Source organism: Phasianus colchicus, chromosome 3 (assembly GCF_987193195.1).
Source record: "Phasianus colchicus chromosome 3, bPhaCol1.hap1.1, whole genome shotgun sequence".
NCBI classification, from domain to species: domain Eukaryota; kingdom Metazoa; phylum Chordata; class Aves; order Galliformes; family Phasianidae; genus Phasianus; species Phasianus colchicus.
In genome coordinates, this window is record NC_143438.1 from 23,155,844 (window position 1) to 23,207,215 (window position 51,372).

General features: G+C 40.6%; 2 protein-coding genes across 12 annotated transcripts; both read right to left on the bottom strand.

The window, feature by feature from the left end:
- Positions 1 to 5,203: 5,203 nt before the first annotated feature.
- Positions 5,204 to 14,418, bottom strand: OTULIN (OTU deubiquitinase with linear linkage specificity). Of its 4 annotated transcripts, XM_090137078.1 has the most exons (9): positions 14,365 to 14,418; positions 14,133 to 14,233; positions 13,679 to 14,015; positions 12,454 to 12,527; positions 11,553 to 11,647; positions 10,230 to 10,373; positions 8,917 to 9,042; positions 7,572 to 7,841; positions 5,211 to 6,307 (listed from the first exon to the last, which is right to left on the bottom strand). In XM_090137078.1, exons 3-9 carry the CDS (start codon positions 13,990 to 13,992, stop codon positions 6,113 to 6,115), a joined length of 1,218 nt encoding a protein of 405 aa, XP_089993204.1. In that variant the 5' UTR covers positions 13,993 to 14,015; positions 14,133 to 14,233; positions 14,365 to 14,418; the 3' UTR covers positions 5,211 to 6,112. The 4 variants fall into 4 exon arrangements, with proteins under 4 accessions (XP_089993205.1, XP_089993203.1, XP_089993204.1 ...); XM_090137077.1 differs by lacking the exon at positions 14,365 to 14,418 and having other exon boundaries at positions 5,209 to 6,307; positions 13,679 to 14,041; positions 14,133 to 14,358; XM_090137079.1 differs by lacking the exons at positions 13,679 to 14,015; positions 14,133 to 14,233; positions 14,365 to 14,418 and adding an exon at positions 11,948 to 12,022 and having other exon boundaries at positions 5,204 to 6,307; positions 12,454 to 12,508.
- Positions 14,419 to 21,663: 7,245 nt separating this feature from the next.
- OTULINL (OTU deubiquitinase with linear linkage specificity like) lies at positions 21,664 to 46,022 on the bottom strand. 8 transcript variants are annotated; one of them, XM_090137083.1, is made up of 9 exons: positions 44,405 to 44,648; positions 43,541 to 43,650; positions 31,732 to 31,891; positions 31,580 to 31,611; positions 31,389 to 31,480; positions 28,902 to 29,051; positions 27,926 to 28,054; positions 25,204 to 25,476; positions 21,664 to 24,340 (listed from the first exon to the last, which is right to left on the bottom strand). In XM_090137083.1, the coding sequence occupies exons 3-9, from the start codon at positions 31,809 to 31,811 to the stop codon at positions 24,161 to 24,163; spliced, it is 936 nt and encodes a 311-aa protein (XP_089993209.1). In that variant the 5' UTR covers positions 31,812 to 31,891; positions 43,541 to 43,650; positions 44,405 to 44,648; the 3' UTR covers positions 21,664 to 24,160. The 8 variants fall into 8 exon arrangements, with proteins under 8 accessions (XP_089993209.1, XP_089993211.1, XP_089993210.1 ...); XM_090137085.1 differs by lacking the exons at positions 43,541 to 43,650; positions 44,405 to 44,648 and adding exons at positions 42,492 to 42,585; positions 43,414 to 43,517; XM_090137084.1 differs by lacking the exons at positions 43,541 to 43,650; positions 44,405 to 44,648 and adding exons at positions 42,492 to 42,585; positions 43,171 to 43,374.
- Positions 46,023 to 51,372: the final 5,350 nt, after the last annotated feature.

The window sequence follows — 51,372 nt, forward strand, 5'->3', positions numbered from 1 at the left end:
GTGACAAGATAGTCCCTTCCATACAAGAGAGCTGCCTCCACAACAGCACTCTTAGCTCTTATACTCTGGTTGCTCACAAGAAATCTCACACCATTCTTCCCTTTGAACTTCCCATGAGCACATGGGAAGACCTCTGTTGCTATTTTCCATCTTCCTGCAAAGGCAGACAGGTTGGCTGGGATATAGCATGTATGGGATGGGATGGTGGTGACTGAGGGATTTAGGAATATCTGGACACTTCATTTGGCTGCCTGGCCATCTGTCAATTTCAGAAGTTGTCACAGCTTTGCTTTAAGCAGTCCTAAGCATTGCTCCAAGTTCACCAGCCCTTTCTTTCTAAAATAACATTTCCCATTACCTACTACTTTTTGGAAAAGCACTGGGTCGTTTTGGTTAGTTTAAAAGGGTTTTTTTGTTTGTTTTGTTTTTTGTTGTTGTTGTTTTGTTGTGGGTTTTTTTTGATGGTGGTGGTGATGGTTTATTTTTTTTTTATTTCAGCATAATTTGATGAGACAAAAGCCTTAGTGAGGGTGAGGGGAGTAAATCAAGCAAACGTAATGGAAGCACTTGACCGACTAAAAACACCAAGCCAGCACCTCCTGTGGCAGTATACAAGGGTATGCAGGAGGCCAAGTGTTGCTGCTCCATTTAGGTGTTCTCTGGGCTGGGGAGAAGACTGGAACCTGAGACACAAAGACACAAAGCAAGAAACAGTCTGAGTACAGCCTGCCATTGTGCAAGTGCTACCCAATGCACGGGAAATTAACTGTTAGATGCCTAAAGTGTTTTCTTTCCCTCATTGTTTTAATGATTCCTTTTCCCCTTTCTTTCCAGCACTACTACCTAAGCAAATCAACAACAGTCCCAGAGGAGCGCCCTTATTATTGGTTCTGCCCCCCTCTTCTCTCTAACAGTATAAATACAGAAGACAGGCTCAGGAGGGAGAACAGAAGCTGCAATTAAGTCCTGCCTACCAACTTGCTGAAAGGACCATGCTCCCCCCAAGGCATAAGTCTTCCCTTGTTGTTCATTATACCCCGACACAGAAAACTAACTTTGTCAGCTGGAGGCAGAAAAGGTTACAAAGTGGACACACCAATGAAGTTGTCAGGGAGCAGGCTGTCACCCAAGTGGATACTCTCAGCTCTGCACTACCACCCCAGAACCAAACACCCAGATCCGTCACAGAAAAGCAAAACCCAGAATGTTATGCAATACTTAAAAAAAAAAAAAAAAAAAAAAAAAAATCCACTCAAAGAAAGGGGCTCTAGAAAGAGTTTGAGTGAAAGGTCTGGCTTTTTAGGTGGTCCTGTGTGGAGCCAGGAGTTGGACTCGATGTTCTTTATGAGTCCCTTCCAACTTGGGATATTCTATAATTCTATGAAACAAACATCTGTCTCCAAAGCTGCATACCCTCCCTGCTGTCATAATTCATTATATCTTGTAACCTTTCATACTGGAAAATATATACATATGTTAGGATGTAAAAAGTGAACATTCAGAATCATAAAGAGAGCAGTAGTCCAGTAAATGCTCCACATCCCAAGGTATAGCCTGGTATACTTACATCCTTAAGTCTCAAGAAGTGTTTTACAGTTAACATATTCCTTTTTACTTAGAAGTACATGTACATATATATATATATATATTTAATTTCTGTAATTTAAGAACAACAGTGTAGGCAGTCATAAATCATTTTCATTTTTCTTTTTCTAAGCACACCTCAATCTTTATAAAATATCTATGGCTGAAGTCAGATGGCACATGGAGAATGACAGTGGATTACAAAGAACTAAATAATGTCGCACTGTCCATTCATGTAGCTGTATCCAGTACTGCCTCCCTGAAGGACACATTGAGTAGGGAGATACAAACCTACCACTGCGTCCTAGACTTGGCAAATGTATTCTTCAATATTCCCATTCATGAAGAATTGCAAGCCCAGTTTGCATTTACACGAGGAGGCAGGCAATGGACCTTTCAGGTCCTGCCATAGGAATATGTACGTTCACCAAGATATTGTCATAACTTAGTGGCACATGACCTAGCAGACCGGAATAATCTTAATAACATCAAACTGTACCATCATATTGATGATCTCATGTTGACAACTGATTCAGTGGGAGCATTAGGAAAGGCAGAAGACTCATTAACTCATTTACAAGAGAAAGGGTGGACTATAAACCCAAAAAAGGTGCAAGGACCAGGCTTTTCTGTGAAATTCCTGGGTAGTTTGGTTAGGAAAAACCAAAGTACTACCCAGTGCAATAATAGACAAAGTTCAGGTGTTCCCAGTCCCTACCACACACGCCAAAGCAGCAGCAAGAATTTTGAGGTATATTGGGATACTTATACCTCACTTGGCACAGCTGCTGAGGCCTTTGTATTGACTCACAAAGAAAGGTCAAACGGGCCTCCCTGCTTAGGATCCAAATAGTAGGACTGAAGTGGTGTGGCCTACTTGCACCTTGGGGGACATTATTGGAGGTTGGGGGATCAGTAGTCCCCCTGGTAATAGGTATGTGGCCTGCAGACATTGTGATAAACACTGGTTTTCATTGCTGAGGGGACCATAATCATGTCTCTATGGCAAATCAGGACCTCAGATACTGGTGCAGGACATGGTGCAGATGGCCAGGACTATTTCTGTACTCTGCAATAAGGTCTGCAAAAACAAAATATGGACTGCACAGCCCTAAATGTGGGTAGAAATTATTAGATTTACACATTCTAAAAGTGATTTGATCTTGGACAGTCTGAGAATCCAACCTCACTATTTCTCCACCTACATCATTCTTGAACCTTGTTTAGCCTCATCTTTGTGTCAGGAGAGTGAACTACCCCCAAAACAATCACAGAATGGTCTGAGTTGGAAGGGACCTTAAGGCCCACTGCAGCGGAAATGCTAAGGCATGGCCTGAACCAGTGATTGAGCACCTGGTGGGAAGGTGGGGCCAACTGAGGGGAGCTCAGCTGCATGCAATGTGCCTGAGTGACCGGGGAGCCAGAATCCACTCCTTCCCAGACCTCATTTAGGGGTTGGCAGTGGAGGCAAGGGTATCTTGCTAGAGATCCCTGTACCTAAGGTCTTTTGGAGGTAAGCAGCTTTTTTTTTCCCCTTTGTTTCTGCATCCACAGCTGTTCTGTTTGGGTTTGTCCTCATTTGCTGTAGGCAAAGACTTTGTGTCCCCCCTGCTACTATCACTCTAGATTTCACCCACTCAGTTCCAACTCCCTGCAGGGCTGGATCAGGCTGCCTAGGGTTTCATCCAATATGCCTTGAGCTGTCTTAAATTTGTGGCAAATAACTGTTTTCATTTTCAGATGCTGGCTAAATACACTCCTGTAAGTGGAGAAAAAAATGCAGAATCACAGAATGGCCAGGGTTGGAAGGGACCTCAAGGATCATGAATCTCCAACCCCCCTGCCACATGCAGGGCCACTAACCTCCCCATTTAATGCTAGACCAGGCTGCCCAGGGCCCCATCCAATCTGGCCTTGAACACTTCCAGGGAGACAAGGCATCCACAACCTCTTTGGGCAGCCTGTTCCAGTACCTCACCACTCTCTCTGTAAAGAATTTCCCTTGACATCCAACCTAAATCTCCCCTCCCTCAACTTAAAAACTGTTTCCCCTTGTCCTGCAGTTCCTTTCAAAGAGTTGATTCCCCTCCTGTTTGTAGGCTCCATTTAGGTACTGAAAGGCTGCAATGAGGTCACCCCGCAGCCTTCTTTTCTCCAGGCTGAACAAGCCCAGCTCCTTCAGCCTGTCCTCATAGGGGAGGTGCTCCAGTCCCCTGATGGTCTTTGTGGCCCTCCTCTGGACCCTCTCCAACAGCTCCCTGTCTTTCTTGTACTGGGGGCTCCACACTTGGACGCAGTACTCCAGATGGGGCCTCACAAGAGCAGAGTAAAGGGGACAATCACCTCCCTGTCCCTGCTGGCCACCCCTCTTTTGATGGAGCCAAAAAGAAGGTGCATGCATTTTCTATCTTGATACAGGAATTTGAAAATAAGTAACAAGATTACTGACTTTTTTGTGTGCGTGTGTGTAATTGTAACTCCATTTTCATGGTTGGGTTTTTGTTTTGGTTGTTGGTGGGTTTTTTGGTGTGTGTGTGGTTTTTTTGTTTGTTTGTTTTGGCATCCCATCAGCTTGAGGAGAAGTCAGGATAAGGGCACCTCATCAGCTCCGATTCAGAAATGGGCATGTTCCTCCAAGAAGCTGTGCTAACCAGCCCCTGCTTTGCTTCTAGTTCACTGGAATTAATTATGTTTCCTCTTCATTTCTCAGATTCTGATTCTCTTCAACAAATGTGTAAATGAAAATAACCTTTGCATCTGTCTGATTTGAAGTATATTAGTTGGTGCCACAGTACAATGATTCACCTAGTGGAAAGCTTCCAGAATGTGCTTACCCTGGGCTTCCACCATTAGCAAAAAAGGGAGCATTCTTAAAGAACATTTGACCATCTTAAAACATTTTCAGTCCCTTCCTGCCAACTAGAATGCTGGTGGAACCAAGGCCAGTCATGGCGTGATGATCACAGGATGTACAACTGACCTGAATATTAGGTATGAGAGCTATGTACCTGATATACAGTGCAAGAGCTCCCTCTCCCCATCTCCCTTAACATCTACATAGGGATGTTTTACTATATAACCATCTCAGTTCAAAATGAGTTACCTCTTCTCTCCCTAATGTGTGGTAGGGCTGTTGCTGTCCCACAGAAATTAATTTGGCCTGGATTTTGTCTGTGTTGACTCAACAATCTGCATGCATTACGCTCCTGAACTGAACACTCCTGCATCTTCCCAGGCAGTCCAGCTCTGGGTGAGCTCCCACAGGCACCATGGGGCTGGTTCTAGCACCAGCTTCTCAGAGCTGCACCAAACCCAAATATGCCACCCTGCTTGCTGCTCCACTTCAGTGGAGCTCTATCCACAGCCAACCAACCATTACCACATGTAACAGTGCAATGCCCAGCAAGTCCCAAGATCATCTGGATCACTCTTTTCCTTCATATGAAGAAATTCCGCTGTATGCTTTCACCAGATGGAAGATAGGTATTAATTAAACCCAGCCCTTAAAAAGCCTTCGGTATCACACAGCTCCAGATATATGGAAACTTTCACCAACTTCACTCTTATTTGGAGAATCATCTGTAGGTCATACTTCCACTGAGGTGAAGGCTTTCTTCAGTTGTGTTTAGGTATGCCAGCACTGCCCCCTTTAGTTTTTCTGTTTAAACAACGTTGAATATTCCTAAGCAGAAACATAGAGCCACCCACACACTCCCTCCAAGAGCAGAGAAGTCCCACCATAAATTTACTGTCATCTGCTAGTGCTGTGTTCTCCACAGCAGTTACTGGCAAAGCTTATCGTTACAGAAACAGTCATGTTAACAGACATGAAGTTTGTGTACGTGGTTACCTCATATCAGCTACTACAGCTGAAGTTAGTTTTGTGTAGGTTTTGACTTTGTGACCTGCTAACAGGTTTATACTGCTTTACTGCCAATGCCTTTTGTCATAATCTTTTCCAGGGGTTGGAAGGGGAAGAGCTCTTAATTTTCGGTGTAACAGATGCCTGGCTTCTAAATTAGACACTCACGTCTAGAGCATTAGAAAACTGTTAAGTACCTCTCTTGCAGCATTAAACACAAGGTAGACATTAAATTATTCAGACCTTGATTTACACAAATTGTTTGTATGCAGGCAGACAAAGATCTGTTAGGACACTTCTAGAAATTTAAATTCATCAGTATCTCATTATTTTAGAGGGCACAAGATAGCTCACATCTTGCAAAAGATTATCACTTATCTTCTTAAAAGAATGGTATCTATAATTTTTGAATTTCAGAGCAAGCTCTTAAAGGAAAAAGACTGAAAATGTTCCTACTTGTTTATTTACATCAGTAACAGGCACAGTTGCAAAACTTTCGAATTATGCTTGAGACAGACCCTGTTTGATATTCTAGTTCAGATGCAAGCTTCTAAAACAAGAATTTCAAGTTGTTGCAAATTTAATAACACCCGTTTCATCATCATGCTGTTTCAAAATAGCACTGGAAACCTCCATAAGCACAGGTGTGTCTGTTCAAAATCTCCTTTATAGCATTGTTTCTTGGCACATTCTGACCAGAATGTTATAATGTCTGTCATCTTCAGTTACGAGAGTCACCACAGGCCAGTCTTCCTCAGGATCATTGGGATAAAATGTGATGAATTCATCAGTACTACACTTATACAGTCGAAACACTTGGATGGTGTACTGCAGAGCATAAGCAAGGAGAAACATTTCCACCTACAGTGGAACAAAGCAGAAATAGAACATGTAAAATTTAATGTGCCTTCTACAAGTTATTTCTTATAGAAATACCAATTGGATGTTACTTTTAATAAAAAACATGAACGATAAAATGTGAATGTATATACATGCTCAATGCCTTTATGCTTAAAACCATCCATGACTTGCTGCATAAATAGCTCGAAGATGCCATGCCTTTAATATGCTCTTTGGTTGCAGAAATGGCATGGTAAGATACTGCTCCTTAGGAAATGGTGGTCCGTTCAGAGAACCTCACTTCCCTTCTGCCACAAGCAGGTAGGAAAAATGTACTTTCATATCAACGTTCATCCCATTAAATGACCAAACCAGACAAAGAGCAGTTTCAGGCAACGATCCTTCCTCTTTTTGTGAGTACTCTGACTTTCTAACCAATCAGCTGCAGACAGAAAGCTCTTACAAAGCCTGTAGATATCAAATAGACTTGAGAAGATTTTTCCAGCTTCTTCATTTTGTCTTTGTACAGTGACAAGCGTGTTCTAAATAGTAATTTACAGCAAGCATCACCAAAAGAAATAAGTTTAGTCAGTATGAAAATATGTAATATCACTTATTGACCAAAACTGGACAGAAGAACAGTCACTGCTAAGAAAAAACATTGCAGCTTCACCTTTGCAACAAATCATCTAATTTAACAGTAGTCTGTCTCATCTATGCTAGTTACTAGATATCTTAGCCAATAAACATGAACCAAACATAATACTTCTGTGCCTTTAGTATCTTTAAACTACTGAATTTAACTGCACTACCATATCAGTTTTTTAAATGGATGTTACCTACAGTCTTTAGAACTATTCATCTCATTACCTGCTAGGTTTTGTTTGGGATCTTTTATGTAAGTTTCTACAATATACAAGGCAATAATTGTCAGAATTCAGAAAGTATGTGTACTACACACAATCGCTTCATCTCTTTGAGTGGTAGATTTTATCATATTATTATAGTGTCTTAATTGTTAATTTAATACTGGGACAGTTACTACTATCCAAAGAATACCTTCCTTCCAAAGAATGGTACCCAAATGTTATGAGCCACACAAAATTATTGTTTATAAGGAAGATTTTTAGTACAAGTAGTTCTATTATAATTTTTCCCAATGAAAGACCAGGCTACATTAAGTTCTGACAGACTAACAAAAGCTGGATGATTTCCTAAGCCCCTTGAAACTGAGAACTCCAAGCAAAAAAAAAAGCCAAACAGTGTAAGAACAATCTCTCCTCACCTGCTCAAGGCCTCCACTGTGACCTATTTGATTCAGGTGATTATGCATTAACTGACAAGGGTTGCTAGATGTATCACGAGCAAACAGTAGCCGTGAGAAGATGGGAACTCTCCTTCCATTTTTCTCATCGTTGTATAATTGAATGGCAGTGTTAAGCATCAAAAATTTCAGAGCTTCATACAAACTGTACTCCTCCTCTTCATTTTTAAACAATTCATCACAAGCTTCTTGTTTCTCAACAGAGCATTTGATGTCACTTACACACTTCCACTGTTAAACAAAAACAACGTCCAACACATATCAGTAGCCATCACTGTGCAGCAGCTGCAAAACTCATGAATTGTCAGATGTTCAGTACAGGTACTCTGAATTTAACTTGTGAAAGGCTCTGACATTATTAGAAACGCTATATCCACATTATTAGTAACAGTATATCCACAGCTGTTGCTCTGCCAAGGTCAAGCTGGGTTAGTCTGATTATGCTTTAGCTGGTCCTCAACAAAAGCAAAATAGGGGGACTGGAAATAGTTACAAGGTGACAAAACACGCTGTCATAGGAGAAAGGTAACAGGCTTTGTCTCCTGTGTCCTTCATAAAATCATAGAATGGCTTGGGTTGGAAGGGACCTCACGGATCATAAAGCTCCAACCTCCTGCTGCAGGCAGGGCCACCAACCTCCATAAATAATACTAGACCAGTCTGCCCAGAGTCCCATCCAACCTGGCCTTGAACACCTCCAGGAACGGGGCATCCCCAACCTTCACATTCTTTACATTTCAGTTATTTAGAATGTCTGTCTGTACTGTGCTTATTTGGCCATGTTGTTTTGGTAGTGGGGGGTAGGCAGCATAGGTAGCCTCTGATTGCAGTTTCTCGGGAGCAAGGGCAGGGGGAATACAGCTAAGTAGACATGTAATTTTCTGGAAAGCTGTTATGCCCTATTTTCATTCTAGGTTAAAGCACAAAAAGAAACAAAAACTACTTATTTGAAATTACTTCAGCATTATTCTGTGGGTTTTTTTCTTTCCATGAGCTGTTCAAAGCAACCACAAGACTTATTGGTAATATACATCACTTCTTCATACGAACACAAAAAATAACAGAAGGAAAACGTTACTCTATTATGCTGATTTCTTCATAGAATCTTTAACAATCTTCTGCACAGGTACATATATATTAATTCCAGCATTGGGCCAAAGCAAGAGGTGAAGACCAGTCTGTCTTTGATTTTTTGCAGTATACATACTTAAATGTTTTGCTTCACTAGTGACAGCATCCCTACTCAAAACTATTTGCCACTTTTCCCATTTGACAAAGACCAAAACCAAACAAATACTTTTCCAACCTTCTTCTTCAGTAGCAATAAATATTCTTTTATTTCATCACTTATTTCTCCTGTCTTTCTGCTTGGTTTCTGTTTTAGCTGCCACTGCTTGATCCAGTCATATTTGCTTAACAAGTTCTCAGGAAGCTGCAAGTTAACAGAAGAAGAAGAGGCAGCTGAAGTAACATATCTTGAAAGGAAGAACTGCATGTTATTATTATATTTTTATTGTTCATCATCTTAACATGATTTCTTGGGTTTTTCTGAACGTGTCATACCATGACCATAACTGAACACACCTGGCTGGTAATATTTCATAGAATCGTATCATCATAGAATCATAAAATGGCCTGGGTTGAAAAGGACTTCAAAGATCACCTAGTTTCAACCCCGTGCTATGTGCAGGGTCACCAACCACTAGACTAGGCTGCCCAGAGCCACATCCAGCCTGGCCTTGAATGCATCCAGGAATGGGGCATCCATAGCCTCTCTGGGCACAGAGGTTCGCTGTCCCACAGTAAGATCACTGGTCTATTACTATCCCTTGATATAAAGCAAGAGAAAAAGAAGCTTAAATTACTCAAGATTTGTTTTTAATGTCCTGCAGCAGACAGCAGTGACTGTGTCTGAAAGTTTCCTGGAACCAACAGAAGCAGCAATGAAAGATGCCATATCCACCAGACAGAACACAGTTCTTGGTGAAGCACTAACTACTTAGCCCAGAACACAAAAATTGTGTTTTCTTCCCAGAGAACATTGCTCCCTGAACTATGGGACAAGATTTCTTAGAAAGAAGAATACAATCTGAAGATTAGTTGATGCAGCAGATGTCACTCTAGTATAAGACCTGCCTTTTTTACTGCTCATATGCTACAGCTATGTCTGCTCACTTAAGAACTTTCACATTCCTCTTGAAGGACATACCAGCAGTTGTATGTGTAGTTCTAGGCTCTCATTTATTAATCCATTTAGCCATTAGAACTTGTGCAATAATTTGTGCTTCATATTATGTTAACCATTTGGCTAGAGCAGCCATATGTACTGTCAGCCATGACCAACAAGTTTTCATTTTACAAAGAGTCCAAATTAGCACTATGTTCTCTCTCATGGCAATGTCACAGTCAGTACAATAACATTTATACGTTATAAACTAGGAACTACAGACTCAATTCCAAGTTGGAGCCATCACTGTAAACCTACAATGCAACAGAACACTACTGCTGCTCACTTTAAGGGATATTGATGTGTGAGCATGGAACAGAGAAGTGAGACCAAAGAATCACCCAATAGGTTAGAGACAACGTCTACTGTCAGAAGAGCTACTTGACACATACCATAGTAAAATCCTCACTCTGCATCCAGCGAGGTAACTGAGTAGCTTGACTTAGTGCCTGGAACAGAGTCGCCCTGAGAGCACAGTAGTTATCACCTCGTACTTGCCTTATTGATGCAAACTTCTGTGCAACTGCTTCATATCCCTAGGAAAATAAAAAATCCAAATAACACAAAAGCATTAATAAATCATTTCAAAGGAGTAAGGTGTTTCAAGGCACCAGTATCATAAAGGAATTGGAACATCAGCATCTAATGATAAAGCTCTCTCAGAAACAAAGAAAAGTTTGATCAATCAAATGATTTGGAAGCATGTATGACTTTATGTCACAAATTTTGCTTTACAAAAAAACAAAACTTCCGTAGTTCTGCTAAATAACAAACAAGAAATCAATGAAACTGAATTAGGTAACTGTCTGCGGCATTTATCTGACTACCCAGAAGAAATATTTTTGGAATGTAGGTAGCTACCACACTTAGGTTTCAAACAAAACCCAAACACACCTAAAAATACAGCATGATTACAACAAGAAGTTTCAGCAATAGTTTATGCCATTTACCCAATACTTGTCACATGCAGCTTATTTATGCCTCAGGGGAAATTTTGCCTTTACACAGAAGTTTCTGATGTCTCATCACGTTTGTCCCCTCATTGCTGTTCCCATACATACACTTGTAACAGAAGAAGCAATTCTGAAATTCAACTTCTGAAGCTTAGTATGTTTGTTCAGCTCACCTAACAAGATGTTCGTGCATACCACTATTTTTTTTCTCCAACAGAATTTAAAATAAAGAACACCCAAACCAATCTCTACTTCATTTTCTATTGCTGTAGCTCAAGATTAATATAAGAAAACTTGTCAAAAAACTTACAGAAAATAGGTATCAGGAAAAAAAATTAAAAGCAAAACAAAACCGATCCTACCCAATAAAGCTCTCCATCTTAAAAATCAAGTGATTCACCTACTTCAGTTAACTTCCTTCTAAAAAATAAAAATTAAAAAAAGAATAAAAGTATGGCCATCTGGTTTGCCATTTCATAGCCCTTAAGATTACTATTTTATGGAAATAAACCAAATTTAAATAGAAAACAGTAACAAAGAAGAGTATTAAATGAAAATCCTAGCCTGTCACAAGTAACCTTACTGAACATACATTTTTAATAAGTATGAGCAAAACCATCATCTGGTTACCAGCCATTTCAAAGACACAATACTGAAAAATATTGCTATTACTTTTCCTGTTTTAAAGATCTTTTGTGTAGAAAGCCACCTATGAAACACAGAAATAAAAAGCCCAGTGAAGTCAGAAAATAGAAAATATACCTTTCTCATCCTTTTTGCTACTGGTGTATTTCCTCTCCATTCTTTTTCACAGTACTCCAGGATATCCATTTCAGGCGCAACACTTAATTTATATTCTGTCAATATAGAATTTGCAAATTACACTGAGAAAGGACATGAAACAGAACATACAACAGCATAAAAAAAAACATTATAACTTGCCTTTCTAAACACATACTATCACATTAAAGTCACTTTGGTGCAAAAAGAGACTGGCTGTACAACACAGAGCTGCTACAGAGCTATTGGTGGCAGAGGAACTATGTGCTCCAAAAATGGCAAATGAACAAAAATAATGATTTAATTCAGCAAAATAGAGAACACTCTTCTGTCTTCTAAAAAATACTAACTGGCAAAGAGCAGAAATATCAGAGTACCTTACTAAGTTCTGCTAAGAAACATGGAGAGAAAAACAATCAGTGGGAATCTCTCTTCTTCATTCAGTAGGCAAACTGTAGAGAAAGAAAATGGTACATCTTTCTAAATAAGCCAGAAAGAAAAAAAAACTACAGCACTCTCTTAGAATTCCTACAGTTTTCATTCCAAAACAAATGGGACTTAAGATCATCAAGGGAGCTCAACTACAGATATGTGTGATGACCATAGATCAGTAATTTTCAAGAGTCAGCATATAGGCTATAACACTGTTTTCCAAAGGATTCATATTCTCTCATAAAATATCTAACAAAGCAAAAAAGAAAAACATGTTAAGAGCAACTAGCTTCACATAAAATGATTTATTTGTGAATTAAAAAAACACAACGTACCGTACAGAGATACCTCTGCACAAAAATCCCTGGAAATGAAGGTGTGAAATCCCTGCAAGTTAGCACCACAATTAATTGTAATGCCATTTTTGAAATACCACAAAGTTCAAACATACCTGAAGAGCTTGTCTTGCAAGTGTGTAGCATCTTCTCTCTCTTCTGCATCACAACAAACGTCCTCCTCACTACACTGCACATCACGGAACAGTACAAATAATTGTCATTAATCTTTTCTGCTGTTTGATTTGATTTCCATCTTTCAATTTTCATTAAACACTTCCCTGTGACACCAATGTTAGGAATGAAGCTACCTGGACTTCTGCCAGCGGTGTGGGGTCTGCAGAGCACTAGAGTCTCTTTGTAATTTTGAAAGGACAGATGTGTAAAAGATAAAAGCCAAAGTGCCCTGTCATATATACATAAATACTACATCTGTGCACACAACTAAAAACACGTTACTCACCAAAGCTTTTAGTCTATATTCTACTGGGGTTGAGCAACAACTAGTGATCTCACTCATCTCATATGACTGAAAGAGGACAAGCAGTTAGGGAAACTGCAAGGAAGGGTTTTGTGCAGCAAGGTGGTAATTAAATTACACTCATCTACATCTAAATCTGCTTTCTTAAGAAGAAATAAGAAGTAACATTGCTAACCCATTTGCATATATTTCCCTTGAGAACAAGAAAAATCATAGAATCATAAAATCACCAAGGTTGGAAGAGACCTCCAAGATCATCCAGTTCAATCATCCACCTACCACCAATATTCCCACTAAACCATGTCCCTCAGTGCAACATCTAACCATTTCTTAAACTCCAGGGATGGTGATCCCACCCCCCCCGGGCAGCCCAGTCCAGCACTTAACCAAATACATTTAATATAAAGTCAGTGACAGGCTATAACTGGGAAACTGTCATCTGTAGTGCAGTTTAGTAGTTACTCAAGTTTCAAGCAGATGCTTGAGATTCGATTTCTAACAATACTAAAGTAGGAATTAAAGAGAGAAACAACGTAGTAGATACTAAACACAGTTCTCCATAAGAGAATTACAGCCTGCTGAGATGTTTCAGAGAAGCATATCCATAGTCCTTACTCTAATTATTGTGGGACATTGGACAAATCTTAGTTTCCATACCTAATCTTAATTCACACCAGAAATTAACGTCCATCAGGGTTTGTGTGTATCAGGCTTGAAGAATATATACCTTGAAAACGCTATGATAAAATAAGAACTTGGTATCCAACAACAAGAGTGATTTCTAGCATAATTTATATATATTGAAAGCATCTCTTTCCGTAAGAAAAAGTTTCTCTATGAAAAAAAAAATAAATCCCTACCTGTCCACAGATGTCTCCATTGCAGAAGGATTATCAGGCACAGGCAGATATATTTCACAATCTCTAGGACCACCATCACGTGTCGCAAGTGATTTAATCCTATTTCTCCCCTCAGGTTCTCCAATACTTCTGTATAGATTTTCTTCTCTCATCTCCTCTGCAGGTTGCTCTTTCTGCTCAGTGACCGTGTTTGCTGAACCCAGCTCGTTAGAAGGAACACCAGCTTCCTTTTCATGCTTTGTCACCTGCATTGCAATCCTTGTTTTCTTCTGCGTCTGTGCTGCACCCGCAGGAAGGCCGTGCATTTTTCTCATCCGCTCCTGAAAGCTATCCTGGCCTTGAAGAATGCAGGAGTTCGTGACTCTCACAAAAGAACAAAAGCATATTTTTAAGAAAGGCACAGTATTTCAATAGCTGCCTTAAGTTCTGGGCATTCAGAGGTTACTTTAATTACCCCAAAGCAGGAACAAGCCCCGGAAGCGCTTGGTGAGCTAACACAGCAGCCCAGCTGTTCTCAAACACTCCTTGGCAGGACGGCCTCAGCTCCCGTTCTGCCTGTGCGAGAACAGCTTTGACTGCACACATGCTTCTCTCGGGGATGCTATCAGCTACAAACCCGAGGATCCCCCAGAAACCCCAATGAAACAAGTTTCTGTCCCGCGACAGTGGCTTTTCTACAGACTCACGTGGTGCTCGGTGAAACTGCTCTCCCTCCCCCTCTCCTTCCCGTCCTGGCCGGGCCGGGCGCTCGCTGTCACATGGAATGGAAGGATAAATGGCAATACCCCAGCGCACCGGCAGGGAGCATGTTCGGATACGTAGAACCAATGGAAAGCGATAAAGCGATACAATGATTTTACTTGTGAATGTGTGGGTACAAACTGACATCAGTATCACGCTGTGGATATGTAAAGGCGTGGTAGCTTTGTGGCATTACAACGTAGCACCCCATCATACTCAAAATTAAACAGCTCTGTGTGTAAAGTTGGCTCATTGCACACTGGATGGAAGAACCCATTTGTGGGAGAGCAATGCCACATATCGGAGAGAGCCAGGCACCTATGAGACCCCTGACAGCTTCAGCTCTAAAGCAAGGCTTTTCCTGCAACCAAAGGATGAGAGAAAAAGAAATCACAGAACAGTTTGGGTTGGAAGGGACCACAAAGGCCACCTAGCCTCAACCCTGTGCTGTGGGCAGGGCTGCCACCCACTGGGACAGGCTGCCCATGGCCCCATCCAACTTGGCCTTGAGCACCTCCAGGGATGGGGCCTCAGCACCCCCCCAGTGAAAAAATTCCCCAGCATCAAATCCAAATATCTCCTCTTTTCGATTAAAACTATTCCCCCTTGTCCTGTCGCTATCTATACATGTAAATAGTTGATTTCCCTCCTGCTGACATATTCCCTTTAAGTACTGAAGGCCAAGTTACAAAGTATATTTGCTAGTCACAGGCTTCAGGTACTGGTAGGAATGGAATAAAACATTAATGAGCAAGAGTTTTCTGCTACAGAAATAATACTGCCCATGAATCATGTACCTTTGTTAAACTCCAAACAGGAATACCTAATTGCTCTCTACAGAGAGCAAATTATAGACCTTTCAAAGTTATGTGTTACTCAGAACTATGTATATCAAATAATATTAAAAACAAGAGAACAATAAAGAGTAAGAAAGGCATATTCTGGTAGAACAAGTCCACTTAATTGAGCATTTTGTGAGGAGTTACGCTTTAAATCAGGCCTGAAAATGTGACAGAAAAAAATTATTCATCTTCTTTGAACAATTAATTTTCTCTCATAAGATTATAGTCTCTCTGAATAATACAAGGAATGCTTAGACAGGAAAAAATAACTTCAAACATTCTGATGGGAAAACAGTTTGAAGTAGGATTCTTTTAAAAAGTCAGTCAGAGTAGCAAACAGTATAGGAAGAATATTTTATGGTAAGGTCAGGCAGTAAGCCCTACAGAAAGACAAGATGACAGTGATAAGTGATCTCCATTGTCACGCATTTTTAAGTTAAATAAATTGGTGGGCATCCCTGTAATCCTTTTTTTCTCTCTTTCTTTTATTCTTGAGACACAAAGAAGTACCATGAATGTTTGAGGGGGGGAAAGGGAAGCATAACTTTAATATTTTTGTATTACAGCTCTTTTCCTGAATTAAATCAGTGCTGGTTTGCTCTTGATGATATCTCCTTTGAAAAACACCTTTCATTGAAAAATTGCTTGTCTCAAAATATGTTATTTCAGATTGGCCATTTCAGAATTACTCTTCTTCCAGCACACAGCTTCCTCCAGTGTTTTCCATTTTACATTGACATTTGAAAAGAATGTTAGTAATTACTTTAATCTAGAGCTTGAGTCATACATAATGTCTTCTGTGCATAGATAAAGTTGTGTTTTCCAGCAGAAGAGATATCTTTTGTAAAGTCTTCAGGACAGAGATACCATCTTGCTTTTTGTTATTGACAACTGATAAATACGTGTGTACAAATTACAAAAATACTGAAATTGCAGATGGTAAGAATCTCCACAGGATTCTGTTGAATTTCTGAAGTTAATTAGAAGGGCTAATGCTGATATATTTGGAAAATACATATACATATTAAGATCAAGCATGATAAATGAATCTTTTGGAAAAAAAGAAGGAGCAGCTATTTATTTTTGATGACAGTATCAAAAGTAATTACCTTACTCTTCAAGTTTTGTTTCTTTGGTTGATTGATTGTTTTTTAGAGTGAGGCTTGAGCAAAATTTAGATGTATAAGGCCAAGATCTCTGGGTTCCCAAACCACTTAGAACTCAATGTATTTTCAGACTTCCATCTGCAAAGTAGATAGACAATTAAGCCTCATCAAAATCTATAATAAAAGCAAAAGCTTTGTCTGCTTTCCTGTCTTTATGTACAAATAGCTCAGACTATTGCACTCATAAATCCAACTCTTTTGTTACCATAACTTCAAAGGGGAACGCCATGTAGCTCCTATGCCTACACAAGTCTTTTTGTGTGTGTGTTGTTTTTTTTTTTTTTTTAATGAGAGTGGTAAAATTTGGCATCTTGGCTGAAAATAAGATTGAGATCTAAGTTTTCAACCCCAAAATGTCAAAGTAAGAATATAAGTCTCTGTATTTTGAAATACAGGGCACAATTATTCAGCTTTGTCATTACTAGGAAGAACTTTGGGAAGTTTATCCCAAAATATATTAAAAAAAAACAACACCTCAAACAAACAGCAAAAAATAATTTAGTAGATACCAAGCCAAAGAAAATATACTAGTTTAACACACTTCTTTCCCAAAGTGTTTATAATTCTTTATGTTTTCCCCAGGCTCAGATACTAAAGGGGTTATAAAACACGCAGTGGAAGATCATATTTTGGGCCTCTGACTTCCTCAACTGTGACAGTTCTACATTAAAAAAAAAAAAAGGAAATAGAGACACAAAGAAACCAGTGATACTAAATGCAAAACTCTAGCAGTTTCATAAGACAACAATTTAAAAATGTGAACATCTTGCTCCATCTTCTCCACCCCTAGCATCAGATATGTTTTTCTTTTATAGTTTGCTTGAGTTTTCTTTGTGCTTGTGGAGCAGAAATGCTGAGTCATGGCCTGAACCAGTGATTGAGCACCTGGTAGGAGGGCAGGACCAACACAGGGGAGCTCAGCTGCATGCTGTATACCTAAGTGACAATAAAAGGTGGAGCCAGGATCCACCCCTTCCCAGACCTCATTTAAGGGTTGGCAGTGGAGCTGATAGTACCTTGTTGGAGATCCCTGCATACCTGAGGCCTTTAAAGGTAAGCAAACTTTCTTCTTTTCTGTGTTTCCTGTGGTTTCTGTGTTTGGGCTTGTTCTTGCTTACTGCAGCTTAGGACTTTGTTCTCCTGCTATCATCGCTGTAGTTTCCATCACATTATAGCTTGTAAAGGAAGTTCAGGATTGAAGTTTGTACTCATTTTCTTACATTAAATCTGCCAAATGTGTGTGTGTGTGTATTTACTATATGGTAAAACCAAATAGGTCTTCTTTTCTTCAGATAGTAGGAAAGAAAAAGGGAGGGTTTTGTTTTTGTAAATTACTGTGGCTGCTGCTGCTAAAACTGACTTGACTTTCTGTTTACATTGAATAAATCATTGTTTTCTGACAAATTTCTGAAGCCACCTGAACCAAGTTATGAAGTACCCCCATGAGCTGGGTTATGTGACAAACAGAAGTATATAGGTAGTGCAGCAGTTTCTGGTCTGTGACTGCAGGCTATTGTTTTCAAGCAGAAATTTCTGTTAGTGGGATTAGTTAAACACACATTTCAGGTGAGAATGCAGATAGCACAGCCACCAAATTCTTTGAGCTGATGTGACCTTCTCTTTGGAAAAGTAAGACTGTAGATCTGCCTGAGCACCTGGATTTAATGGGGTAGGTAGAAGTCAAAGAGTGAGAAGCAAACCCACTATCTGGAATTGTGATCAGGATGAAGTTAAGGTGTGAATTGTAATGTTCTGCCTAGGGAGTCTGTGTCTATATCTGTATTTGTTTGATAATGTGAGCGTGCAGATGACCCTTTCTCACGAAGGAGCAGTGAAGGACTCTCATCAGCTGTACTGATGGCAAAATTGACTTCAGATGCAACAAGAGGGTAGCAAGCAGATGCCTTCTTGTAGTCAAATCTGTTTTGTGTTATAGTGTGCTACTAAGATCAAGATAAGTAGCATGAAGTTGGGTTACTGAAATAAAACATCACAAAGAACTCTCAGAGTATGTAACCTTAACCAGAGAACTCTTAGTATCAAAAATCAAGAAGTGATATAGCTTTTATTACAGTACTCAAATTCATGGGTCTCTTTCATTCTTTCTGGAAAAAAAAATCAATTTTACTAATGGATTTTTCCAGTTCTCAAATCAAAATAGATCCATTCATTTGAAATAAATCCATCACAGCTGATGTCCTTAAGTCTACCTAATGAACAAGCATGTGGAGTTGCATAGATGTGGCTGCCCTTGCAAATACCTAATGGAAACAGTGGGTTTATCTATGCCTGTTCTACAACTACTCTCCAGCTGACCATCTCCCCAGACTTGCACTTGATGATGCAGCTCCTGTTCTAAGCATTTAGCTTTCACTCCCTGACAGCACATAGCTGTCCCTTTTTTGGCTAGAGCTTGCACTATCCTTCCTCAACAAGGAGAACCAGAACTACTGAAGTCCATGTTCCTTACCCCTCTGTTAGAACTAGCTCCAAGGATGGCACAAGGCTATTTCTTAGCAGAATGCAGCTGGCAGCATACACCTGGCTTTCACTAAGAAGCAGGTTTTAAGTCTTACTACAGAATAAAGTCATTACTATGGTATTGTTCTTAAATCTTCTCAATACATATGGAAAATTTTCAGTTAAAAACTAATTTCATTATAGTTGGGATGAATTGATCGTTAAGATATACTGAACTAAAATGAGGATCCCTAAAGTAGGGAAATTTTTTGGAATTTTTCTTGTAAGATTAAGCAGCCTACTTCTTGTACATAAAGGACAGATGAGGAATAGTGCAGGAAGAGGTGCAGCCTGAACACAGGGAATTACACTCTTAAAGTGGGCAACAGTGACACTGACAACCAAACTGAGCTGATAAAGCAAAACAAACACTGGTAGCAGAAGAGGTGGGGGGGAAAAAAAACAAAACAATAGGAATTCTTGTTGCTAAATTATTTCCAAACGATCTCCACGCTGTTAGCAGTGGTGGAAAGAGAAAAGAAGGAAAATAGGACACATTTCTTGTTTCTCATTCTTGAAAGAGACAAGAGACCTAACAGGAAAACTGATGAAGAAAGAAACTGAATTTTTCGCCTAATGTGCCTTTATATGCCTCTTGTCATTTGTCCAAAACTCTGACAGATTTACTTTATTTTTTAAAAATTTGAGGTTATACATATCTTTACTGGAGATGCCATGTGCATTTAGATAATAAATAACTTGGCAGTGTTGTAAAAAGGCATTTACATCTATTCAATCTCTCTGAAGTACCTTCCTCTATTAGTATATGTAGTGAAGCACAACTACAATTGTAAGAAAACTCAAAAATAGTCAATGTCCTACTTGATAGTAGAATAGTTTGCTTTTAAAAGATGAGTTAACAAACTAGCATCTAGCTGGTGGCTTTGGTTTATTTGCACCTATCTCCCATGTGGATTAATAACATCTACTTTCACATTTCTTAGTCAAGCCAGCAAATAGTTTTGCATAACATTTAAACAGAAAGTGTATAATTCTCACATTACTGAGTATAAAAAGGCTTTTTTAGTTTGTTTCTCCTATGCTTTTGCTTCTGAGTAGTCTTTCAGCGACTTCCTTTGTTTTGACTCAGAATCAATCCAGTATGAAGCTGAGTTACATATTTTGTTCACTGTCATCTGATGCAGGTCAGGGTAATTGCCCCTCGTAGCATGGTTCACTCCAATAATTCTTGAGAGTGAAATAGCAGGGAAAGCTGTAAAGTCAACCTGTATGAGCCACCTGACAGCAGGTGTCATTCATATTTGAATGAAAAGGAGTAAACAAAGCAAAACTATTGCTAAATAGCATGACTTCCAACAAAATTCTTTGCAGCATGAGAGCCTCCTAAAAGCTGAATTTTCTGACTACTGCTCAATGCCATTTGGTTTTCCACCTTTCAAAGAGCCAACATGCTATTTTAAAGCTCCAGAGCTCTTTCCCATTAGGAAAATGGGGAAGGCTACCATGGAGGACAGGTGAGATCACATGAAGAATCTTTGCTCTGGATTAAATGGCCTCAAAGGCCACTCATGTCCATGCCCCTCTTCTGGCCATGTCATTTTGCTGCTGCAGTGGGATGCAGTGCCAACTACTTCTTGCACCTATCACACATGCTCAGCTGAAGCAAAACCCATGTGTATTGCACATTACACTCATGCCAATTGATGAGTAAAACAATGGTTATCATTCATAATATTTCAACCCATTTATATGTGTATGTGCCTGTGAAAACACATTTTTTGATCAATGTCAAATACTCCACTAGTTCTGTTGGTGTTCTCTTCTCATATTAATACATGTTAACAATGTTGTTATATACATTAACTATATTACATATTTTAGCTGTAGCCCAAGCAAGCCAAAAGGTTGGATGTACTGTAAGATATACCTTAATTTTCAAACAGCTGTGGCTGCTACTTTCTGCACTTAAGCTCACAGCAGATGAGAAGAATTTAACTTTGAGTATGCTCAACATCTAGTTAAACTTTTACTTTTCTCCATAATTACATAATAAAAATACAATCAAAACTAATCTGGAACATTCAGCAACATTACTCTGAGTGTATCTTTGGTTATACTGAAGACAGGCCTTTAGCCCAATTTGATCTTCCATATTCCTGAATAGATGGGCTTTTCACAGCTAATTTAAACAAGAGCTTGTGGTTTCATTAATGTCTCATTCAAAATTTTGACAGTAGCTGTTGTTTTCTGGCTGTGTATCCTTGCTGCTGTACTGTAAATGATGGCCATGTGTGCACGCATGCCTTGTGAAGGAGATGAAGTCTTTGTATATTTGTATAGCTCAGGAGAAAATTCACAGCAGAGAGGTCTTCTGCTTCAAAAGGGTGGCTGAGAAATGCTTAAATAATAGCAGGCATGATCTACTGATGTGTCATGGTTTAGGCAGTAGAATAAGACCTGCAAATATACTTGACCTGGATACAACACTGGGACAAGTTCCCATCTCCTGTAATAGGCAGGCAGCCCACATGCACAGGAGGTAGCTATACGTTTGCTGAACTTCTCAGCCACTTCTCTTCCACACTCTCCTTCTTACACTGCTACCAAGTTGTGTCTTCATCACTAGTAAGATGTCACTTCCCATGTAGCTCCTGCAGTAAGTCCAAAATCACTCTTCAATCTCTATGCTACCAGAGTCTTAAAAATCAGTCTTACATATTTATTAGGGAAATACTTTAAAACTTTTTTAAAATAAAATGAAGCTTGTTTTGGTTGATCCTGTAATTTCACAATAATAACCTAATTGTTTCACAAACTTTACATGAATTCTGAATCACTCTGACCTGAGCTTATTGTTGATGTACCTTTTAAACACTTAACAATTCTAGGGTTTGGACCTATAATACAAGTCCATTATTCCAATTATCTGTAGATGAGACAAAAGCTACACATGTGCACTATACAAAAAGGAGCTGAAACACCTGTATGCTGCATTGCATGGTTTTCATACTCAAGTCTCATTTCTACAAATTACTATTCTCTTGCAATTTTGTAAGCTTAAAAAGTCAGCCTTCCACAGTTCAAGAGCAGAAAGGCAGTAGTCAGAAATTCACAGGTTAGAAAGATAAGAGCAATGATCTGACACCAGCAGAGCTCTCTAGCACATGTCCAGGCTTCTGGATTCCTGCAGCAAGCTTTGTCTGTAACCACTGTTGTGAAAAGATGCTGCAGCACTTGTCCTTTCCCCAGTACCAGATATTTCCAATGTGGCTTATTCAGGATGTTTTGGTTTTCTTCTCCTATATATGGATATGTATATTTTACATGTATATGTTTTCCTTTACACAAATGTTTTGTACATAGCTGAAGTGTATTATCAGAAAACCTGTTTATAATTACTGCAGCTCCAAACCTGTCTCAGTGTTGCCTAAGATTCTGTGTAGAGCACTCTGAATTCACATGTAGAACTTGCTATTATCCTCATCTGAAGTTTCTCTATCTTTGCAGTCAGCAAGAAGAACCACACCCTTGTAGAAACTCTTCTAATTAACTGCCATTAACTCCTCCACCAGGCAGGGAGACTAAGAGACCTAAATCTAGACATAAACTTTTTAATTTAGTGATAAATGCCACTGTTATATCTTTATTCATTAATCTTTATTATTCCCTTCTATTAGTATGCTCAAGATTACAGAAAACATACATTTTATCAATGTAACACTTCCAGCTGTAATGCTTTTGCATTGCTATTCATAAATAATATGCAAACCATTAAAAAGCTCTCTATAAAAATACACCTTTTTTTGTTATGTCTGCTTGTACCAAAGCAAGAATTAAATATAGACAACTCTATTGACATGTGCAAGTGTTGCATATACCACTGATGCAAAACAGACAATACCCAATGCTGAGGCATTACAGGACTTCCCTACATGGAACAGAATCAAAACTAGAGAGGAAGAATTACTTCATCCAGTGAATGAAGTTTGTGGGTTTGTTTGTTTCTAAAATAAATATTCAACATGTAGGCTTTGAAAAGATTAAATTATTATATGTATCAAGCCTTTTTCATTAAAAGCTGCAGATTATTGAACAAAACTGAACCCAGAGAAACTGACAAGAAACAAATTTGCTATATAATACAGCACTCAGGTGTTTGTTTATAAATTATATATACATAAAAATAGACTGTTTTCCATTACACAAAGGAAGAGAGCAGTCTTTATGCTCTCCAACATTATTATTTAGTTATTACATGCAACTGTTTTAGCTCCTGCAGGCCCAGCTCATGCTTTTCTTCCTTGTCCTGCAGGAGTTAAAACCAAACCTGCCTACTTCTGTACCTCAAGGATAAAAACAAGGAAAGGCTTCGTTTCATGATAAAGCTCCACTTTTTAAAATATAACCCATGCCTAGGGGATGTATGCTTTTCACATACATCTTGCAAGATCTGCTGTATCATTTTAGCATTTGTTCAATTTAGGACCTCTCATTTTAGAAATTATCTAAACACAGTTGAGTCTTTTAAAAAAATAGAACCAGACAAAGCATAGCATATAATAAAGCAAATCTCATTTGGTTGTTCCAGACAGGCTTCTTCAAACATCAGTCTTAACTTCCCTCAGTTATAAAGTAGATCAAACATTGATCAGCTTAATTTCAAGGGTCTGAAGCAACCATAGTCTGCACCTGCTTGCTCTGTTTCTGGAGGGAGACACTGCAACACCAGGAGAAACTGGATGGGATTTGAAAGAGTTGTGTAGTGGCCTCAGTTTACATCCTTGCAACCCAGATAGCCTCAAATCCTTGTAACTTTAGTGTCCCAGAGAATAAACTGTGGGACCCCAGGAGTTGTTTCCTGCATAGTTCATCCACTTGAACTAGAAACAGAGAAGAGAAAGGCAGGAATTGCTTTAGGAATTTAAGTTTAACCCATCCAGATATGTCAGAGTAAGCCATTAGCCTAGGAAAGCTGCATTACTTCTTCCTCCTTTGTCACACTGTCTGATCTTTTATTTTCAATAACCCTCAAATATGACATTTTTCCCCCAGACAGCATAGCAATATATTTTGCTATTTATGGCTGACTGGCAACGAACTGAGCTGTAATAGAAAAGCAAAGCATTTACACAATAAACCCATAAATCATTTTGTAATGATCAACATGCATTTCTGCTGCCAATTAGAAATCTAATTCACTGAAACTGGTTACTCACTACATTATACAAAGATTAAAAAAAGTTATTTGTGCTTCATGTTCTGATAACTGGGATGTGATAGTAGTGGTCATCCTCAGTCAGGAGAGAAATCTCATTCCATTCCCTTCGGTATTCATCTGGACAGTTTACTTGAAATTCTTCAGATTTAAATCTATGCAGTCTGTAAACTTTGATCTTTACTTCAAGCAGGTATCCAAGAAGGAACAGTTCAACCTAAAAATGAAAGAGGTCATAAGATGTTTATTATTTCCAGTCTTAAAAAACAAAAATGAAGACAAGGATAAGACAAGTTGCTTATAAGTCGCTTATCTTACATAAAAACAATAGACAAGGAATTGCAAAGGCTTTTTTGAAAGACAGTAAGAAAATTAAGAGTTTCAGGATGTTCTCCAAGTCCCAACCATCTTTCTGCTGCTCCTTTTCATATTGAGGATATTCTGGGTAATACTTGCAGCTTTGGAAACATCCCTCTTCCACCTGACACCACACAATCTGCTCCCAAACTCAGTTCACACAGCTTATTGAAGTGCAATAGGGAACTAATGTTTAATAGATTGATCCCTTGTAAAATGGGAAGCCTGCCACCTTCTGATCACTTGCTACAATGGGGATACAATGGTAAAAGGAAGCACTTCATTCATTTTAAGCCTGAGAACTGGTTCTTCATTAATATGTCTTGCAAAGGACTGTTTAAAATGGAAAAATGGATTGGAAAGGTAACAACTCATATCCTTGGTCATAGCCAGACACAAAAAACCACATCTTGTTAGATCAAAACAAAGGTGAATATATCATCTAATGACTGACTTTGTAACTGAAAAAGATTATGAAAAATGATTTCACCCATTGGAAAGACTACATCTATTGATACTTCACAGCATTTACTTCCAGCCCAGCAAGAGAACTGTCCACACTATTTTATTCTGCTATTTTTTTTTTTTCCTGGAAGTCTTCAGTTTACTTCCCTACATCTCAAAGAAAAAAATGGGCCAATTATCACAAATGATGTACAGTACATTCCCCCAGTCACATCAGAGATGGGATTACTTCTGTAATTTAGTTTTTTGTGTCATTACCTGGTCTAAGCAACCGGAGTCACCTATGGCATTCAGATGATTCATCATGAAACTCAAAGGGTCAGATGAAGTATCCCGAGCAAAGAGGCGGCGAAAAAGGTGGGGTATAGGTTCATCCCTGTTCTTCATTTGCTCGTAGGCTTCAACAACTTCATAGAGCATGATAAATTTTATAGCCTCATATAGCTTGTGTTCCTTGCTCTCGTCAGAAAAGAGTGCATTACACATGTTTCTTCTTTTTTCATTATCTTTAGTACCACTTATTTCAGCCCACTAGAAAGCGCATAGAAGAATACTAGTCAACTTATTAAGAATTTAGATGAATAACCAACTCATTAAGAACTCTACCTAATATGAAAGACATCAAAATAGGAGCAATTGCCACTCCATACTGCACTGTTCCTGTGGCCAAATGTAACTGCAGATTAGCCAGTGGTTTTGAGTGATTTGCAGTAAAATGTGAAGTCTTAGACACTCTGTTTTCCATTTATCCACCTGAATTTATTTGCTACAGACTGTTCAAGGTATCTTGACACATATTTGCTATGAGAAAGCAAATGCAACTCCTCTATACAAAAGCCACCCACCATTACAACAGAAAATCCAGCTATGACTGACAGTAAAGTGTGTAACCACCAAAAGCACCTCAAAGTCATAGGAAATCAGCATAAGTGCATCAAATATACGTTATGCTATAAGCAAAGGTTAGATTAAGTGATGACTCCTAACTTGTTTTTAACTTACAGCATTCAAAATTCAGTAATTTTCCTCAAAGGAACCCTTTATGTTATAAGTTAGGCTTAGGTCAGTTAAAGGGAACTTATAAATTGGACACGGTATTATGAACTGTATGTATTTGTATGTCTTCAGTGTGTTCTGATTATGAGGTCAAGCTAAGTTTGTTAGCCAAGAATGGACAAGACAAAGACACACACAGGACAACAGCAAATAGAAATTTCTTGTTCTGCTCAGCTTACAATTGAAGCTTCTCAGCTCTCTATTGCTCTAGAGGGGTTGAAAGCTGGTGTTCATACTAAGCAGAAGAGTCAGGCAGGAGATGAACAACAGTGGATTAGATACCAAATGAGAAAGATTAAGACATCCAGTCCTGAACACGGTGGATATAAACAGTCATCTGAAAGCAAGAGGTTTTTCAGGACCACAATAAGAGATGATGCTCAGTGACTAGGATTCAAATCAGTTGCAGTCAATTCTGTGATTGTATTTATGTGCTGAAACTGCCAAACACCAAGAACTGTAACTCAGAGAGTCTAATTTACTTTACTAATTGAGAAACAGATGCTGAATCTCCTCACACATCCTGAAGACCATTCTTACAGATGAAAAACAAAACCAAGTGGATGAAACATTAGTAATTACCCCTCTGCTAGAGGACTTCTACCAGCATGAAAAGTCTGGAGTACAAATTGCTGACTGACCTGCACAACCTAGGCCCAAAGTCATCTGCAGGAAAGAGCCCTGAGGATGAGGATGGAACTGGGAAAGGCAGCAGAGCTGGCTGCCTCCTGTTTAGCAAGCTGGCAGGCACCCTGCTGCACCTTGCTCACTTGAGGCAAGTCAGGCATGAGGAGGCTCAGTCTCATGAGTCTGGGGTATGTAACAAGTCTCTTGCAAAAGTATGCTAGTGTATAGCTAACATTCCTTCAAAAGCCTCAAAATACTAGTGCCCACTTTCCTTTCATGTTCAAGTCATAGTTGAAGTCATAGTTGTTATAGTAGAATTGCATCTATAAGCATAATGCATAAAGAAGCCGCTCTGCAACAATTAGTGAACTTTATGAATTTGCTTATCATGCTGACTTGAAACTTCTTTCTGTACAAACACCCAGTTTGAATGCATCATCCTAAGGGACTAGTATCAAGTTACAAGGAACAAGACAATAAAAACCAAAAGCCAAACAACCCAAATACTCACTCTGACAAATACAGAGCAAGTAGGATAAAATATTTGCACAACAGAAGCAGTTGGGATGCTGGGGAGAAGAGACGTGGTGGCACGCTGGGGATAGTTTGTGGCAAACAGAATGGAAGCAGTTCCAGGCTCACACAATGACAGACGAGCAGACATCCTAGAGGAGCTCAAGCAAAAATGCAAGTTCCTGCCAGTCTGAATTTTCATCTCTTTTTCAAGAGACTTTAATGCTACTAAGCTCCCAGAGTGTTTAGATGCATAAATAAAATTAAACTCCTGGCTGGGAATACAAGCAATCTGGTTTTGCTGAACAGACAGGTCACTGAGGCTGTCAGATCTTTGCATTCAAGCACTTCAGCTTACAGAGAGAAATTATTAAAAAAACTTAACAAAACATTAAGTGGAGAAGGGAACACTGGAAAGACAACAAGAAAATGCACCATTTGTTGATTCTCTCCAGTTCTGGGAGGGCATCTAGGGGGATCTCATATAGCATGTAGCATTTCATTGAAATGATGAGATAGATATTATGGAAGATATCTGATGGTGATGGCAGATAACCACGTGCTAACAGCTGTGAGGAAGGGGACCTCCCTGACTTGCAGGGAGATGGAGTACTTAACCTAGAACCCCAAAACCTGAGCTCCTCTGCAGAAGTGACAGCCTGTCCAGCAACTGAGCTCTCTGAATCCAGGAGGCAGTCAGACTGCCATAGAAATATGTAACAAGAGGAGTCTCAATCCACTTAGAAGTGCTTTTATGTCACCCAGCCACCTTCTAAATACTCACATTTGTCTTTAATGTTTCCATACATTTGCGTAGTTTTCCAAAGGCATTAGGACCTGTGTAACTTTCTGGCCCAAAACTGTATTGCTGAATCCAGTTGCAACCTTGGGAATACAGAAGCTTTTCAGGAAGCTGGAAGGAAAGAAACTCAATTAAGGAGAAATCATAACCATAAAAAGAAGTAGACTATAAAATTATATAAACCTGCCTACCAAGATTGTAACACATTTTAATTTATGATGTGATTCTATCTTCTGGTTGTACAGTTCAAACAAAAAATAAAAATAGGCTTCAGAACACATTAAATGTTAAAAGGAAACTCAATTTGGCTGCCAAGTCCTTAAGAAACTTTTTAACTAGTGCCAGCCAGAAAAGAAGAAAATATGTTCTCAGCAAAATACACAACCCATACTCTGGAAAAGCTGTATGCATCCGAACGCAGTAAGGCTTCTAGAATTCCAGGCACCTTCCAGCTGGCAGAAGTGCCCCCACAGGCAGCAGTTACAGATCCCCACCTCTTTGCTGCTGTCTCCTGACAGAGTTCCAGGGACTTAGGGCAGAACTCACTCTGCTCTAGCAACATACTGAGGACACCTGCTTGAATGCTTTCTTCAGCTATGCTCCTAAACAAGCTACTGGATTTTGCATGGATGTAAATGAGGAGGAGTCAAACATCCTTTTGGATTAAGGGACCAACAAATAGCAGAGTGGCAGCAATGTTTATCCTGCTGCCTTTTTTTTTTTTTCTTTTCCTTTAAGTCTCATGTTATTTAATTTTGTTTGGATCAGTGACACTTTTTCAGTGAAGCACAGCTCCAATAGTTTTTAAAAAGTTCTCTTTAAATTCTGATAATTCTTCTCTACTCCCACTCATACAATAATCACTTCTCTTGTTTAACAAAGACAGCTGTCTGTTCTGTTCATTCCTTCTACAGTGCAAGGGCACCTGGATCACATCCATTTAGGAACTGAATTTTACCTTTAATATATCTCTCTCCCTCATCCACGAAGGAAAAGGAATGCCTTGGCTGAATATCTGAAAAAGCACTGCTCTTAGGATGCAATAGTTGTCCTTCCTGACCTGTCGCAGATATTTGATATGATAGTTCTGAAATAATTCACTGTATGCCTAAAAAAGAGCAAATAGAAATTTAGCAATAAGCAGTTAAAACCTTGGATCAAACTCGCATTAAACTGGAGCCTAATTCCAACTAGTCATAACAGAGAACTAGGGAAAAGATGGAGTATATTTATAAGCTTTATATACACAAAAACGATTTAACATCATAGTTTTTGTAAACAAAATTGGTACTGCTCCTTAAGAAGGACTCCATGCTCTTTCTAAACTTCGCTACTTCAGACTTTGCACTGTTGCTATCATAAACATTTACAGGATCAACCAAATCAGAAAAGATCAGTAAGAAAAGTTCAGGAAGCTCAAGGAAGGATCAGATGAATGCCAGAGCCAGCATAAGATGTGTCCTGGGAACATGTGACAGGAGCAGACGAGAGCAGGGAGTCAAGGCCTCTTCTTTCAGGATGACCAGATGTATCAGCAAACCACATCCAACAGAACACGTAAGAACCAACAAAGTGAGGAAAATAGAGCAATGAAACAAGGAAAGGACTTCCTTTTTGGTGACAGCAAGCAGATGAGGCTGGTTTAGGTTCTCGTGAGACCTCATTCTAAAATGTCTTCCTTACTGCGATGACCTCAACCCATTAGAACCATCTATTCACCAACCTTGAGCCTCCTTTTCAGCTCTAACATCTAACACACTGGAGGACCTTCTGAAAGACCCACTGCTTGATACATATTTGCAAATCTATTAGAGGTTGTGCTATCTTTAGTTAGTTACTTGTTCCTCCAGATCACCTTCAGTCTTGCTATGTGTTCTGGGCACATTTGGCATTGTTTTTCTGTATTTAATCTGGAAAAGTTGGATCCCTTCTCCATTTACCATTTAGACATGGCTCCAAGTTTTTGAAAGAGCTCTTCTTTTTTTCTAATAACTCCTTTACGGAGCTATTTATCCCTACCAGCTTTCTTCTACACTTTAAGTCCCTTGTACACATTTACTCTGTGACTCCACTGCCATGACCCAAAGCAATATGCCAAATACACTAACCATAAATACTTAGTCTCTTAGCAGCCTTTTAAGTTCTTTTTAACAGGCTTCCTCATTTTTATGCAGAAGGTGGATGCAATTGTAATTGTTTGATTTGTTGGTCTTGTAAGGATGTTGAACACAAGTACACATTGTCTCCTGTTCTACAGAAATAATGTTAGAAAACAGTATTTTGAGGCAGATCCTGTGCACTACTCAGGACCAAGGTAAGGGTTACTTCCTTTCTTAACGTTTTCCTGAAAAACTTGCACAGAACAGCTGATAACCCCATAGCTGTTGTCCAGTGCAGATAGCCAGTCAATCTCTCTCATTACTACTGTACTCCCTGCCCTCTCTCTCAGCATTACACGTTGAATGTTCCCACTGTTCTTAGATAATCAGAAATACAGACTGGTGTTGCATTTGTCCCATGCTATTCTTATATTTCACAGCAGGATACTACGATGTAAAGTTGTTGATTAACTGGATTTGACACTAAACTTTAACAGATACTACTACTGTAGCACCAGTATAGCTACTTTAGCTAGAAATTGTATGGGAAAAGTACAAATCCAGACCGTGGTTTCTGAGACTCCCTTGATGACTAACACTTCACATAGTTGAAACAGAGAGCTATAAAAGAGATATTTGCTCTTCTTCATCATTTGAGGCCCAACCCCATCACAATTTAAAATAACGGCCAGCACCTGTCAGGCCCTTCAGAGAACTACACCATACCTGCCAAGCCCTCTGCTGCACTGCCTCTCTCAGTAGCTACAAGATACAACTGCTAACAGCCCTCTGCACGTGCAATAACTTAGGTATTTGTGAGAACTGCAGCTGCCCTTTCTGCCTGTTAGGGATATAAGTCCATGCACACAACATACACAACTGAAAAACACGTAAGCAGACAGAAGGCAGCTATCTAACATTACTGAACTGTGAACTAAATAGATTCCTAGCTCAGGAGTTCAGCCATCCAGGACTGAAAGCCTGATAAATGTATGATTATTAAGATGATTGCAGCTGGCAGCTTAAAGATACAAGAGACACTGCCTAAAACCAGGCTTTTTGGGCTGCAGCACTCAGGATGATATTTTGCCATTGTTGTAATGAAAGTCATCCAGAGCACTCAGAACTACTGTTTGGGTGGCTTGAACTACAGGGAAGAATTCAGAAAAGATGCAAGACTAAATTCTGATCTAGATTGCAACTGCAGTCTTTATGCATGGTAATGCTGTCCATTTCTCATTTAAGCAGCTGGTGCAGCAAGCTCTGGGAGCTGTAGCAGCTGCTTGCACTGGAATTGCTCTTCTCAGACAGTTCTCCCCCACCCTCATGCAGAGATTAACTCTTACCTCCCTCATGTGTTTGGCCTGCTTTGTTTCTTCTCTCCATTCTCTTGCACTATAAGTAAGAAGATCAACTTCTTCCAACACGCTGTGATTCTCTAAATCAAGATTAATTTGCAGATTAGTTACCTTCCACTGTTCTGCATTTAAAGGGCAGGGTGGGGATTAATGAACACAGAATGACAGCAAAAGATTACTTATGAGTTTTCTTTGAAGGTAGCTGCTCCACCTGAAATCCAAATGATAAAACAGGTGTCAAAGAGGAGTTACTAAAGGAAAATATTTACCAAAATAAGCAACAGCATCAAAAATTAGAAGTCTGCATACTACCATTTGAATTGAAACATACCGTTTCAGTAGCTGTGCTAAAAAGCTGTACAGCCTTCTGCAATACCAAAAGACAGCAACAAGGAAAGACATGCTTAGCATTAGCTGTAATTTCACTTTTTGCCACACGAGACACAGGGATTGCTTGGTAGCTCTTGTCCAGGACTGCACCTCATGACTTCCTGAAATAGCGATAAAAAGAAAAATCTTTTCACTCTTTTGCAATACTTATTTGTACTTTTTTTTTTTTTTTTTAAATCATCCAAGTGCAATACCAAAGCAATATAAAACACACAACATGAAATGCAAAAGGAGCTCTATACTTAGTGACTCACTTGATATTTTCAAGTGTCTGAGCTTTTGGCTGTATGTTGTTTATGTTTCCAAGCTTTTTGTCCACACAATGAAGGCAACATATAGCCAGAACACAGTGGAGGTCTTCACAAGAAGACTAATATCAAACTACTTTCCAGTGACAACAACAAGAATTGTTTCAGGATATGCTGGTCCATAGACCCATACAGTCATTATTTTGCCATTAAATCAAGGTTTTAAAAACAAGAAGTTGTTGGGAGTTGTAGTCTGCAAATGCACCATATAAGGCAACAGATCATAGCTGAGTATACACCATGTGAATACAGGAAATAAAGGAATGTTCCTGGCTCAACTTGGACAAGTTTAGGGTCTCTCCTGTGAGACTCAGGAGAAATCTGCTCCTCAGAGATTTGGTAGAAAGCTCAGGAGATGATCAACGAAGGGACTGCGCTCTCACTGTTCTTCACAAACATAAGCCAGGACAAGCTTGCTTTGTTCTCCTGGTACTAATGGGAAGGTTAGAGATGGGTTTAGTAGTCTCCTACTAATCAGAAAATCTAGAACTGAGAGGGGTACAGAGGCTGAAGAGCTGATGACTGTGGTGTTTGCTCCCTAAGTGAGAAATGTATCCTCTGACTGAAATTTGAAAATATGAAATTCCCAGAGTTTACAACCAACAGCTGCTCTATTAACTTCTTAATTGACTTACTACAAAATTTTTAAAATAACTTCATTTTTTTAAAAGGCATCTCCAGAGAAGGATGAAAAGATCCCTCCCTAGAAAGTCCATGACAGGAGTAATTTATTCAGCATAGATTTATGCCAATTGAACTTTTACCCCTTCTGGCTCTAAAGGTTTTCCATGCTCTGTCAACAGCTATCCAGGCAGAGCTGCACATGGATTCCAACCTTGGTAACGAGATAAACAGCCATGCATGCATTTTATGAGCATTGCTGCATACATACAAAGCACTGCTGATGTTTAGTCTTTCCTGATATTCAGTTATTTGATGAAGTTTTATTACAGGATGTCCTACATAAGCTGTCTGGAAGCGAGACCCGTAACTGGTCTCTCCCACGAACAAGAGGCAAATTAATAGCTGTAAACGTAAGAGAGTTAATAAACTTTGAAGAGGAGTTTGGGGGTACTAGTTCCTCTTACACAAAATCTGTGCTGCTGTGAATGCCTTTCATGCAAGACAGACCAGTTACCTTCTGCTCATATGCTGCACTAACAGGTGCTGAGCTGGCATGACCCAGGGTTACGCCAGCACATGCTGAGTAGGAAAAGACACAACAAAGAAACCAAAATCTGAAGGAAGAGTTTATTACTGGTCCCAAGTAACAGACAGCAAAGCATCACTTGCACAGTTCAAAAATGTCACAGATCTTGGAAACTCTGGGACAATCCCACCTACAACACAATGCAGATGAAAATCAATAGAAGCCTTCACAACAGTCACCTAAATTGCTACCAACAGAACAAAAATTAAGCATTAGTAGAAGACAACATACCTAGTAGAATCAGTGCACAGCAATCTACTCTTTCTTTTCTTTAGAATACAACATCAGCATTGAAAATCCTCTTCCAGTTGTAAATACCTGAACCTCTTGCTAACTAGAACAGAATTTATAGGCTTAAAAACATCACTCAGTCCTCTCCATCAGTGGGTGTTTTGGACTTGCACTCACTGTTGTACAAAAACCAAGGATTACTGGCTTGGCCAGCAACCCCACCTGTGGCGGGGAGACTTGAACTTGATGATCCTTGAGGTCCCTTCCAATCCAAGCCATACTATGATAGTTCAAACAGAATTTGTTAACAACTGTTTAAACACAAGGTACCTAAAGAAAGACACAATAACCTTCAATTCCATTACTTAAATGATCACACTGCTCCTTTTTTGAATAAACTGGTACTAAAAAAAAAAAATGAGAACTGGTCTGTCAGTTCAACTGATATATGTCGTTTTATTGGGTACCAAGAGATGGATGCGAACAGCTGGACAGTACTCAACATTTCTTCCTTAACTTCTTCTACAGGCAGAAATCTGAGAGAATTGCCTTAGCATGAGCTCTTCCGTTAAATCAAACAATCTCTTGTAAAAGTTTTTGATGGCACTAATCCTGCAAAGAGAACATACTGAAGTCCAAGAAAATCCATTTCAATCCTCAGGGTAAGCAGGAACATGAGCAACTATTCTCCAAGGAGTGCTGGGAAGCAGGCTTACCCATTTCAATAAAAAAACATAAATTCACGTCAGAAAACAAGCAGTAATTAAATACTGTTCACACATTTTTATGTTATCTGTGTATTTATAAGTAGAAATTTCCCTACCATAAAGCCTAATAAGAGATGGGAAACCCTACAGACATGTGATTTTGACTATCTTCACTGCACTTTTATTACAGCGTACTCTGGACTTCATAAACTTCCCCTCCTGTCATGGGAAAGCTGCTGCACAAACAGCACTTTGTGATTCAGATACTACTTTCAGTGCTTATGTCACTCTTAAAAATGTAATTACATTTTTTATTCAAGTAAGTGACATTTAGAAGTGGCAGCTGGATCACAAAGTACTGCTGATAAAAATACATCATGAACAAAATATGAATCAAAGAAGAGAGCAGTTTTAAATAGATCTTTCCTCCCCCCTATCTGCCCCCTCCAAAATTCTTCAGAAAATGGAGAGCAATTAAATAATAACACGCTGGTGGGGGAAGAGTAAAATAATCCCACAGATTTTTCAACTCAATTAATTCCCTAGAATACGGACACAATTCCTCCTCTTCCCTCTAGAGGCAGATACAGAGCTGCTGCCCTGCAACCCAACATCTTTTTGATGAGTGACTGCCACATCATCAACCTCCTGCTAGTGCCAAACCTTGAGGTTTTACCCTGCCAAAGACAGCAGGAGGGAGACTCTGAAGAAAAAGAATGCCAGAAAAAGTGATGAATAACAGACGTCTGCAACATATGCTTCTTTCACAAGTAATTCTCTTAGCTCAAGAAAAGTCACTAAAAAAAAAAAAGAAAAAGAAAAAGACCCATATCTGACCCTCTTACAAGTATTTTGAAGGCTGCCATCTTCAAAACGTGTGTCTGGTGAAACACAAGATGCGTGGGACCAGCCTGGGGACCAGTACACACCACCTTATGCTGTGCTGGAGCACATTCCAGTGTGCCCATGCCTGATGGCACCAGTCAGCTTTTTACTCCTCCCCCTGTACCAAGGCCATAGAAAAGTAACACAGCATCTTCCAAAATGAAAAGCTGACTAAGTAAGATTTCTTTTAAGAATGTTCCTCTTCATTCCTTAAAGTCCTGCTTTAAATTTGGTGTTGAAAGGAGGACTTAGTATGAAACTTGGCTGCTTTGTACCAACTATCCCACAACACTCTGTGCCTAGTTCCTAAAAAACAGGTATACCCATCTCCAAAGAGTGGAACAGAATGGGTTCCCTAGTTCTATCTCTCCTTCTCACTCCTATCTTGGATACAGAGCTAAGAAGAGAGACTGAGAATTCCTGACCTTAATAAATACATAACTCACATACCTTGTATATCAGACCATTTTCCAATTTTCTCTATCTGAGGAACTTCTTAAGTACCTCAACTAACCCAAGCAAGTCTTAGCACCAGGAGGCCCGAGCCTGTCTCAGCATTCTGTGTGTGCCTGTCTTTACTGCATGTAACATTTGTCCAAATTATACAGAATAAGTTCCAGGGTATGTTATAAAATTGGCTAACTCTGTCTTGTAAGAGAAAATGATCAAACTTACCTTTTTAAAACAGGTATCTGTTCTAAATGATGCACAGATGTGTATAAATACATCAAAATAGGCAAAAAAGATATTAATTATACAGACTGAATAGCTACAGTAGACTCCACCCTGTAACACTTTATAAAGAGAAATACGCATTTTAAGTAGTGCCAAGTGATTACACGCTTTCTTTGATTTCCCAGAGTTTAATATCAGCACCCTAGGAAAAAAAAAAAAAGAGAAGAGAAACTATCAAAACCAGAAGTGATTTAAGCACAAGGTACTGAATCAATCACTGCTTCCCATATAACTGTTTCACTAAGAAACTCTACAAGCAAAGCAAAGTCAACTTGTTGAGCAACTTTCTCCACCTGTTCTGACATAACAACTAGAGGTGAGGTTTTCTTCTTGGTATATGTAGGTTGTTAGAGGTAACAAGGTTATAGAGATCATATCCAAACACTAGTGGATTGCTTTCAGTTAATTCAGTTCAGTTAGTTTCTGAGATCATGAAACAAAATCAAATTATGATCTTTCCCTGCAGTGCTAATGGTCTGGAAGTACCTGAAGGCCTCATACCGAGAGAGTGGTGGTCAATGGCTCTATGTCCAGATAGAGATTGGTGAATACTGGGACTGAAGCTCTTTAATATCTTCTTCAATAAAATCAGCAGTGGGATCAAGTGCACTGTCAGCAAATTTGCAGACGACGCCAGCTAATGGGATGCTGTTCACAGAGACCTAGACAGGCACTGGATCCATATGAAAACTTACGAGGTTCAACAAATCCAAGTGCAGGGTTTTACACCTGGGTCATGACAACCTCTGCTCACAGTACAAGCTGGGGGATGTAAGGATGGAGCACAGCCCTGGCAAAAATGACTTGTGGTACTCGTGGATGGGAAGCTGGACATGAACCAACAATGCGCCCTCACAGCCCAGAAAGCCGACTGTATCCTGGGCTGCATCAAAAGATGTGTGACCAGCAAGATGAGGGAGGTGACCCTGTCCCTCTGCTCAGGAGTGCAGGAGAAACATGGACCCATTGGAGCACATCCAGAGAAGGGCCAAAAAATGATCCAAGGGATGCAACATCTCTCCTATGAGGACAGGTGAGAGAGTTGGGGCTGTTCAGCCTGGAGAAAAGAAGGTTCCAGGGAGACCTGAAAGTGGCCTTTCAGTATCTAAAGAGGAGCTGTAATAAAGAAGGCAACAGACTCTTTAGCAGGATCTGTTATAACAGGACAAGGGGAAATAGTTTCCATACTAAAAGAGGGGGAAATTTAGATTAGATATAAGGAAGAAGTTTTTTATGATGAGGGCGGTAAGGCACTGGAACAGGCTGCTTAGTGAGGTGGTGGAAGCCCAATCCCTGGAGGCACTCAAGGTCAGGTTGGGTGGGACTCTGAGCAACCTGATCTAGCTGTATGTGTCCCTGTTCATTGCAGGGAAGTTTGACTAGATGACATTTAAAGTCCCTTCCAACTTGAATGATTCTATGAAAAGTGAGCCATTTACAGGCAAAGACAGTAACTGTCAGTGACAATTTACCAAAAGCTCAACCATATCTACTGATGAGATCTCAACTTCTACCTAACAAAAAAAAATCCCAGCTCCAAGCTGTTACTAGAATCATGCAGTTACCTAGAAAATGGAATTTTTCACGTAGCACAGAGGTCCATCACTGGTAAGAAAGCCTTTATGTACCCAGCTGGTCTGCACAGGAGTCGCAAGTGTCTCTCAGCTCCTGACCCTGTTCCACAAAGCACTTTCAGGAAAAACACAGTAAAAAGGCAGGCAACCTCACCTGGATATTCTTGTCTTCAGCAGGAACTGCTGCTGAACTGCAGCAGTGTTAATAGTTTATGGGCTGGTTCTGCCTGGTTCTGTGACTAGCAGGGCAGGGGAGACTCACGCCTCAAGAAAGGGAAGATGGGAAAGGGGGAATGTTCCTATCCAGCACTGACACTCACTCCCACTCTAACAACTCTAGCATGAGAAACATTTACAAACTACAAAAATACACCCTGTTAGGATTACCTTTACAAAACCAGTTTCATCTATGTAGTTGAGATACTAATGCACACCTTTGCCTCATATATCCTTTTCCTCTCTACAAATTCACGCAAGAACAAAATGAAAAGATCCTTTCCATCCAGGACATTCAGACGAATCAAGCTTAGCTACACTTTCACTTATATAACATAGAACATGAGATACTTTGGAGTCCAAGTGAAAAGGCTTTCACATCCTAAAAAAGAACATTTCTTCGAAGCTCTTATTCCTAACAATGATTTTAAAATAAATAAGATCAACTTCCTTTTAAAGGCATCTCCAAATCTTCTGCTGGGATGATTTCTCTTGTCCTCCTCCACAGAGAAAAACATTTGTAATTGTTCAGAAATACTATTTAACATCTGTACACTTCAAAGACAACTTACATAAGTGCACTAAATCTATTATTTTGAGGAAGTCCACTCCAAGCATTCCTTTTCTGCCTTCTTGCCACACTGCATGTTGAGTCATTCCTAAAGCCACTCAGGTTTGTTTCTTTAACTTGCAGACACAACTCTTCAAAATGCCCTTTATAATTTTTTTTTTGTGCTCCATCCAAACTGACAGAGTAAATACTTTCCTCCTAAACATCTTTTTTTGCTTATGTTTCACTAAGAGGCCAGAGTGATATTAATACGTTGGGTTCTTCTGTTGACTATTTAGATAACTGAAGCTTCAAACAGGGAAAAAACATTTAAGTACCTTCTTTGCAGTAAGGTGTTCTGTTCTATTCCTTGTTAAAATCCTGTTTGCAAGACAGCATGTAGAATCACGGAATGACTTGGGTTGGAAGCCAGCTCCAGATCTCCATCATGGGCAGGGCTGCCACCCACCAGCTCAGGCTGCCGAGGGCCCCATCCAGCCTGTCCTTGATCACCTCCAAGGATGGGGCACCACAGCTTCTCTGGGCAGCTGTGCCAGTGCCTCATGCCCTCTGAGTAAAGAAATTCTTCCTAACATCTAAGCTAGATCTCCCCTCTTTATGTTTAAAGCCCTTCCTCCTTATCCCATAAAGTCGGTCCCTTTCCTGCTTGTAACCTCCCTTAAAGTACTGGAAGGCCACAATGAAGTCTTCCCCCCAGAGCCTTCTCTTCTCCAAGCTGAACAAGCCCAGATCCCTCAGCCTTTCTTCACAGGAGAGGTGCTCCAGTCTTTATGAGCTGTACCTACAAGCCCATCCCTCCCTACAGTCTCTAGGACGCAGCCAGGCCAGTCACCTGCACTTCCCTACAGACGGCTGTAGTGCAGGCACTATTTCTCCTGGTGTCTCCAGACAGGGGTCTAGCAGGCTGCAGTGGTGGTTGTGCACAAAATAGCAGTTGGATCTCCCTGATGGCCTTCTGTGGTTCATTCCCAAACAGCAATGGGAGGCCCCATAGGGTCCTTTGCCAAAAGGCTGCAGCTTAGGGAGAAGGCAGACAAATGTTTGTCCACCTGGCAGGCACTCACTGCAGAATAGCATTTAAACTTCCACTTGTCAGTAAGTAGTTGTCCCAAGAGACAGCCAAGGAAAACACTAGCATCAAGTAACTCATGACAAACAAACAAAAAAAATCAATTTGTCAGTGCACACTTATTGACTGAGCATTATCAGTGACAGCTGTTCAGTCTTACTGGCAGTGCGTACATCTGGCATCAGGGTCTCACTAAGCTCCCACTTCCAAAGCCTGCCCCGTCAATTAAGGCTGCATCCATGCAGATCATCATTCCCACCACCATTTGTCAGATCACAGAAGATCTTGCTGCTGTACCCCCATGACTCCAATTTTACATCTGCCTGCACACCACAGCCTCTGAAAGTTCACCAGACCCTGCAGGTCATGCAGCACCACACAGAACTCTGTATTTTTTCACAAAGACATAAGATATCATCTCCTGGCGGTGCATCAGATAACAACATCTGTGCTTTCCACCCAGGAACGTGCAGAGGTTAATCCCGCTGTGTAGCTTGTCTGCCTGGGACAACGAATGCTTGTCTCCTTTCTTCTTTCCAAGAAGGATCAGAAACAGAAGGCAAAATATCAGCCATCACCTTTAACATAAATGACAGGAATTGCTCTTACATCCCCTTTCCCCCCTCCTCTCCATGTCCAACCTGATGGAAGTCACACCCCCAGCTTCATTCTGCACAGCTAATGCCATCAGGGTGGAGGTAGATGGGGTTTTAAACTGTGCTCTCTCTTCATCTTTTAAGGGCACCAGTTTCAAGCTGACATATTTTAGTTAGCTTACACATGCGGGCATCCTCTACCAACATTCTGAAGTGCAATAACATGCATTTCTATCCTAAAACCTTAAGCAAGGTTTCAAGGTAAAACTTTTCAAGGTAAAACCATCTGCATCAAGATCACTTACACATTAGTTACCTGAGAAAGGCTTGGGCATTCAGTAACTTTGGAATATGGCAGCATCATTTTTAGAAGATCCACGATGGCACAAAATTCTCTGTTTTTAAAATCCTCAGCCCGTGGCAAGTGTGGCACAGCTAAAATTCATGCACAGGAAGTGACACAAAGTGAAACCAGAACTGAAGAGCACGCAGGAGCTCAGCAGGCCGCTCCAGCAGGCGCACATATTGCTCAGAGCTCTGCTCAAAACAAAGCTGGGAGAAACAGGCAGGACAGCTGTGTACGTGGACCTGAAGCAGGTACCAAAGTCTGCGGGATGACAGATTGTGATAGACTCTGCTGAGGCGGCATAATCTCAGCTCACAGTGATAAAAACCATGCTGGCATCTCCCCTGCAGCAGCCGACCCAGCACCCTGCCCCAGTGCTATGGCACTGGGTGATGGTCAAAGCCTCACATACATGACAATGTCAAGACAATACTTCCTGGATTTTTAGTCCTTCACGTTAATGCAACACAGCTGAATTAAGACAACACAACTGTCCTGGTCAGCCCACAGCCTTCTCACCTGACAAATGCTCACTGAAAGCAATCTTTGGGCATCACAAGTTGCCTTGAATCATACCCACTTGCATAGGCATGTGGTGCAACCATTACCTGTCCTTGCTGGTGACATGGAGATAGGAGCTAGGGATGCACCTCCTGTCTTTGTCAGGAGCTTTCAGCACAAGTAATGGGGAAATCCCAAATGCTGGGCTCTGGTTCCTGAGGCTGCCAGAAGTGGATGGTAATGGTCCTCAGCAATGAAAAATGGGGAAGAAACTACAAAGTCAGAGAAAGGGTACAAAAAAACTAGAAGTTGCTGACAAAAATTTTTCAGGAAATTCATGAAGTGACCTGCTGTAACTCTGGAGTACCTGACAGCATGTTTGCCTTCACTGGAGCCTTCTCAAGAAACAGACAGGAACTCTTCTATCTCCACTTTTGTCACTCTGGGGTAAAACTTCGACTTTATATAGGTTCAGATGATGATAACCCAACCACATTACACAGTTCATTGGAAAAAAAAAACCAAACACACAACAACCTCTCCATCATACCAAATCTTGTAATAACTAACCTGCCTAGCACCTTGGTACTGGTGCTAGGCCCAGGAGTTGGATGTACTGTCAGAAATTCCCTCAAAGCAGAAAACAGATCCATAAGTGACTCAGGATCAGATGTTGGACAGCAACTCTTGTCTTCAGAGTACGACTCATTTAGAATGTCTGAATAAAAACAAGATTATAATAGGACTAGTAAGGCCCAGTACTAATTTTTAAAGAACAATTTCCTAGCCTAAACGAAAAAGAAATTAAGAAGCTCCTTAAGGTGAGCTTTATGTAATTCTATAATCACTCATACAAATTTACTGTGTACTGACAGCAACCTAACTGTACAACCTTTGGACACCTGCACACTGGTTAGTCATGTTTTCAAAACGTCTGAATGGCAGCCACGCTCACCTCTTCTCGTGTCATTCAATAGCACTATGACTCCCACAGTTCAGCTGTGTGGGGGCAGGAGGTACGGGATAGAAGCATTTCTGAAACCTCAAACTCATTTGCCTGGGTAATCGTGTAAGGTCAACTGCTTTCATACATAAAGCTCATGGAAAATCGCAGGCCTTGCTGAAAAACCTGTCCATATTTGTTGTCATAGTCTTGAGAGATAAGACATGCGGATTTAACCTGGAAACTGTACCTAAGAAACAAGGTGGACAGAAAGTCATGATGCTGAGTGGGAAAGCCATATCATTCATCAGGGAACCTGGTCCAAAATGTTAAACAAAATGAAAAACAAACAAACAAAAACCAACTTGTATCCCAATGGCAAAAAGAAACTTGGAACTATGAAAATGAAGTATTTTTTTCAGCAGCCCAAATCTGAAAAGCACCACTTACTGCTGCTTTTGTCCTTGAAAATCGTATCTAACACCCTTCACCTTTTATGTGACCCTTATACAATATTGCCAGTATACCATATAAATAGGCACAACTGCAATTTTCCTTATGGTATCTCTTTCAATTCTTAGTTTATTTATTTACCCAGCAGTCACAACATACAAGGAGCAAGCTTCAGTGATTAAAAACCCATTTTCTGAGATTAAAAACCCAAATGGATTATTTATTTCTTCCTATGTCCTACACATTTTAACTCTTGTTTCAGCACTTGCAGACACTGGAGCGGGTCAAACAAGTGGGAGTAACTGTGATTTCACATATTAGCAACAGAGCACCACATAGCCTTAAAATACACTTACTAAATAGCACAGAAATCAGATTCTTTCTCCAGAAAAAGCTGGTATAAGCTGAATTAAGTTGGTGCAGCTCCTCCAAAGAGCAGACAATTGGTTCCTATGAAAAGCAATGCAAAATAAGAGAGCTGGACCAGTAACCACCAAAGCAGAAACACAGCCTAAAGTACACGGCTGGAAGACAAACAGGCAGGGCACGGCATCCTCACATAATGAGACCCACTTGGCAGTGACTTCAGAGACACATGGTACTCAGGACTATGGGCAGCTGGGGAGTGGTTCAGAAAGGATGCACGGTCATCCTCCTGAGCCTTCCCAAACCAGACGCTCATTTCTAAACTCCTTTGCTCAAAACCCTCATCTTTCCAGTGGAACAGAAGCCAGCCTGCAACATTTAAATTCAGATTCAACATGGTGAAAACTAAACAAAGAGCAAAAGCCCAAACACACACCCAACGTGAAACAGCACATGGTGCTTTAAAACCAAGATGAACCACGTATGTTAAGGTGATCACACGTAGCATTCAGAACACCCAAGTTCTCAAAAAAAAACACAAGAAACCGAACTCCAACATATAAAGTCCTATCAGGAAGAGCTGTCACGCAGCCTCTCCTCCAACAAAGCCCGACGGCGGTGTGCAGCCTTCCAGCCCAGCCCCAGGCAGGTGCTCTCCGCCTTGCACACCAGCGTTAGCGTTCCTCGGTTCACAGTGCCGTTCCCCTGGGGAACCCGCGGAGCAGCTTTTCGGATATTCCCATTTTTCAAAAACAGCCTCAAAGAATTCGGATAAAAATTAGAACAATGAAGGGAAAAAAATAAAAAGAAAAAAAAAAGGAGAAAGAGCGAATAAAAACTCCATACATACACACGCCCCCACCCCCAAGTACTCGGCCGGCCCTCCGCAGCCCCCCTCCACCCCCGCCTCACCGCGCCCGCTGGAGGCCGGCTGGAAGCACCGATGGGCTCCGACGCCGCCCCGCGCGGCCGAGGGGCGGGCAGCGCCGCGGGGCCGCCTCCGCCGAAAGGCGCGGTGCAGGTGGGCGGCGGCGTTTACCCGGCAGCCCTGCCGTGAGGGGCGGGCGGCGCCCTGCCCGGTGCTGCGCCTTCTGGCAGCGGTTGTATCGATGGAGAGCAGCGTCGCCGGTGTCTTTCTGAAGCTGAGCCCTGGAACGTAAACGATACTTAAGAGTCGGGTTTTGTGCTTTTTTTTTTTTTTTTTTTGCCCATCATTAAAATTTCATTTCCTTGCTGTTTCGTTCATTAACAAAATGAAGTGTTTTTGTCCAGAAGGAAGTTTTGCCTTGCCAGATACCGATCCTTGAAGCAATCTTTTAGCTGTCATCTCTCTCTATTTGAATAAAATGATGTAATTTATATTCTGGTTACACATTAAGGAACACTTTTCCTTCATGTCCCGAGGGACTCTGTGGGAAAAACAGAAGGGAATTTTAATGGCCTGAGCAAGTGACGCAGGCTTAAATCTTTCACGGAGTTATAAGCAGTTTGCACCAGCACAGGGCTGGGACAAACTTGCAGGGCTTTTTTTTTTTTTTTTTTTTTTTTTTTCCCTAGGAGAATGGAAGATCTTAAAATGTTTGGAGATAAACCTTTTAAATAGCAGTGTGCCCAGCACTAAGCTGGGAGGCCGCAGAAAGCTATGAACAGATTTACCTAAGGAAGTACATGTTTAAAGAACAGCTAGGAACAGCAAGGTTAAAAACTTGGCTTAATCTAGCTATATGTGTCCCTGTTCATTGCAGGGGAGCTGGACTAGATGGCTTTTAAAGGTTCCTTCCAGCTCAAATTCTACAAAGGCCTGAAGCTGTCACTTGTGCAGCACTCTGCACTGCTCCTCAGAAAAATTCATCTTGGAGGAAAAAAAAAAAAAAAAAAAAAAAAGGATGCCACCACTGGGAACCTTTATGCTGAGCTCAGTTAGTCCATGCTCCAGTTTGCCTCCAAGGTGAAGCGTAACATGCTGCTGGAAAGGAGACACACAGCAGGAAGTGGTGTTGGCTGCACTGCACTGGCTGGGCTCAGAGTGTCAGAACTCTGCTCCTGGACCTGTCCCGCCTGCAGCAGCCACAGTCTTTGCTTCTCCGCCAGCTCCAGACACTTCCTCCTTGGCTCAGACAGAACAGTGTCAGTGTTGCTTTGTGCTCCAGCCAAGCCTACATTTGCCTCTTTCCACGCACTCTAAATTGTGTTAATATCTTGGGATTTAATAGATGGTTTCCGTGTGCAGCCCGCCGTGAAAGTTGGTGTTTATCTGTCTGCTGACTCACTGGGGAAGAGAGGTGAAACACATGTAGTACAAAAGCTGCAAATCAAGCCCCATGCAATGAGTCCTTCTGAACTGGCTCTCTGCTCTCAGGACATTCACTCACGACATGAGTGCAACCCTGAGAATATGCATCTCTCTGGTGCTACAAAGGTTCAGAAAGCTTGTCCAGGTGAGAACTTTTCCAAAATGCCTTGGAAAACGATGCCAGTAGCTAGAGAAGGTCAAGTATGAGTGGGTGCTTAAAGTGTTCCTTGCAAAAGCAGTGCCTCAGGGCAGGCCCGTGTCTGCAGGGACAAGGAAAAGCTCCAGAAGCTCAGACTCAGAGCAGTCTATGTCTGATTCTCTTCATCCAGACTTTCTGCTTGTGGCACTTTGCTGCATGCCAGTAGCAAGCCTCCACTATTACAGGATATTTAAGATATTTCCTGCTTTTAGGGAGCACTGTGAGCTTTCCCAAAGCACAAACCACACCTTCCTCTGTTTCTTCAGGTGATAGCCTCTCCAAGCTGCAGGCCTGACCTGGGACAACCTCACCCTGCTTTTACTCACACAAGACTGCAGAGCAATCACAACAAAAGCTTACACTGAAAGCTACACTAAGCAAATATGAAGATATTTTGTTTATCTCTGCTTAAACTAGTAAATCATCAGCAGAAGAAACTGCACATTCTTGCTCCCATCTGCAGGTGAGTGAAAGGAGCACAAAGAACCTCAACAATTCAAAAGGAGTGCTAAAAATATTTGCTGAGACAAAGGCAAACATATCCGGCTCAGTAAAAGTGGGAAACTCAGTAGGGGGCTGACAAGAGCTCCAGCCTTCAGGTTTTCAAGTCCATTATTAACAATCAAGAACAATTTCTTCATTTATTATAACTTGCTACTACTGCTCAGGTTGTGTATAGTCTGGCACAAAGGTAAAAGCAGTGCCCATGCAGCTGTGATCTCCAGCACAAGGGTGTCCTGTGGATGAACACCAGTCTAGGGGGATACCGTAATTTAGAGCACAGCTCCAGGAACTTACCAGCACTTCTCTTTGAGTGGTTAATTCTGCTTCTCTTTTCTTGCTCAGTGAACTGGTCTCCACTTTTACTCCAGTTCCTGTCGTGTCTTCTCTGCATCTCCTCTCCAGTGTCTTCCCAACTGGATCTCTCTCCCCTGGCTTCTTGTCCTGGGGACAGAAAATGAGTCCTCGCAGACTGAGTTTGTCTTTACAAATCAACAAACTGTGAAAAGATCTGACTTCCCGTTTCATTTCCGTTTGAGTTTTCAAAGTCACACAGGCTGTGTCTGCTTCTCTATATCCAAGCCACAAGAAGAATCATCAAGCATAACTCAGCTCTTTATAAATGTCACGTCGTTACCTCACTGCATGCCTTCCAAGTTGTTCCAGTTTTGGAGATCGCAGGGTCATTTTCAGGCTGTGATGTACCTGAGTGATCTGTATCTTAGTAGTCCTCAGAGTCTGTCTCGGAGCTGTCTCTTCTTTTTAAGTCCTGTGTCATGTTTGATTACTAAAGATTTAATATGTAGTTGATGTACTTCTGTAAAAACATAGTGACTGTGAAGGTGTGGTCCACATGAGCATCCTTTCTCTGTTAAAATATGGACAATGGATAAAAGCAAAATTTACACAGATATAATTAATCACTTCATGGATACAGTTTTTTTTTTTTTTTTTTTTTTTTTTTTTTTTTTAACAGGAGTCCTCTGAGAGTCTTTCCTATTCCCTCCTCACTTGAGGTTAATTGAGGCCAGTGGTTTCTCAACAGTCTGACTGCTAATCTTTCTTAACTACACCAGAAGAAAATATATTGTGGTGCCACAACCTACAAGTTCATTGAATCCAGTCTCCTGCTCTGAAGATACCCACAAGTTCCTACTTCAGAGATGGAGGCAACTATTTGCCCTGACTATTGACTGTTTCTCCATATTACAGATGGATTAAAAATATTCCTGGAATGCATATGGTTACTGACTCATATTTTCCCTTTCATGGGAATGGTGATTTCCCTGTCTACATTTTTTTGTTACGTTACTTCTGTTAAATTGATTTTTAAAATTATATTTCTCCATTATCATAATTGGACCGAGAACGTTTGCTTAAAATACTAATGGAAATCTGGAACAATAGAGTAGATAAATAAACCTTATTTATATTATGTTAATCTGTTTATTGGCACATCAGGAGCTGAAGGTGAAAGCTGCTCTCGTCTTCAGCCCAACGTTGGGCCTCTGGACAGCAAGCCTGCAAAATCTTCTTTTTCACCATTTGCTGTGGAGGAAGGAGAGGAAGAACAAAGAATTTCTCTCTTTTGGTGTTGTCCTCTTGTTGCCTTTGGATGCACTCATGCTCATTCTCACATACACAAGGGCATCCAAAGGCCAAAAAGTGAACACCTAAAGGCAGAGTATTTATAGATATATGGAGATGCTTATATGTACATATATAAGTTTGTTTGGTTTTGGCTGTGTTCAGCAGAATAAGATAATTCTGAGAGGGGAAACACTATGGGCTGGCTACAGAAACAGAGCAATCTCTAACGGGGGATTTGGAAAGAAAGCTGGTGGAAGAGAAGAATTGCAGATGCCCTTTTTTTATTTACTTCATCAGCATTGTTGTTTGTTGTTAGTTTCTTGGTTTTGGTTTTGTGTGTGTGTTTTATGTGTTTCATAAACAAAGCAAAAAAAAAGTTATTTATTTTAAATGATGTGGCAAAAGCAAAATACATTTGCTGCATTAAATTCACTTTTATCTCCTTAAATTCCTCTGTTGTACCTCCTAATTCATGTGTCAGGTTGACTTGGACCTGACAGAAAGAATTGTGGATGGGTAGCAGTGCTACTCATCCTCTTTTCTTTAGTTTCCACATTCTTTATTCCACGTTCTATATTTCCCAACCATCTGGATAACTATTTATCAACTCTTTATACTTTATCCACTCCGAGACATGTAGGGTCATGGGGAAAAGGGGAAGACAAGGGTAAAGTGGAAGGTGGCATCCATGCTGGAGGCAGCGAAGGCCTGGATGATGCAGCCCACAAACTGAGAGTAGCTGTGCTTTGCTCAGCAGCCAGTGTTTGCATGCCTGCATGTTTGTACTCTTTATCACGCTCACAAGCTGACGAGGAAATTTCCTTTGTCCACCCCCGCACTTCTGTGGCTGGTGTTATCAGCGTGCCCCTCCTACCCGTGACATTCCCTTGTGGTTCTGTGAGACACAAAATGAGGCCTGCATCTGAGTTTGCCACAGCTCGGTGTGCTCCTTCCTCTTCTTGCAAACAATAGGAGAGCTCTGCGTATCCACAGGCCGGAGAGGATGGGGGCAGGAGAGGGGCTGTCCTGTATGGGTACACAAGATGTGACTTGGTGGACAGAAGATTTTCCTTTTCCTTCTGAAGACTGGCAGTGGGACTAGCATCAACACAAGCTGCATTCTGGACAGATCAGTGTTCTGGGAGTATCAAGCAGGCTGTTGGTGCAGAGCTGCCTCCTGCTGCCTGGGCCTGGGTGAAAAGGAAATCCACGTCTATGGGAAAAGGAATCCCCATTACAAGCTCTCTGACAGGCCTTGCTTTGGGACAGCTGTTTGTAAACAAGGTGCTTCCTATTGTAATGAGAACCCATAGGATGGCCTCTTGCTCTTTGGAAGTCAACCTGCAAAGACCCAGAATTCTGTTTCTCCATTGGGCTGCAACACACGCCTATCTGCCAGAAGATACGAGGCACAGCTGTTTGGGGCTGTATTTTTTTTTTTTTTTCTCCTAGTGTCAGTGGTTGCTTTTGCAAATAAAGATTTATGTTTCACTGTGGTAGGTGCTTAGTAGCAAATCAAAGTAAGTATTTTGAGACCTGGCTGTTGTGATTTGCTAGGAGTACAGAACCAAATCTCAGAGCACCTGGATTTCCTTTCTGAAGTAGAAAGAGCAAGCCACTTTCTGGAGCCACTTTCTCTGCTAGAAACTGCCATCAATAATGATTTGTTTTGTACTAAAATGGGGAAAAAAAAAAAAAAAAAAAAAAGGAAAAGAAAAAAAAGGATCATTAAGGGAAATAAAAGAGTCCATTTTCTTTTCAGAGGAAGGAGTCACTCCAACCCAAAACATAAAATGCCATCAGTGAAAAAGAATAAACTTCTTTCAGAGGGAGAGCTAGCAACCAACAGGAAAATGAAACAGTTGTAAAAACCTAGCTCACAGAGAGAAGGCAGCAGCCTGTACACAAAGGAGCAACAGTGCTGATGGAAAAGTCAGGGAGAGAGAAGGGCCTGAGCATGTACACGCCTCCTTTCAGCAAGCAGCTTCTTGACCGGAGTGACTTTTACTAGAAACAGTAACCAAAGATGTTCCTTTCTGAAAGTCTCTTTGCGCAGCGGAGAGTTTGCTTATTTTGAGTGGCAAAGATAAACATCCTGGCTCTATTTGCCATTTTCTTTCCCCATCTCCTAATGGAGTCGCCATCCATGGTGGGACATGGAGCAGTTTAGCGGATGATGTTCTGCTTGCCAACATCATACACATCTTCAGCAAATCCTTTTACTGCCTGTTAAAAACAGGGGAAAGGAAATAAAAAGCTTTCTCCAACTGTAAAGTGAAGCTTGAAGATTAACACTGAGAAATACTGAAAATACCATGGTGACGGTGGGCCTTCATCTGAGCATACGGCACCCGCTGTGCTGACGAGCAGAGCTCTCATCTCCTTTTGCAGTCAGGGGAAATAAAAACAGAATCCTCCTACTTGCAAGGGATGTGTGGCATCTTTCTCACAAATCACTAAAAGGATTTAATGGTTTCTTTTTCCATAATTTTTCATGGATCTCACCCTTTTTGACATTCTGGTATTTGGACTGCAAGTACCAGGATTTCTACTTTTCTGGAAAGTAAACACTATCAATTTTATTTAAAAAACAGCCAGTGTTGAGAATGCAATATGAAATTTCCTGGCTGTGTCTGTGTGGCTTCTTCTCAAGTACATACACCTGGACACATTTCCCTGGACACATCTTCCACTGCAGAATTCTATCTCAAAGGAATTTGGCTCTGGAGATGTATATATTTCTGGCGATCGTGTGCTTCAGCATGTCAGACACACAGAGAGAACACAGAGCAGCTTGTGCAGCACAGGCACCAAAGAATTGATCCATCCTCAGCACAGTGTGCTGCAATCACATCTAGAAGTTACAGAGTCAGGGAGCTGCTGCTTCCTTTTAGCTGCTTGCAGCCATTTTACAGAAGGAAGGTGTGGATTTTGAGTAGCAATAGAAGAACAAAGCAGAAGTCTTCTTCCTAAGCTCTGGTAAAGAACTGTGTCTTGGAGTCTTCCTTCATTTCCTCAAAATCATTTTCAGATTAATTCATATCCTCTGAGCAATCTGGACTTATGTTACATTGAATAATGCGGCTTTCTGTGGCACTTCAATTTGATGGTTTTCAGATACTAAAAATGGTATCTATATATGTTAATAAACTTGCTCTAGCAATGAGAGCATAAATGCACGACAAATTTTCTGGGAGGAGAAATGAAAGGGAGACTGTCTAAACGTCTATTTTTCTGAAGAAAGGAATCTGCTGTACCAGAGACAGCAGGAAACCAATGAGGAACAGAATGTACAGCCATTGCTGTTAGCAATAATGTGCAGCTCTGAGATGTTAAAAGCCTACTTCCTAGGCTCTTTTCTGCTAACAAGTGTCTTATTCTTTCTAAAATACCTCACCTTCAGAACATCAGGATATATTGCCTCTTTCTTCATCTATCTATTGTAAACTATTCTGGAGTGTCCTGGTGTCCTGGAACATTCCTCTACAGGTCATACAGGCATAGTGTTGCTGGATTCATTCTACCTCCTCTCCTCTCCTCTCCTCTCCTCTCCTCTCCTCTCCTCTCCTCTCCTCTCCTCTCCTCTCCTCTCCTCTCCTCTCCTCTCCTCTCCTCTCCTCTCCTCTCCTCTCCTCTCCTCTCCTCTCCTCTCCTCTCCTCTCCTCTCCTCTCCTCTCCTCTCCTCTCCTCTCCTCTCCTCTCCTCTCTCCTCTCCTCCTCTTCTCCTTTCCCTCATTTTCTTTTTTTTCTTCTTTTTTTTTTTCCTTCTCCTTCTCTCTCTTCTAAATTAGATCTGACAGAACTGCCAAATGCATAACACCAGATTCTGCTAGTGAGGGAATTCTGCTGTCAATTATGTATTACAAGTGAAAAAATAAGTGTGAAGCATTCTTTGTGCTCTGCTACATTTGTTTTTTCCAAGTGAACATAGGAGCAGTCCCTACTCCACTGACTTTCATGTGTTATTCTGACACAATGTACTGTTATGACTCAAACAGCGTGACTAAAACAGCACCGTGGTAAGGTAAATATAGTATATTTATACATTCTTTCATAGGATATATTTCTAGGAGATAGACTTCAGAAAGAGCTCCACCCAGTAATAAAATACTTTATGCTCAACAAGCAAATACGGAGAACTGCTACAGAGCCCAATATGGAGCTCAGCCACAAATGAGCCACTGCTTTTAAGTGGCAACATCAGCTGCAAATGAGCAACTCAACAGAAGCTGAGACATTTGTACAGTCGAACTAGAAGGAGGCCTAGGATGCCAAAGTTAAGGCTGCA

Bases quoted from the DNA above. Each gene is read 5' to 3' on its own strand.
- OTULIN (XM_090137077.1), bottom strand. From the start codon at position 14,263: ATGTGTGCAGTCAAAGCTGTTCTCGCACAGGCAGAACGGGAGCTGAGG. The intron at 14,042-14,132 runs GTAATTAAAGTA...TTCTTTTGTGAG, and splicing joins GGGCTTGTTCCTGCTTTGGG to AGTCACGAACTCCTGCATTC. The intron at 7,842-8,916 runs GTTGGAAAAGTA...TTTGTTTAACAG, and splicing joins TATTGCTACTGAAGAAGAAG to TGGAAGTGTGTAAGTGACAT.
- OTULINL (XM_031589224.2), bottom strand. From the start codon at position 45,888: ATGCAGAGAAGACACGACAGGAACTGGAGTAAAAGTGGAGACCAGTTC. The intron at 28,055-28,901 runs GTAAAATTCAGT...CTTTCCTTCCAG, and splicing joins GGGAGAGAGATATATTAAAG to CTTCCTGAAAAGCTTCTGTA. The intron at 24,341-25,203 runs GTAATGACACAA...TTTCATTTTTAG, and splicing joins ACTCCGGTTGCTTAGACCAG to GTTGAACTGTTCCTTCTTGG.